Here is a 61,937-nt window from a genome sequence, read left to right as displayed (position 1 = left end):
CCACTAGAAGTGCGCAAAGGGGATCCACGAACTGCCTCCAAGATATAATGAAGCCAGTAGGAATGTCCTACTATATTTGACGACGCTATGCACAAGCGGAGTCAATTCTGAAATGCCCTTTAGAGAATAACAAGCCTTAGAGAATCAATCTAATTACTGTTTCTGCAGTATAACAGTAATTAGACAAACAAGAATGAAAACAATAGAAAAAATAACTTTGGTGGAATAGAAAAGAGAGTTAAAAGTGTACCGGAAGTGTTAGAATTTGTCCAGAAATGGGTAAATTCGTTTTTTTGTCTTGAAATGGCTGTGTTTTGCACTTTTTATTGAGCCTCTGGTGACTTTTCAGTGTGAAAAGCACCCCTGAATAGTGTCTTTCCAGTTCGGTTTGAATTCTGGCCGTTAGATCGCGCCCATACGCGATTCAATGATCCAGATCAATCCTGGAGTGACTGTTGGGATATTTAAAATCCTGTCCTCCCCTGTAACCGTTAGATGATCCATCTACGGTACAGATCTTACCCCCTAGATTCTTGATCGTTGGGGGAAGGGACACAATCTAATGGATCACACCCACTGACCGTTGGAGTACTGGGCCCGGTGGGCCGACCGTTAGGCTCGAATCAAAGCCCAACCCAACCGAACTATTCGGCACTGGGCTTGATGGGCCTATGACCTATTTTGCCCACCCACTAAACCGATCCACAATCGTCTAGATCCAATGATCCAGATCAAATCTGAAAAAATTAAAGGCTCCAATCGCTCATCGCTACGACGCGCCTAAAAAAACACCCTATGGCCCATAGCCCATTGCCCACGCCGCACGAGCGCGGACGGTAACGCACCGTCTCGCGATTCAACCCATGGCTAATACCCCACATGCACACAAACAAGAGAAAGGAATTTGTGAACTAATATATGCCCATCTCCAACTTTTCTCCGGAGCAATGTGGGACTATCTTTTCAATGCACTTCTACACTCTTTCCAAAAGCAAAAGCAAAAAATAACTTTTTCAAAGAATAGCTTTTTCATTCCTAAAACAACTAAAAACAAATATTTTCCAAAATTTCTTTTGACCACAAAACACTTGATTTTGAAAAATCTTTAACACCCTAGACATCAAGGTTGATGTTCTAGTGTTTAAATAGATGTTGAAATGTCCATTCACCAACGGATTTATCCCTTTTGGGGACCAAAAAGGCTCTGTTTGGTTGCATAAAAATGTGGAATTGTGGTGGGATTTGAGTTCCAAATGAAGTTCCACACACCGTTTGGATGTGTTTTTTGTTTTAAAACTCTCTTTGACCACTGGGGCTGTCGCATGCTTGTCGGCCCACGTGGCTTTCTCCACAACGCCGAATGGCAAACCCAATAATTGGAGTTTTTTTAGTGGAAAGGGATGAGAGCGGGATTTGGAAATGACCAAAGATTCCATCCCGCTGCCCGAGGCATTTGGAGAGGACATTTGAGGGCAGAAAAGAGGTATGTAAAAACAAAACACCATTCATGGCCAAAACCATCGTCTCTTCCTCGAGCTCCTCCTCCTCCCCCTCAGTAGCGAAGCCGGTGAGCAGAAAGCGGAAGGCTAGTCCAGTAAGTTCGTTTGTTCGTTTTTTTTTTTTTTCAATTGAAGGTTTCTGAAGTGTTGTTAGCTATGAGATAAAGTAGTGCTTATAGGTTTTACGCTATGAGATAGAAATTTTCAGTCTAAAGAATATATTTGATTAAGACAGACATAAGAAAGGAAAGAAATGAAGATCATAAATGAATAAGGGTGATGGGAGGCCAGGAGCTATCCCCGATAAAATGACTAGACAACATGGGAGTCATGCTCAACTCCTGTTGATGATGGAATCCTCTGAAGACCATGAGTCTCTAGGCGGTAGGATCTACCATAACAAGTCCGCACGGAACCGACCGTGTAGGCCAAGGTAACAGGCGAATGGGAGCTGGAGTACCTTGGGGTAACAGGGACACTTAAATGAAGAAAAAATGAAACTTTGGAAATCTATATTTAGTATTTCAGCTTTACAGTTACTTACTTATCTTGGTGGTTTCAGCTTTACAGTTACTTATCTTGTTGGTTTCAGCTTTACAGTTAATTTATCTTGTTGGTTTCATAAAGTTTTACTTCCTGCACTGGTTTGTCGATTGATATTTCTCATAAACCTTCCTCATTTCATTGATAGCCACTACTTGTTGAGCTTAGCCACATGATCCTGTTGTTCTCACTCAGTTTTTATCTCAGGGTCAGAGAACGTAAGAGGAGTGCTTGCGGATGAGGACATTTAGTTCGTTGGGCAGGGGAATGGAGTCGAATAAAGATTTGGAGATGACAAGCCACATCAATCTCTATGGTTTAAAGTTTTAGTTGGAAAAACATTTATGGACTTTTAATTATGTTTTTATTTAGACATTGAATAATTGTAATGGGATCCTCTTGGTGTTATGGAATAAGATTTATAAATATTAGTGTTGAAGTTTGAATGATTGCGTAAAAAAAAAATTTGGTAAGTTGAGCAGGTTGTTCTTGTTCGTAGCGACCTGTTGGATCGGGTTGTTACACAAATGCATATATAAGCATAAAAGAAAAAAAGAAAATTAAAATGGGCACTATATTTTGACTGTTGTGAAATTTACAAGTTGATTAATCATAAGAGCATGGGGTATGCAAAATAATCAAACAAACATATGAATTTCACATAAAAATATTCTACATATGATTCGGTGGTAAAACCCACATGTGGCACTCGAACGTCACCAACACCCATATGCGGTCGAAATTTAAAACCATGGTTCTTATCATAAGAGCATGGGGTATGCAAAATAATCAAACAAACATATGAATTTCACATAAAAATATTCTACATATGATTCGGTGGTAAAACCCACATGTGGCACTCGAACGTCACCAACACCCATACACGGTCGAAATTTAAAACCATGGTTCTTATCATGGTTTAAAATTTCGACCTGGAATAATTGGTGAATTTTTTCTTGTAGTTTTCTTATTAGTCGAGCGGTATTTAATTGGAGAATTTTTTTCTAGTTGTTTTCCTATTAGTCGAGCGGTATTTACTTGGTGAATTTTTTTTTTGGTAGTTTTCCTATTAGTCGAGCGGTATTTAATTGGTGAATTTTTTCTGATAGTTTTCCTATTAGTCGAGATTTTTTTTGGTAGTTTTCCTATTAGTCGAGCGTCACCGTCGATACAGAGAGAAGAAGAGGAGACAAAGCCTAAAAACTAGTAACTTTGTTGGAGGGGTTTTCCGCTTTTGGCTACTGGGAGAAGCCTCACAGGATTAGGTTTATGGAAGAGAAGATGGTGATGGGCGTGGTGGTGATATTCAAATGGTCGCTCTTCCTCATTTCTTCCTTTCCTCTGCCAAAAAAAAATGTTTCCCCACCATCTTACCATTCGCCCCCATTCCCCCCATTCGCCTCCACTCCACCATTCCCTCCATCATTCCCCTCATCTCCACCATTACCCTGAAGCCCTTGAAAATTTCACCCTTTTATCCATTAAACTTCAGATCTCCATTTATCCCTTTTAGGAAACTTAAAGGCAATATCGACGTCTCCACATGGGCCGCAAACGATGACAGCGGCAACGACGACCGCAACGACGACGGACCGACTGAAAGAATACGGGAAGAAACATTAATATGCGTGAACTGCACGACATATTTTCGTTTTAATCCAAAAGAACCTTCTCGTCACGTATATCGCTTTATACGTCACAACCAAAGAAAACATGGAGACAAAACGAAGAAATGTGAAAAGTGTCTGAATGTTTGAGGGAGATCCGGATTTACACGAATGTCCCAAGATCCGAACAGTGAAGAAAGCAAACGAAGACATATCCGCTGGGACCGGTAACGGCGGCATGGATGACTGACCCATTGATTTTAACGACTCCAGCGCTAGAAGAATTCGGAAAGAACCTTTAATGTGCGTTAACTGCCCTGCAACATTTGATTTTGATGAAGAAAATCCTTTAAAAGATTGCTTGTCGGCAATGGGCACGGCTCGTCATTTTAGCCACCTGCTACAAGGGTACATAATTTCGCCTGTCAAATTCTCAGAAAGAATCAAACTAAAGCTCTCAGATTTTATAACCTAGGAAGCTAAAACCTGGATTGTATATTTTCAGGATTGTAAATTCCGAGTTTAAGCTTATAAAATCCAGGATTTTACAATCTTAGATTATAAAACCCATGTATCCAAACGACCTCTTGGTGTCTAATCATTGGGAAGAAGCTTGCATCGGAACGAAAACAACGATCAGTTAGTATGAAAGTAACAATCCTTAATTACAAAGATTGGATTCAACCATTTCTATCCCAGCAAGTTCAAAGATGGAAACTCCATCAGGAAACTTCAGCAATGAATATCTGAACCTAATGTAGTACTTTGTGGCCAGGCAGGACTACAATAATTCTGGAGTAATCTGCAGAAAAATAAATGAAATGAAGCCAAGCAACACTTTTGAGTGTATTAAGCAGATATATGAACAGATTGTTACAATACAGTTACAACTTTATGATTTATTGAACATTTTTACTTAATAAATAACAAGCAGTTTGCCTTTTGGTATGAAAGGAATTTTTTTTTCTCACAATCTTACATAGAGGAATTCTGATTTGGTTTCTTGGACTCCCAGCTTCCCTCTTAAAGAAAGAACCAACAAGAAAACAAAACCAATGCCTACTCTCTGAACAATCTCCATTTCTACCCATAGACAGTTAGCAGAAACATGTATACGCCAAATGATTCCTTTTAGAAACATATGGTGAGACAAAATCAGTAGCAGAGGCAGACGAACCGGGTATTTGGGCTGGAACAAGTATTTGAGTCCTGCCGGAAGCAATTCTTTTTCCGGCAACATTTGCGTAAAACAGGCCGGAAATGGCAGGTACGAAGACATCACTTTGAGAGCAGATGTAGAAGTCGATGGCCTTCTCAAATTCAGAACTTTCTGAATTGAGGAACTTCCCCTTCTTATCAGCAGGCATTATACCTTCCTGCAACAGTTTAAAAGGCAAATTGCTCTTGATTTTTCCATGCTACTCAAATATGAACGATAGGAAAAAAGACATAAATTTCACCAGCACATGTTCAAGTATTTTTCATGACTCCCATAGCTTAACAGATGATAAATTCCTAGAAAAGGTCTATGTCAAATGTTCAAGATCCTCCTGATTGACACATAATTTGGCCAAGTCCACTTGGTTTGGAGAGGTTTGGATAAACAAGTCCAAACTCCAATACTTTAAAATACCATCCAAGCCAATCATAAAGTGGGCCGATACTTAATCATATCAGGGATTGTTTTGCCGACTCGGTCACACTGAATTTGGAAACTGGAATAGCAACTTATGAGGAGAAGCAGAGCTCGAAGATAGCTCTGCAGAATGTGATATGATTCATATGAACAATGAATTACATCCAATTCATTTAATGCAAACCAATATAAACACCCCGGTTAAGTGTTTCACAAACAACACAGTCAATAATATTAACCATAGGATTTTTACTCTATTTTCGACTTCTGAAAATGAAAATAATCTGGTCATTTTCATACCAGTAAAGCATCGATAATTTTTTTTACAATTTTAGCTAAAAAAATTAGCTTTTTTCTTGGAATTTATGATTGCATTGATTCCATCAAGAATCAATCTCAACTTTGGGGGTTGCAAGTTCCTTAATGAGGGATATTTTCTAATATTCGTGTATTTACATCAAGACCTAAATGTAGCTTAGTCAGTCTGTGATATTTCAAGTCTGCATTTACTATTTGCTTTTGTAGCAGACCATGTAAAGAAGCGATAAATAATGAGTTTTGAAAACAAGAAAAAGTGTTTTCACCTTTGTATAGGTTTTAGGGAAGATGTCTTTTAGAGCATCAAGACTTTCATGCCACCTAGACTGAGTCAGATAGATTGTGGTGTCTCTGTCAAAGCCGATTTTCCTTAAAAAATCACCAACCTCCTGTGCATTGTAGCAACTTTTCCTTCCCAAACCTTCACTCTCTTTGCATCCCCTCTTCTGCAATATCTCAACCCTCAAGTCCACTGCAATGAAATGACCATCTGATTTACGACTTAGGGTTCTTAATCTCTCAACAATCGATCCAACCACTTCATGAATCTCTGGTTGCAATTCAAGAGTACCAAACATTGCTTGGCACGCGACTGAATTTATATCCTTCTGTGTTTCTCTTATTTTCATATTTACCGAAGGAAAGAATGTTGCAAGCCTTAAATCCCCCTTCGTTCTGAATATTGGTTTTATGTGTTCTGAAATATAGTCTTCTGTTACTCTATTAGGGACCCTTACAACTGCAGTTTTTCCAGCGGACACTTCAGCAGGTTGCTCCTTTGCTATGACTATCATGCCTTCCAGACTCTTCAGAAACTTCTCAACATCATAAATTTCCTGAAAGCCCCTGCAAAAATTTGTAGTACTTCAAGCTCAATGAAATAGATATATGGAGTACATATTGCTTTGTAATGATGGATCATCGAAATGTCCAATGGGTAAAAGTTTCTTTCTTCTTATGTTTTAAATAACTTCTTGATGCCAATAAATTTAGAAACAAACAGAAAACTCTCCTGCCTACCCCTTATGAGTGCCAGTATGCCTACAGGATATATGCCTGTGTGAGTATTTTCTTTAGTATGATGTTAAAAATAAAATAAATAAAAAAAAAAAAAAAAAAAAACAAGCAACAAAAAGGATATTTAAAGCTCAAATTTCAAACTCACTATAGCGTGAGCATAAGCTCATGAGCTCAAAAAGGTGAAGTCATGACATCAGTCAAGATTACAATGGGTATGAAGCATGTAACTTTAATTTTGTAAATGTGCTAAAGTTGTTGAGTTATGCAACTTAATGTTTAAGTATTTTACATCTTTCTCAAAGGGTAACTCAAATTTCTCTAAAGGTCACTCAAATTTTAATTGACCAAAATCAATACTGTGTTAACTAGACATACAGACAAAGACAAGTTTGACAAGGTATCAGCAAGGAGGCCCAAGAGAGACACATGATTCCAATATGTCTGTGCAGTTGAAAAAATGATGTTGAATAATATATGATTATATGCCTATTACTCTGATAAGAGCAGTGTAGATATAAGTATCCATGTAAACAGAAATGTGTTTAAGCCGTATGCATAGGACATGAAAATAGATAAATGCATGCACTAACCTCTTTTCACCCAATTCACGTCCCCTGATATCAGGAATTACAAGTGTAGCTCCTAGATACCTTGCAATCACCACTGCATCGGCAACCTGATCAAGGAAATAGTGGAAAAACAAGACAACATTAGAAAAGCATACCATGCTAAAAAAAATTCACATATAATATTAAGGTCTACAGAGGTATAACTGTCAATATCAATCCAAACTGTAAAAAAAATCAAAGGGCTACGTAACCCTATTTTGGCTGTCTCTACTAGAATTAGTGAACAAATTCTCATATGGGAGGTTTATCGATGCAACTCAATTATCAGCTTAAGTCACATGCTACTCAGACATACTCAAAATAGGAAAACATTCAAAGGAAAGAGGAAAGATAATGCATCATAAAGAGATAATAAAAAAATAAATAAAAAATAAAGAGAGGTAATCAATTAAACCCTTGACCACTGTCTCTTAATTGATTACAAGAAAATAACAAAAGTAAATCATAGCGAAAAAAATCATGGGCAACTTAAATCTGTGAATTACAATATAAGCTAATGTAAATAGAGAAAAGGGTTCCTGAGGGTGCCCTCATATAGCTTATATGAGGTGGCTCTTTAAAAACATAGGGGCCCCACATTGTTAGGATGATCCGAAGCATTCATTTGAAAGGCCACATCATAGATATGGTGTGTACAAAAAATCAGCTCCATTGGATCATCCTAACCCCTCCAAAAGTGGGGGCAAAAATGGATAGACACATTTTGTCCACAAATCTGCCCATTTTTGCCCCCACTTTTGGAGGGGTTAGGATGATCCAATGGAGCTGATTTTTTGTACACACCCTATCTATGATGTGGCCTTTCAAATGAATGCTTCAGATCATCCTAACAATGTAGGGCCCCTATGTTTTTAAAGAGCCACCGCAGCTAAGCTTAGCTGAGGGCACCCGCAGGAACTGCAAGCTCATGTAAATATAAATTTAAACTTATGCCAAAAAATAACAGGACTCATTCATAGTCAAAACAAAATCATGCCAAATCAAATCAACAGAAACAAAAATATGTGAAGTACAACACAAGCTATCATAAACATAAAATTTCAACTAATACCAACAAAGTAGAAATAATGCATAAAATTTCATCCGGCATGAGGAGCTCAGTCAATGAGAAATCAATACTTGCATACCTGTGAGATATGGTATTCAGGACCACCAGACAGTGAGAATGTGATGAAACCTTTTTGTGGCTCTGCCTCTGCATGTCCAGAAAGTTTAAAAAAATTAAAAAAATTAAAAAAAAGGAAAGGAAAGAACATAGTGCAGAGAAATGTCTAGTACAAAGTATCACAGGATTCTTTCATCCTTGTATTCCAGACAAGGGAATAAAACTTACTTGATCCTGGCTTGGTCCAGCAAGGTTTCAGCTCTTGGTCATCCTCCTTCCAAGGTCCTTTACTCACCCGGGAAAGCATGGAAACACCACGGTCTTCAACCTTCATTACATCAAATTGAACACCAGATGCCCCTTCTGGAAGACTCACCTTTAAGAACACATAAAGATAACTTTTTTTTGTAAGAATTCACCGATGTTTCACTTTCTTACAGCTTGCAGAAACTAAGGTGTTTTGCAATGAATACATGAGGAAATTTTCCCACAAGATAAAAAAAACAACAACTTCAAGCATACAGAAGCACAACAAATAGACAAAAAGAATAGAAAAATTAAAATGCTAATACAACTATTCCATTCAAGATTAGTGACTTGATGATCCACATTTCCAGTACCACAAACACTAGCAAACTACAGATAGTAAAGGTAAAATAAATTACATTAAGATAGTAAGCCATTCAGGATCACAGAAACATGTGTAACAACTGATATGAAATTGGAAAATGAGAAAAAATAAAATAAATTATACAGTGTAATAACAACTGAAAAGAGCTTGGAGCGGCACATCAATGTTATGGCAGATAAAGCAGGGAAAAAAGAAAAGAGAGGGAACATGTCTATTATGCTTCAACTAAACCAAGGAAAACAGAAAAAATAAAAGCAAAACAAATTTTATTTAGATGCTAACAGGGAATATTATCAATGAAACAAGATGAAATAGAAAAACAGGTTTTCAAGGAAATGGGAATAGGTTTTCAAGGAAGAGAAAGAGATGTCTCATTAACCTGTGGATCATGTTGAGTAAATCAACTTAACCAGAGAGGCCCTCTTGAATACATTAAGAAAAGATGTTTACAGGGCCAGAAAGACTCGGCGAAAGTAAAATTCCATGTCTTCTGGTTTCATGTAATTCAACTTCATCAATTGCTATAACTATAAGACATGCTTAGTTAAATCATCATAACATTCTTGTCCTCATCAAGCACACCCAACACTAGTTAAATTAGTGTAACATTCTTGTCCTCGTCAAGCAGACCCCAACACTAGATTGATGAGTTACCCTTACTGCTGATACTATTATTAGTAAGTTTTTGGCGCAAAAAGACTGCCACAGGATTCAAACGGTGGTACGCCTCTGATGTCAGAGTTATACCGGCCGAGATATTGGGATGTACTACCGATATCACAAAAAAATTTCTATATATTGGCCGATATATCGTATATCAGAAGGGTGCCAATACCGATAGATACTAATATACCTTTATATTTAAAACCATCACTCTAAGTTCCCCTTAAAATCATGGTATTATGGTAACATAGCAACATAAATGAAAAACATCCATTATAATCGTAGAAATCAACTTCTGAACAGGGGCACATCTTGGCAGAATCCCTGCACACTTCTGATCTAGATCCTCTATAAAATGGCATGACGACTATCAATTTTAAGGTATTGATGATCACTGTCTTCCAAAAAACTCCATAAATCAATGAAAAACAAATCCAGTTCAGACACAGATTACATAAAAGGCCTAGATCTCCAGATAAAAACTACACAAAGTCAAAACCTAGCTCAGGGTCTTTCCATATAAACCCATAAAAGCCTAGATAACAGCCCCTGGGGCAGCCATGACACAGATTGGAGGGAGATGCCTCAATTGAATGCCACCTCTAAAGGATGACTAAAATTAAAAGAACAAACGCACAACCCACATAATCAGACTTCAAAGGCTGTCAACCAATCCAAAATCTAATTCTATCACTTGCCGACATCTCCAGATTCATTCAACCAAAAACAAAAATAAGATTTAGCACAGACACAAACTCTCTCAAAACCTGCAAGAAAATATTTCCTTAACCTCTTAACAAGCAAGAAATAATCTACAAAGGAATGTTTTAAGAAATGTGTAATCAGAAAGCTCCACTAAACTCGCAGAAACACATCTTTCTACTGCTACTAAATAAAAAACAAGTAAAAATGGCATGAGAGTACAACTATGAATACTTTGTAACTCCTTAAATCTTTGACGAAAACATCAATTCTACTGCATATAAACTAGGAAAACGACAGAAATCAAATGAGTAGACAAATAAACGAAAACAACTTAATCAAAGCTACCAGACACACATCTATCTATTCCACTATAAAGCAGGAATCAAGATAATCAGTAAACAGTAGAAATCAAACAAAAACGCACCTTCTCTATCGAAAGCATATCAAATTAATCGAAAACAAAAGGAATTGAATTACAATTTATGTTTGCTAGTTACCTCAGCCGAATCGAAATGATCGTTCTTGATCATATTCGCCAGCATTGCGAACATAGACAGTGTGAGAAAAGCTCCGAGAATGTGCCTCGGATCCACGGCCATTTCCAGATCCAGAAAAAAGTAAAAAGAAGTACCAAAAAAAAAACCTCAAAATTTCAGATCTGGCCTCACTATTCAGCCATATCCAGACCTCAAATTGATCAAAAAAAAAAAAAAATGAAAAACAGCAAGCAGAAGAAACTTCAAGAATCGAAGAAAAAACCAGAATACTTTTATCAGATCCAGACAAAGGCCAGCTTGGGAAGCGAGAGAGAATCCAAAAACCCTAGCTTTCGTCTCTCACTATATAAATACAGAGCTTAAGAAGCTCGAATAGCAAATCAACAGATAGAAGTGAATTATCGACGTTTGTTTTATGGCATTGTTTATAGAGGCGACACCTCAAAAGAGAAAACGATAGCTAACCTGCCTACGTTCTACGTTTCTTTTTTCTACGGTAAAATTTGGGGTTGGTTATTTATTTATTTTTACCGGAAGGGATAAAAAATGGAATTAGCACGCAGTTGTTGTTTTCTACCTGCGACTTGCCGCCAACTGGAGGACGAAAGAGTGCCACTAATTACGGATTAATTAGTGTTAATAATTAGATTAGTGGCCCATGGTTTCTAACGTATTGGACTGTTGAAGGTGACTCCTCAACTGTTGGGTTTTAGATAGTTGCCATATTTTTAGGGGCTTCGATTCTAGGAAGGAGGATCGAGTTTTATGGAGTCTATACAGCAATCACTAAATCATTTTTAGGGGGATCAGGACCAGTCATCCAGTGGGCCTGCTACTAAAAGATATTGTTTAGAGGGCTAGGATCATCTTACATTTGTAGTTTGTACCGTGTGTGAAACAACCGATTACTCCAAAAGCTTAAGCTGTGTGTTAGTATTGGTGTTATTTAATAATGGAGATGGTGTTTGGCCTACACGTTGTTGGTCCTTTGCTCAATCAACCAACTACTCCACAAAGCTTGAGTTGTTATAGTTGGTGCTATTTAATTATTTATACTTCAACTCTGTGGATTAAGTGACAAAATATGATGGGTCCGACACATACAGACAGGGAGAAATGAAAATGGGTCCACCACATTCAATGTGTAAACATCTCTTAATGTAAGGGTGCAACTTAAGTTGGGCTCAACTCAAAACAATTGGGTTCGACCCGATTTCATCTCGGGTTGGGTTAGCATTGATTGGATTTAGGTTTGGATCAGAATTAAAGCTTTGGGAAAACCGACCAGGTCCATCCCCTAATTTTATCGCAATTTTCAAAATCTTTGGGTAATGACTTTGTATTTTTTTCTGAATTTTCCGGGACCAGCCCGGCTCGATTTAGAAAAAAATGAGTTTGACAGGGTGGGTTGAGGTTGAGGTTTAAACAAGTTTGGAGGGATAGAATCATCGGATGAGAGCAGATTTTGAACAATGGCTTGTATTCACGGCAAAATATTGGAGGGATAGAATCATGGGATGAGAGCAGATTTTGACAATAAATAATATTACTGTAAAAAATAAGAATGTCTCAATGATTTTTAAAAATCTCGGGATTATGTCATTTACCAAAAACTCACAATATTTTAAAAAATTGGGGGATATTTGTGAGTATGTTTCACATGGGCCTAAGGACACCTACCATTCATTTACCATTGAAGGTTTTTGAGTAGCACAAGACACAATCATTGGTGATGCAGGAGAGCCACTATACATTTTGATATTGCCACAGGGTTGAGTTATACTGTAAATACCCTAATCATAAGTTGCACATGACCACTCGATCACACATCCCTACTGTGCTGCTTACAGAACTTGCAATGCAAGCAAGCGTCTATCATTAGTGTTTTTTTTTTTCTCAGGAAGAGGGGTGGAATGCAACCATAGTAACAAGAATACAAGAATACAAGATTTACCCCAGCTTACCCATCAAAAAAAAAATAATAATACAAGATTTGGATTTGGGAGTAAACATAAATTCACAACCACACATCTCCAAGTCCCAAAGTAGCAAGGAAACTACTAGTTTTTATATGGTTGTGCCCAAAAAATCATTTCCATAAGATGATCTTGGCCTTCCGATCTATAGAGGAACTGCATATTATAGAAAAATCTATAGATCAGAGGGTTGGGATCATCCTATGGAAATTATTTTGGGGTCACAACCTATTTACGTTGTGGCCCATCAAATGGACGGTTTCGATCGTCCTATGGTGTGGGTTGTCTTAGGCGATTTCACAATAGCAATATTTTGTAGTCCCACATTTTCAAGAGAGAAGTCCCATCTCATATGGGTCAAATGAACTAGACAAATTCAGTTATGTTGTTTTAAATTTCGACTGAAATCCGAAAATTTCGGATTTTGGTCGAGACCGACACCGAAATCACATATACCAGAAATGGTATTTTATTTCGTCCGAAATTTTGGAATTTCATTTTTTTCCGAAATTTCAAACAAAAACCTGTTTTTTTTTAAAATAATTATATATTTTACTGAAATTTTGACCAAAATTACTGAAATTTCAACCAAAATTACTAAAATTTCGATAATTTCGGCCAAAATCTTGTATGGAATAAAATAGTATTTTTCTTGTTTCGCCGGATTTCGGCCGAAATTTCAAAATTTTGGTGGGTCCGAAACCGAAATTTAAAATCATGGTTATGAGGTGGTCCTTCTCCCTTGAAAAAGAGGGACCGCAAAATGGCTTCATGAGTAATTTGCTAGAAGGACTTATAGGCCGTTTCTTTCGACATAGAAATGGATGCAAAATTTGTTTTATGTTGTAAAAATGAAGATAAAACAAATTTTACGTCCATTTTTACGTCGAAAGAAACAAAGCCACAAGGACTTGGGCACCCTTCCCTTAATGACTAGCTTTCTACCAGAGGGCCCAACAAATTATGCATCTAGCAAACTATATTCTATTATATCTTAGTTTTTGATTTTTATATTTCCATCTCAACGGAAAAAAAACAGAGAGAAATGCAATTAAAAAAGAAAAGAAAAGGAAGAAGCTCCCATGGTGCATTTCATGGATCGGCCTAATCTAGTCTCCTTTGGAGATGGAGGGAAGATGACTGGTGATCCACTCCAGGTCATGTCCCTGCTCTCTAGGGGTCCCACCTCTACATCCTCATCTGCCATGTATGTGTCCCATCAATTGCACTGATGAGAAGGGTGGCTAGATGTGACTTCCAAACTCTCGTAACCAACAAACTCGTCTTAAGAAAGAAAATAACAATCTTTGTTCCAAGAAATTAGTCAATAAGATTCAAAGCAATTATTTAACTAATATGTTCAATAATAGAGATACAGACATTGCCTCTACAAGCAAAATATTCAAAAAAAGACAATGGATTGGACCACTTGGTGGGTGAGGCCCACATCAGATTGTGCACAGCCCAAAAGTTTCCTTGACGAACCGATCTTAACCGTCCGCATTGTCATTAGAAAAATAAACGGCTAAAAGTGAATCGATCCAAGATCTGGTAATTCTCTAGGGAAAGATCTTTAGTTTTCAATGCAATTTGAGGGCATAAGTGGTGTAATTTAGGAAAATTCATAAAAATGACAGAATTAATGACATTAACATCGATTATTTAAAGCAATTTTTAGGGTAGAATATAATGACAGGATTCCCTTTCGAACCAGCCTACTTGGGTTGGGTTGACGTTGGGCTTTTGAGGTCTAACACAAGGGATTGTTCAAGCATTGATTGAGTCGCTTTGGTTTTGCCATGCCCGAGTTCTTGTCCCAGTAGGGGTGCCAATATCAAGCAAGCACGTATATTTTCATTTTTCAACACAACCTCTTTTGCAGACCAGAGATGGGTGTATATTTTTGTGGAAATTTGTATGTTATCAGAGAGCTCTGGCTATTAATTCTCTCTGTTCAATATTATAAAAAAACGCTATTCCAAGTCTCTTGTTTCAATAATCGCATTCCTCACTTAGTTTTTCACTCTTTTAATAGCTCTTGATTTAAGAGTTTACAAGAATTAACTTGTTATTTTTTTTGTTTTTCTTCTTTTTGGTGACCTAATATTTTTCTAGGATCTTCTGAGCAAAATTTGGCATTCCCAATATAACCCTAGAAGTAACAGATTTCTATGAGCCATGCTAGAAAGAAACATCTTGGCGCACCACCATGGCATTCCATTCTATTTGGAAACTCCAGTTAGTTCTGGAAAAAAAAATGTCTATTCCGCGAAGCCCATTGAGCCACCTTTCGCTGAATGTACAGTCCTATATCATTATATTGGTTGCGAAGGGGACGGTAGCCTAATCAACTCAACTCAATTCAACTAAGCCTTTGTCCCAAACTAGTTGGGGTCGGCTCTATAGGATTCATTTCATAGAAAAGTGGCAAAGTTTACGGTAGCTGCCAACCTGACGCTGTGAAAAACACTGACGGAGTTTGACGGTAGCCTGATCCTACAGCCAAATAAATAAATAACACCGATAGAAATCCAATTCCAATGGTAAATAGGAGTAAAAACATTAAGGCATGAGTATTTTGTTCATTTCTCAACAAAACACTGTTGCGTTGCCATGGGGACGGGGTAGCCCCGACTTCCATAGGTCCTTGGTTCGACCTCCTAATGAGAATTGAGGTCCTTGCGCGGGCGTCTCATCCCTACGCCTTTCCCTTTGTAGACGGCTAAGTGACTCTGTAACCTTAGCTTTTCCCCTTTGTAGAACAGCTAAGCCAGTTCTTTAGTTTCACTTACCTTCAACCAACTAAGCTATTTCATAACCAACATCTCATCCGAACTCATTCTGCTTTCATTTCTCCTTATTAGTCAGGCTGGAGCACTGAGTGACTTACGGTCGTCGAATCACTAAGAAAATCACATAACATAAGTGAGAAGTTAGGTACCACATTCCCCATCCACTATCTTTTTGCGTGCAAGGAGACCTGCTACTGTCCCAGTTCATCATCCCGAACAAAGTGTAATATTTATGTCTCAAATTCTATCCCCCCTATATATTATCTGTCGTTGAAATTTTATTTAAGGTTTTGATTCTAAACCCTGTATTGTATTATAATCTTCACATATATAGGAGGATTTTGGATTGCCTTCACCCATGGACATGACTATCTAACATGATGGCCTACGTAAATCTCGTATTCTCAAATATTTTGTTTTTGAACTGGCACAGCTTATATTAATTAGAAAAGATCGTATTCTCAAACATTGGGAACATAATCCAAGTCAAAAGAGATGTGAGTATAATATAATCATCACCATGCCCTGAAGTGTTGATCTTACCATTGTCATTCACCTAACGGTGAACGGGTCGCGAGCTGATCAAACAAAGGCATGTCTGGCCACTAGGAAATTTTTTTTGTGACAAATCGGTGGCTCCATAGTGGTGAGATAGGGGTAGAGTGGGTGAAGTGGCTAAAAATCAATCCGGAAACTAGCCTGGAAGTGGCTAAAAACCAGGAATCAGTCGATCCTATTTTGATCTGGAAACAAGAATCCGGAACCCAACGTCGAAGTTACTGAAAACCAGGAAACCGAATACTCAAAATAGGATCAACTGATTCCTGGTTTTTAGCCACTTCCACACTAGTTTCCAGATTGATTTTTAGCCACTTCACCCACCCTACCCCTATCTCACCACTTTGGAGTCCCCAATTTATCATGAAAAAAGTATGGATGCATTCCCTATTTACATATAAATCTTAAGTAAATAGAACCATTTGCTTGAATAACTTTGCATGTAAATACCCAATTTCCTATATTTCTCAAGTTCTTCATCAGAGAACTAAAAAGAGGCAAGAGGAAGAGAAAAACGACATGAAATCCCGAGCGATTCCAAAAAGCCCGAAAAGCGCTTCCCCAAACATGGAAGTACGCTTCCCACGTTTCGGAAATGCGCTTCCATACATTCCGGAAGCGTATCATTTCCAGCTTCAGAAACATGCTTCCCACCCCCTAGGTGTTTCCGGCAACAATGATCCAAACAGGGCCTTAGGGCTGTTTGGAGATGCGGAAATTGTTTGTGTGTGCGTGTGCGTGCATGCGTGTGTGTGTTCTGAAACTTCTTACTTAAAATCCAGGATAAAGGATTGTAAAATTTAGAATTTTATACCGCTTTCAAACTAAAACCTGGATTATAAAATCCAGGATAAAGGATTGTTTCTAAAACTTCTAACTTAAAATCCAGGATAAAGGATTGTAAAATCCAGAATTTTATACCGCTTTCAAACTAAAACCTGGATTATAAAATCCATGTATCCAAACAGCCCCATACGTACTAAGATTTTTCCCTGCCAACATGCATGCCCTCGCTGCACGAGTCTGACAAGGCAATTTTTTGAAGGATGGAGAATTCTTGGGCCTCATTATATAGATGTCTATATTTCTCAGAGGATTTGCTAAGGTCCATCACAAAAGGCTTTTCGCGGCTGGTCTGTTGCACGTGAGACCAGCCACCTCGTGAATGGAGACAAAAGCTGTTGTCTTCATTCACTAGATGGCTGGTCTGACTTGCAACAGACTAGCCGCGAAATGCCTTTTGGGATGGACGCTAGCAATTCCCATTTCTCAGATAATGAGGATGTTTTAAATCAGAAGACTACAAAAAAATGTAGTATGCTAAGCAAGCAAGCAAACAACACTAACACTATCCTCCAGTGAAATAAATTCATGAATATAGAGTTCAGAGATGACTCACTATCACTGGCATCATAATATAAAAGGACATCAATCAAAGCAAGAATGAAACCAAAAGAGAAGTGCTATGAGCATGAAGGAAATGACAACAAAAAGAAAAAAGGATTTAACACTTTATTTTATTTCCTCGGTGTCCCTTTTAACTGCTTTCAGTTGTGCAGTTCTGAATCTCAAATGACTTGTACGGATCAGAAAAATAAATAAACAAAAAATACAATAGGGAGAAAATTGTCGGCCTACAGAAAATTTACGCCAAACCAAACAATGGAGTAATAAAATGCAGGCACAGACCTAAGACAGGCCAAAAATTATTTTCTATGGATTGAGGATGTACCTTAAAGAGAAGAAAAAAAGGACATGTAAGCTTTCAGACTCTCAAAATTGTTTGGGAAGAACAACAATGGGCGAGAGCACCATTTATGGTGCCATGAGTCCTCCAATCGTGTAGAAAAGAGACTGCGCCCAGTCAGCTTTGAATAACAATGTCTGTAGCGTCTGCATCACATTGTAATCTGGATCAAGCTTGCGTTGCCAGCCCTGCAAAAAAGACACGAGGGAGTCAGAAACTTTGAATATAAGATTCTAGATGTCATTTTTTTTTGGACAAATGCTCTACAACAAGAAAAAAAAACATATCATCTACCAGTACTATAAGCCATAGACATAAGTTAGATGTAGACCTAGAATCAAGCAATTAGCACAGACCTTCACCTGTTCTCCTAGTATGCATGTGTCCCCAAGTAAACTAATTTCACATGCGTGTTTTAACAAATGGTGCAATAACAAATAATTGAAGCTTTTGCAGAACAGTTTGTAAAATGTCCAATCAAGCAATTGGTAAAGCTTGGCCACACAAGTGTCACGAATATGTGTTTAAACCGTTGTTTATAATCAGACAAACTAATTATCAGAATCTAATGGTTGTCGTGTCGTGAATGGAATCTTCCCTCACATATTACTTGGTTTTAATCTAACAGCTCTCTTGTGACCAAATCATCCATGGCCATAGATAAGCATGCCATAAAGTAGCAACTGTCAGACCCAGTGCAGTTTGAATACACGTCCTTCAAATTGATGAGAAGACTTACGGAGGCATAACTTCCACAGGGTGTCTGTTTTAAGCAATCTATATAATAACAAATATTGCCATAGGCTTTGCTAGATTCCATAGTTTTGGCCCTCAAAAAAGTAGCCCAAAGTCCAGTGATGAAAATGATAGACTTTATTAATTTTTTAAGAGTTAGTTTTAATAGGTTCACAAAAAAACCTAATAAAAAAAGTTTTAATAGGTTCACAGCCATTCAAAAAAAAAAAAAAAAGTTTTAATAGGTTCACAAAAGGTTTGTTCAGTAAATTATGGTAGGATCGTATTAAAATTGAAGGTTGAGATTAAGGATCTAGGGTTGTTTAGAATCTTACGTATGGTAATTTGGAGGAGATTTTATAAGGCAGTGAAGGATAGTGGAGGGAAGAAAGGTCATCTATGAAGGCTACTCAGAAGGTAACAGAAATAGGTATGTATATACAGCTAATAAGTTGCATGTAGCACACGCATACCATTACCAAACTAGGAATACCATCAGATGCTCTATGACATGCAAGTAGTTTACAGACAACAAACAATATAGGTTGAATCACATCCCCCACTCACTCAAACCCAAAAATCTTGATCACCTAATTGACTACGCCCAACCTTGAACAAACAACGGATATTTGAAAAACAAGATTTTCAAGCAATCTTGCTCCATGCAATTTTGAAATAAAAAATTAATCAAAAGAAAACGAAAGATAAATTTCATCTTCAAAAAGTCTTTGTAGAACTAATGAGCCTCGTGTCCATTAAGGAAAGTCAACTTCTAAAAGGCTCTCAAAGAAACCTTACCGGACTAGGTGACTTAAAAGAACCAAACAAGACTGACCCAAATTAGGAAAGCCAATATACTTAGAATTAAAAATTCATTTTTTGAATGGTGGAAATTTTATTAAAGAAACGGGGCAAGAAGCAAAAGAGAAGACATGAACAGGAATGTGATCAAGAAACAAAATTGTCTCATTGTCAAGTGATCAGTATGGTCAATCACCATTGTGTTGGATCTCAATATCGTGGCCCTCCAAAGTGTCTAGAATCACTCCTAGAGCATCAACAAATCTCCAAGAATAGCTAAGACCGGCTCTCCCCCATCTGACTACATTGAGAATCTTCCTCAACATTAAGATGATAATCTCCCTCAACAATAATATGATCTAGCTAAGATTGATCAGCAAACTAAATCCCATTAAGAAGAGTTTGAACCTCTGCCTCAGTAGAGTCCTACCGATCGGCCCAAAAAATCTCATAGCGCCTCTTGTTTTGCATGGATTCTTTGCACCCCTATGCTGAATCCGGGTCGACACGTCTCCACATGCGAATCAGACATGGATTCGTATAGGTCTGTGGTGCCTGTTCCCGGACGCCAAGGACAGTCCTGGATTCTTGTCGCAGCCGCATCCCACAAGAATCCTGTTTTTTTTTTCGGGTGAATCCGACTCATCGTTGTCTCGTTTAAAATGTGAATCCTACATATTTTCCTTTCAAACATGTTTTCTTATTCACTTTTTTTTTAATATGAAAGCACAACTCGTACTCTTTTAATAAAAAACCTAGCGCCTCGACCCTCGAACAACGACGCCCTTCCTCCTTCGACTTTTAATAAAAACTCGTCTCGACCCTCCACCCTCAAATTTTTCATGAAATATATATATATATATATATATATATATATATATATATATATATATAGAGAGAGAGAGAGAGAGAGAGAGAGAGAGAGAGAGAGAGAGAGAGAGAGGAAAGTGTTTCTAAGCACGTGCTTAGATAAGCTTATCTAAGCACATGCACAAAGACACATGTGGCCCACATTTTCTGGGGGATCCAAAGCATTCATTTGGAAGGCCCTTCCATGGATAGGGTGTGTACCAAAAATCAGCCCTATGAGATCATCCTAGCCCTGCCATTTGTGGAGGGGAAAATGGGCAAAAACATGGACACACAGTGTCTGTCCATTTTCCACTTCAACTTTGATTGGGTTAGGATGATCCTATAGGGCTGATTTTTTGTACACACCCTATCCATGGAAGGGCCTTCCAAATGAATGCTTTGGATCCCCCAAAAAATGTGGGCCACATGTGTTTTTGAGCACGTGCTTAGATAAGTTTATCTAAGCACGTGCTTAGAAACACTTTTCTCATATATATATATGAGAAAACGGTTTCTACACACAAGTGTAGAAAAGTTATCTACACACTAGCTTAAAATACGGTGGAAGGCATATTGTTTGGGTGATCCAAACCATTCATTTGATTGGCCCTCACATAGATAGGGTGTCCACAAAAAATCAGCTCCATAGGATCATCCCAACCCTACGATTTGTGGAGGTAAAATGGACGTGTATAAACCGTCACAAATCTGTCCATTTTTTGCCTCCACGGTTCGAAGGGTTAGGATGATCCTATGGAGCTGATTTTTTGGGCACACCCTATCTATGTTAGGGCCCATCAAATGAATGCTTTGGATCACCCAAACAATGTGGGTCCCCAATGTATTTTGAGCTAGTGTAATCCTACTTTTTGGGGTTTGCCAAATCCGACACCTCAAATCCGTGTCGGATCCCAACATGCGAATCCGAATCCATGCAAGACAGAGCGCCTCTCTATCAGCATTCCTCAAAAGCCCTCCAATGCCAGTCAGGCCTGAGTTTCCAATACTCAAGCTATGGAAGTTTAGCTTCAACTTCCCAGGAGGAGGTAGAACCCATTTGAGGTATTTATTCATGTCTCCACTACCATACATGTAGAAACATTATTCCCGGTATTACAAGTCCAACATAGAAAATAAAAACTAGATTAGTTCAAATTTAAACTCCTATGCAAGAATGAACTAATATTTTCATGGCTCATGAATAAAACAGAGCTTGATAAAACAAAATGAACATTTCATGATCGTCAGAAGGTGCAATAAAAACGTGGAGAAAACTAATGACTAATCAGATTTAGAGTAAAAAACAGCACATTCATAAATAACAGACACGTGATAAAAAAAAACCGACAGAATGATGTGGAATTTCAACCTACAAGGGAAAAAAAAGGAATGCCACATGCAAGAGAAAAATCCAAATAAGTGCGCGCGCAAACACGCACACATGTATTACACAGGTGGCGGCATACACATTCATTAAGATGTAAATCCAAATGAACTAAGAGATTACCTCAAGAACCAAAGTGGTTACCATCACAGTGCAAACATTGCCATCAATATTGACTTTATGGCAACGGACTTTCTCAAGCAATTGCTGCATGCACTCAGCAGGATGGACAATGTCACCTTCTGCGGTACCCCAAAAATCAAATGATCTTTCGACTTCCTATTGTCAGTAGAAGAAAAGGTCAGACAACAGAAATCTGAATATAAAAAAAGTGGGAAGAGCAATCTGAAACTATGATTACTAGAAAGGAAAGTAGCAACAATGCATAAAAATGAACAAAAGAACAGAGCAGGCAATTACAAGGTGACATTCAGCATGAAAAACACTACGGAAAGCCAAATTATACAAATTGAAATTCCATTCCCAGCATTTCTAAAGTTGGTTCAAATAAAACAATAGGCCAATCCTGAAACATTGATTTCGAAATGGATAATCCTTTTTCTAATTACTCCACGTGATGTCAAGTAACCAATATTAAGTGATGGTTTTGTATTGCTGGAATAAAAAAATTAAACAAACGATGTATTGAAAATCAGCCGACTTCTACTGAAAAGTCATAACCAGATGGACCTTTGATTTCACTGCTATTACCAGAAATAGCTGGAGAAGTCGGAATATGATTCCCTGGAATCATCTACCCAAAACATACATTAGCATCATTATAGCAATGAAATGGTGCCAGGTTAGAAGATCATAAAAATTTATGCATGAGATCAAAGATATTTAGATACATGAAACACGGATAGTTTATCAGAGTCAGGTGCAGACATTCAGTTTAAATCCAGAAAAAAGATATGTACAACTATCTCATAAAATTATAATTATTATAAAAAGTATACCATAAAAACTATCAAACAAATAGTTCATAAACAGAACAGATAAACATTTTTTTCCTTTGTAATACACCTAGAAGTGTTAACTGTAAAATTCTGGAAAAACAAGATCCTCGGAATTTTCATCTCAAAACTACCACTTTATTTTCTAGGACAATATATGTTTGGTATAATACATACATACACAACAGAAGTGCATGCCACATAATGAGGAATTTTGCTGAGAGAAACAAAGCTACTATAAGATACAATTCAAAATTGAGTTTCTCTAAATTTAATAAAACATGTAAGAACAATGGGCGGGAGTGTTACGAATGGGGAAAGGGAATGTCACATATAGGACTACATCCAAAGCCATTTTTGTGCTAACCAAACTGCTTGAGGAATTAGTCATTTCACATGGCTTCTTTAAAGAGAAACTGTCTCATGCTTCCATAGAAAACTACTGCATACAATGACCAAAATTTTTAGCAAAGAATTAAGAAAAATATTAGATTGATCACCTACATTTATATATAGTCAACTTGAGGAAATGTTGGGATAACAAAATTGATGTGAATCCGGGGTTCACAGATTACTTTTCTGAAAAGAGAAACAGCAGAAAGAAAGAAAGAAAGAAAGAAAGGGAACAATAAAATCAAGATTCAGAAAGAAACCAAGATAAAAAAAAGGCAAATGATAAAGGTAGAATGGGGTGGGTCATAAACCCAACCATGTGGCGTGAGAGAGAGTAGAAGGGAAGGTGATAGAAAGTGAGGGGAGAAAAGAGAGAATGCGAGATCGAATACATAAAGAGAAGAATGAAATGGGAGTCGGGGATAGAAAACTAACTTGGAGTCACACCAGGTTTTTTCTAGGCAACACACCTTAAGAGATGAAGCATCGTACATTACAACCAATCAATCAATATAACATAGCATCAGTTGTTATTCATATTCAATTGTTTTTAGGGCCAATAGGCCTTTCATGTTTAGAGGCTACGCAAGCCATACGAAAATTGAAAAAAAAGACTCATAATCCTTGTTGCAAGACAACATCTAGTCTAATTAAGATTCCCATTATACTTGAACTACTACTCCTCATTGAAATAAAATTATTACATGAACTCTCCCTACTACAAGTAAACTAGGATCCTTCAAACCCACTAGGACTCCTAACTAATCATAGAAATTAACCCCACTTCACGTCCTAAAATTACAAGGACTCCTTTATATTGCAATGTGTGCCATTGGGGTCACTTAACAACTAATGTGATTAATTACAAATGACTTATATGTCAATATCACTTAGGGCCCGTTTGGATACCTAATATTTTGTATTTGGATTTGGAATTGAGTTTTGAATACAAAATGAATAGATCCGCCAGCTCATGTTGAGGGAGATAGAGAGGGAAGGGGGTACTTCCTACTGGAGGGGAGAGGTTGAGGAGCAAAGAGGGTGATGGAAACTGCCAGATCTGTGGCTTTCCAATTACTTATTTCCACAGCATATTTGGAAATCTGTTTTTTTTTTTTTTTCACTGTCAGTCGCTGATTTGGCAATCAAAGGATTTGATCCGGATCCAAATCACAACACAAAAAGGGCTGCAAATGTGAGAAATCCAAATCAAAATCTTCTCGGCATCCAAACGGGCCTTAAGGTTTTCGTAACAAACATATGGGCCCCATTTTAAACACCTGCAACTTGAAGAACCCATGTGATATTGGTGGGGAAAAAATGTGGTACCCCTCCTATAACTTAAGGGACTTAAAAGACACCCAAAGAACACTTAAAAATTAGAATATAGACCATAGGATGGCCCCATAAAAAATTAACCAAAGGAAACTAAGAATTTAACTATTAAAACGATACATACGAGAAACCAAAGAAATGCACTTGTATCACACGATAATGAACCGATGCAAACACTCTATTAAAAAAAATACAGTACAATCTATTGGGAAATAGCCGCAATACATTTTTTTTTCTTGTACTATTATCTTTTTTGTATCACGACATCCAACTGAAATGATATATCCAAAAATAAAACCATTGTACATTATATCTAATGAATAGATTCAACACTGAATCCACAAATACAGTATCTTTGTTGGACAACGCACACATTAGGTGCCAGTTGATACTTAAATCTTTGGTGCAAATAAACACACAACCCATAGATTCAATAAACTTTCTGGAAGATTGACTAAAAATCTAGGTGAAGAAAAAGCCAACAAAGAGCACAAATTCATCAACTGCCAGCAAAGACATTACCTCAATGAAGGCCTTTGGATCTGGGCAGTTTTGTTGTTTTGATAACCGCAGAGTGCACTCCGCAGCAGTGCGGCCATCTCTAAGTGCAACAGCCTTAAAGAAGTCCACCAAATTGACACGATCAGTCTTAGAAAGCTCAGCAGTCATACCAACGTCAAGGAAAATGACATGAGGCCTGGATTTAAATAGCCATTTGCGTGCAGGCTTTGTCTGAGATACTCGAACAAGGATATTTCCCGGATGCATATCTGCATGGACAAAATTGTCCACCTGAAAAAAAATGCCATCTAAGAAGATACTTATGCAAACCATTCAAAAAAAAGATACTCATGCATGTACGATAGTTTGAACCAATTCCTTTAATTTCTTTTATACAAACAACTAAAGCCAGTTCAAAGGTGGTAAAAGCTGTTAACATTTTATTGCAATATAGAATATAAAAGAAAGGGTCCAACACCATAGCTTTGCAATCATAAATTGTGGGTCGGTGCCCATCGTACAAAACCCTAGAAGAAAAGAAAAAATCGAAAGAAGAATATTAAAAAGTTGAATTGAAAAAAATGCAGAGAATATATCGGAATGCAGAACTACACTACAGAAAAGCTGGAGGAATAAATTAATCAAAGATTCAAATTTATGATAAATCCAGTTCATTCTATGTCTAAGATACACACCAGCAATCAGAGTACATAGTTCAATACAAAGTTCATCAAGTGCAAAATGTTTTTCAATAAAACCTCTCAGAGCAGACATTTGTAGGTTTTGCCCAAATCATGAATCAGAGGTATAGCTTCATGAAAGACTACGAACTCAAGTTGCAAATGACAAGAAGCATGTACACTTCTCAAGCATGATAGAAAGACATATATCTCTTGTTGAATTTATTTATCGGTATGATGTTGTGGCAGTCAGCCATCATAAATGGTTTATAATCAACCACAGGTTTAGCCACAATCAGTGTTCTGACTTATGACCGGAGAGAACAATAAATAATAAATCAGAAGGGAGTCAAGGGACAAATGTAATGATTGGCACGATACAAAATTTACTCAATAAAAATATGATGAAAACTCTAACTCATACTTAAAATTCAGTCAAAGGAAAATTTTACAGAATAATTTTGCTTAACTAAATAGTTTTAAGGAAAGCAGTTATACAATACTCATACATAACAAAACCAACAGAAAGCAAGAGGAAGACCCAAGAAAAACTGAGCTACTCAAAAAATACAGGAAAGCAATGAATTTGGAGGGCATTTGCTGCAAATCAAAAGAGCCCATAACACTTCAAACTCCATCTCCCGCCTCTCTCAAGACATAAGCTCAATAGATGGAGAGATTGGAATAGATCCTTACTAGTGACATCATGCTGAAATCACAGAGGGCCTGCCAATGGACTGACCGCAACAAAGGTTGGGGATCTAACCATTTTGATTGAGCAGAGATTGCAGATAATACTACAGTGGATCCAGATAAATTGGTCCTACAAATTTTTTTTGAAGGTGGTTTCCTTCCATGCCAGGGGCGGAGCTACATGTAGCATAAGGGGGGCATCTGCCCCTCTTGAATTGGGCCAAACTTCATAATAGGCCCAACTCAATTGGGCCCAGCCTTATGTATATCCTGTCCCCCTTATGTATAACGCCCCGTTATGTATGACCTGCCCCCCTTATGTATAAATCATGGCTCTGCCACTGTTCCATGCTATACTCAGATGAGAACAATGGTTTCTAAGCATGCGATTAGTTGCATGTTCATGCATATTCACATGCACAAGCATTAGCAAGCAAAGATTTGTAGGTGAAAAGTTGCTTTTATGATCATTCACATTATCACCATCGAAATGGGTAACCCCTAATTAGTAACATCAAATAAAGTGATCCACATTATATGAATGTATAAATAAATATAACTTCACTGGTGACCTTCGGCGCAGTACTTATTTCACAATTATCTATAAATATATGCTAATAAAAACCATGTAAATTGTTAGATAAAAAACAAACTTCATAACAAATTAAAATATAGTAGAAAGCATACCAGAAGCATCTTCAGGAGTGCATGAGTTCCGATATGAGCAAGAGCACTTTTGATTCGAGCATTGCCTTCAAGCTCATCAACATAGTGTGAAACATTTTCTCCTTGTTCATAAGTCTCCACCAAAACAGCAGGGTGCACAAGCGGATATAAAGGCTTTGGGAAGGATACATCCTTCGAACTACGGAAATTATAAATAAAACGACTCAAATGGGCAGCTTCCCTCGCAAGATCAACCTGAGCCATCATAAAAACAGCAAACTGTTGCACACTTTCATCTAGTCTCAACCAATTCAATGTTGGTATGAACCTTGAAATTTTGGCAACCAAATTAATAATTGTGAAATCCCTTCTAATTGTTTCACCAACACCAGGATGCCTAACTTTCACTGCAACTACAATGGGCTTGACTCTTTGACCTGGGTATTGAAATCTCAAAGAAGCTCGATGTACTTGCGCAACACTTCCAGATGCTACCGGTTCCTCTTCAAAATCCTCAAAAATTTCTGAAAGCTTGCGACCAAAGGCTCTCTCGATAGTTTTCTTAGTGGTGGCAAAGCTATGTGCCGGTGCTTTGGTGTGAAGCTTGGTCAGCTCAGTGCATAGATCTCTAGGGAAGAGATCTGGTCGTGTAGCTGCCCACTGACCCCATTTTATGAATGCGGGACCCGCTTGTTCTAGAGTAATATGGACCAGGTGAAGCCATGTTTTCCTGAAATTATCACCAAAAGAATCCACAAATGGAGCCATTGCTACTGTAGGTGAGAATAAAATAGCCAAATAGACCACTCTTAGAAACATACATAGGCCCTCCAGAACTGAATAAATGAAGGAAGTGAAATAAATCTGCCCATCTTGCGCTCGAGTATACAGAGCATTACTTGCCGGGAAGTGCTCTGCATCTGCCCAAGCCCTTTGAGTCCATGCTGCCTCTCCAACAATGAAGGCAAAAACACTAGGAATTAGGTGTGACCGAGTACAGGCAAAGCTCACGGCACATGCAATCCTACTTATTGGTGGAAAAACTGGCCCTCTGTAGGAACATAATTGAGAAAGCCTTTTCCAAGCAACATGTGCATGATATGCCATAGAATTACTTGATGAAAGGACAGAGATGTTCCTGGTACACCTCGGCGTGCATAGATTTACCGCAGCTTTGAATACTGTAAAAGAAAGACAACCCTTACTAGAAAATTTATATTGTGAATATAGTCTACGTTGGGAGGAAGGCAGTCCAAGTGCATCAAGTGTCCCATGATTCCTAACAGCCGAAATGCTAGATGTCTTGCTCGCTGAAAAAGCGTTCCCAATTCGCATAATGTTTCGAAATGCCATAAAGCTGCATACCAAGGAAATGTCATTAGTTTCTCTGAAAATAACTAATTATTAATTTTTATCCATAAGATCACTAATTATTTTGCACTACGCATGCAGGGTACATAAAACATGACTCCATAAAAGAAATCCAGCTATATTGATATTTAAATTTCGGAAATGAGGAACCAATTCAATAGCATCAGTTACTGATTTGAGTGTGCTGTAACTGTAGATACAATTGTCCAATACATATGATTAGTGAAGGGTAAAGATAAATGGATGCAGATAGATACCAACATGGAGAGATCAACAAACAAAAGGAAAATTCGAGAATTTAAATTACAATACTCCCGACAATTCAATCCACGAATTGTGCATTGAATTGAGGTTCATATTTTTATTTTTTTCACAATAAACAGAGAGTGAAGAAAGAAAGCATATCGCATAGAAAGAAAAAAAAAAAAAACAAGAACATGTTTCGATCTTACAAAAAGAATTCTATAAAAAAAAATAAAAATTAATCTATAGCTCTATCTTCTTTACTAAATAGATCAAAATTACTGCAGAAAATTACAATTTCTACCAGTTGAAGATGAAAAAAGCAATAGAATTTCAACGAAACCTAGAATTCTACAAAAAACCTAATCTACAGCTCTATCTGCCTGACTAAATAGATCAAAATTACAGCAGAAAATCAAAATTTCCACCAATTCAAGACGAAAAGCAATAGAAACACATCGACCTAATCCGCATCTCAAGATACAAGCAGAAAACAATTGAATCAGACCGAGCAAGATGCGAGAATTGCAATATCGAAACCACAGGCCATAAATAAGATCAGAATAAAGCTAACGAAGAGAAAATAGAGAAAATCGGGGAAATATAAGGAGCTGAATCTGACCTTAACATGGGGATTGATTTTCCAGCAACGGAATCCGGCCAAAATATGCTGATTGCGATCTCTTATTGCCAGCATCGTCTCCCATTGGCCGTCAAGAAAGTCATCTTTCTGCAAACGATCTCCTTTCACCCTTTCTCCATCTTTTCGAGCCCCCCTAAAACCCTCAAAATCCTGAAAATGGTCGCGTATCTCGGAGAGGGACGACCGTATGTTAGGGAATTCGGTGTATGTGTATTTTCCCGATATCTTGGGCAAGTGATTGATTGGGCCTTGGGACTTGGGACTTGGGGGTGGCCGGGTGGTGTTTTAAAACCAAACCGGGCCAGCGGTCCGGGAGGAGTGAACCTGGGACCACCATAAGGTGGTCCGGTCCAGTCCGGTCGAAACTCCGTAGGATATATACGAAACTGCACCGACCGGTCTAATGAGCCCAATACACGCGTGCCTAGCTGAAAATGGAAAGGTAAAGACGCCTAGTTTGAATAACTGTGTTAATGGACAGGATTTTGACACAGTAACTGGATCCAATGATCCATATCCTAAGGTCCAGAATTATTTCAGAACTTAACCCAAAATAGATTTTTGAAACCTACTCTAGATACGTTATACGACCAAAGTATGAAACTACCCTTCGTATTTTTGTTCGCTTATATTATTTTTCATGGAGTATATTTTCATAACATTTAAAAACTCTACTAAAAAGGGGGAAAATGGGCAGATTTGTGGACAAGCTGTGTTTGTCCATTTTTCCCTCCATTGTTGCATGGGTTAGGAGATCCTATGGGGCTGATTTTTTGTGGACACCCTATCTAGGTAAGGGCCTTTCAAATGAATGGTTTGGATCACCCCAAAAATGTGGGCCCCCACTGTTTTTAACCCGACCGAGTAGATAAACAAAAAATCAGCCCCATAGGATCATCCTAACCCATCAAACAGTGGAGGGAAAAATAGGCAGATTTGTGGACAAGCTGTGTTTGTCCATTTTTCCCTCCACTGTTGCATGGGTTAGGATGATCCTATGGGGCTGATTTTTTGTGGACACCCTATCTAGGTAAGGGCCTTTCAAATGAATGGTTTGGATCACCCAAAAAATGTGGGCCCTCACTGTTTTTAACCCGACCGAGTAGATAAGCTTATCTACTCGACCGAGTACGCACACCTTTCCCTTTCAATTTAGATCCTTTTCATAATCCTTTTCAATTTAGATCCTTTTCATAATCAGATCCTCGATGATTCTCCTCTCAGAGTCTCTTCCCCCTTCCCTCCGCTAACACTAAGCCCTGGTGTACAACATAAGCAGAACCTATGATGGATGGTCTGACTTCAAATTGATTGTGACCCAGACTAAGAACAAGGGGTCAATAGCACTTTAAAAAGGATCTGATCGTAATAGAAACCCAACTAGGTGGACCATCCGTTGGGATCAATCCTAACAATATATATGGGTATAATGGGGACCATTGATCTGGTGAACCGTCGTGAGGCGACACACATGGTCCCATGACAAACACACATCTCATGTGTAAGAATAGGACATTCAAAAGACAGACTTATCTTTTGAAGGAAACAGTAGATAAGCCTAATAGAACATGGGGCTCAAATCATCAAAATCACGACGGCCACAATGAAAATGAGCTGGACTCAGTGTTTGCGGGTCATATCAGTGAACTACCAATCACGTGCATGTGTGATAACTGGGGCCCAAAAATGATGGTTAGGAAAGAGCCTAACGGTCAGTCTTTTTAAGAGTTTCCTCTTTCCAATCCAACAATGATATTCTCCGACTTGTTTGGATTGGATCGGGTAAGATTGAACCAAACCGGTTCTGCCTGGTTCTGCAAGGTAGCCTCAGTTTCAGACACGAACGAGTTCCACGAGTTTGATGTAGTTACCCGAATTTAACGAGCGTAGGGGAATTCAGTGGCAATGAGACGATCTACGTTGCTTTTCTAATTTTCTTTGGCTGCTATGCTCACAGGAATTGTATGATACTTGAGCCTGCCAATAATACAAGTGGAATTCAAAACATCCGTAGATCAGGTTAACACCGATGCAACAATTTTAGCCGTTTGATCAGAGGACTTTCTGGTTCTAGAAGGTGGACTCTATCTTTATTTGAAACCTTAGAATGCTTAACAAGGGTGGAACCTCCTTGTAATACAAGTGGGATTCACCCAAGTGAATAATGAGAATCTTCCGAAGCGACTCAGACTCCTTTCCTGGAAAATCTGATTTTTTTCTAATGTTAGCCATACGAATGGCGAAAAGGAAAGAAACAGGCTTTGTACATCCAGATTGTCGAACGGTGACCTTCTGATTTTCATTTTCATTTTTTGTTTCTCAGTCACACCAAATGAATTATCAAATGAGAGAAAGCTGGTGATATCAACGAGCCTAACCATAGCCAGTGTAAATTGAGAGGCATATAATATCTAACCAAAGCCACCAGAGAAGTACTATTTGCATAATGCATCGTCACCCGTTATTAACCCTTACTAAGGATTCTGGACAAACAATACGAATTGTGGACAAAATGCGGCTAGGACAAAAAGCGACCACACGAGATCACAAGAGAGCAAGACAAGGAACACGAGCTTTAATTGATTTGGCACAATGACCTGTATCCACAGGCGAGTTAGAGAAAAGATAACAAGATCACAAAACATAAAAAATAAACACAATCTCATCAACCCACAACCCTTCTTTTGCTCTTCCATGGACACACTTCTCTCTAAACAAAATAGAAAACCACCTTTTTCATTACAAAAGGAAATCACAAGAGAGAAAACTAAGAAAACTAAGAACAACTCACGTTCTTCTTCTCCACACCTGAGGAAAAAACACCAAGGGTCTGTTCAGTTGCTTTCAACAGAAAAGAAAGGAAAATAAAGGAAATGAAAATTACGCGACAACTGGAAAGGAAATGGAAAAGAAACACAGTAGAAATGGAAAGAAAAACTTTAAGATGAGCGTTCAGCTGTCGCAAACATAAACCAAATTTATTAGTTCAGTTCACAACTGTGACTATTTATTATCTAAACACTCACCAACAGTCTTTCTACATCCAAACCCAATTCAATAACCTATTACCTTTGCCCAGAATGTACCTCTCTTGTTTCAGACAGATTACATACTAGATAAAATATAACAATGGGTGTTTAATGCCATCCATAAACACAAGATATGCACAGAATGCATCAAAATCTGAAAAGATATGTATGGCAATCTCTAGACAATGCCATTGTTAGGATGTTAGCAAATTGGGACTTCAAAGAGACTCGTACTGCATAACAGATTTGCTTCTAAAACAACATATGAAGTGCTAGCAACTGACTCCCTGATTGGTTCTTGCGTGGTAGATTAGTAGGTCGATTGCCAATTGCTACATGAATAAAACAGTTGCTACTCTGAGGAAAAATTTATCAATCCAGTTTCAGTGCTTCATGCCCCACCCTAAACCCCCCGCCTCTCTCTTTTTCCTCACACGATAACTGATTAAAAAGTCAAGCATCCAGGTCTCAGGCATTCCATTGGACATCATGAACAATCTGAAGCTATTTGAATAATGCAGCATGAAGAATCCATGTTGAACTTCGAGTATAACCAGTAAACTAATCAGAAAAATAAATCCTTCATCCTTCCATTCAGTGCAATGAAATTCAGTTCTTCACTCTTTCCAGAATAGAGCAATAAAAATCACGGAGCTTCACATCCATTACAAACCAGGAATTGTATATAAAACCAAAATTAACTCTTAGATTAACGTTAACCAAGTTTCTCTAAGCTCACATGGCACCATCATGGACCTAGATCTTTCTTAAAGACAAAGCAGTCTACCAAGTAGCAAACCGGGTATGTTAAAGCCCATCTCGATAATAAAAAACACCTAGCGACATGCAACCAATCTTCAAATTAGTAAGGACAGACCATTATATAACAGAACCTAAAAACACCTATGTTTCTCTCATGTATAACGATACTAAACATACAAAACAAACAGTCTCTACAAAAACAACAACACACACAACAAAACAGTTAAAAATTTAAACAAACGAACATGGTCAGAATGATTTTTGGGGCACAACCTATTTAGGCTGTGGCCCATCTAATGTACGGTTTGGATCATCCTATCATGCAGGCCATATCGTACTTTTTAATAATGTGAGGATTGTTGTAGTGGTGATATCATTTCCCTTTTTATACAGTGTGGCCTTAACGTCCAATTTTTTTCCAAAGTACAATGGGTCACACTTCATAGTATGATCCAGACCGTTCATTTATTGGGCAACAATGTAAATATGATTTGCTAAGATTTTTGTCTCCATTCATGAGGTGGCTCGTCTGTGGTGCGACAGACCAGCCGTGAAATGCATTTTTAGATGGACGCTAGCAATTCCTTCATCTCAATAGGATAATCCTAACCCTCCTATCAGTAGAGAGATTTGCATCTAAAAATGATCTTTAGGTTATATAAAAATGATTTTTAGAAGTGTGCAAGAGGCCCTACTATATTGTCATTGGTGATTTCATTCGGACAATTGCTTATTTTTTTCTTAACCGTCTATCTCCAAGTCCTCTGATCCAATGGTTACAAATGTAGGTCAAATAATCCGTAGTGGAGCCCCGGATCTGATCTCACAAAAACTGTCCCGCGTGTTTGGTTTCTGTATCTTCTCAGTTCTTCATCTCGTTTACTAATTACTAGAATCGACGCTCAGCAGTCTCTCTCTCTCTCTCTCTCTCTCTCAGATCGATGCAAATTGGGCGGAAATTCATTATAAATTCCGGTAGACTGCATTTCCAAAGCAATTCACATCAAATCTCAGAAATTAGCCGCAATTCCTCGAATTCCACCAGAAATAGTCGGATTTTCTTATTCTTCTGGTTCACATATTTCCTGATTTTCCGATCTAGGTTTCCGATCCAATTTCTGGATCGATAAGGTACGTCTGAGATCTCTGCTACTGATCGATCTTGCTTTGTTTAATTTAGATAATATAGTGTCTTTTTCTTTTCAAGATTTTTAGATCTGGATCTGCTAGGGTTCGAAATTTGAGATCGAACGAGGTTTCAGATAGATTTTAGGGTTTTTGTGTTTCAGATCCGAGTCGTACCAGTTCTGATAAAGATAGGAAGATGGAGAAATCTTGTAGTTTGGTCATTCACTTTGACAAAGGGACTCCTGCTCTCGCTAACGAGATCAAGGAAGCCCTAGAAGGAAATGACGTTGATCTGAAGGTAGAAGCAATGAAAAAAGCTGTCATGCTTTTGTTGAATGGAGAAACCCTACCTCAGCTCTTCATCACAATCGTTCGCTATGTATTACCTTCTGAAGATCATACGATCCAAAAATTACTACTTCTATACCTAGAGATCATCGATAAGACGGATTCAAAGGGAAGAGTTCTCCCAGAAATGATCTTAATCTGTCAAAACCTAAGAAACAATCTCCAGCATCCGAATGAGTACATCCGTGGGGTAACCCTTAGGTTTTTGTGTCGTTTGAGTGAGACCGAGATTATTGAGCCTTTGATCCCTTCGGTGCTCTTGAATTTGGAGCATCGACACCAGTTTATAAGGCGAAATGCGATCCTCGCAATCATGTCTATATATAAACTCCCCCAAGGGGAGCAGCTACTGGTAGATGCGCCTGAGATGATTGAGAAAGCACTTGGATCTGAGCAGGATCCATCTGCTAAGAGGAATGCTTTCCTGATGCTCTTCACATGCGCTCAAGATCGCGCAGTGAATTATCTTCTCACACATGTTGATAGTGTCCCTGAGTGGGGAGAGTTGTTACAGATGGTTGTTTTAGATCTGATCCGCAAGGTTTGTCGAACAAATCCAAGAGAGAAGGGGAAATATATGAAGATTTTATCTTCTTTGCTGAATGCCCCTTCCACGGCCGTCATTTATGAGTGTGCTGGGACACTTGTTTCTCTATCGTCTGCTCCTACTGCTATCAGAGGGGCTGCCAACACCTATTGTCAGCTTTTGCTTTCTCAGAGTGACAACAATGTTAAGCTTATTGTGCTTGACCGGCTGAACGAGCTCAAGGCTTCTCACAGAGATATCATGGTTGATATGATTATGGATGTACTTAGGGCACTATCGAGTCCTAATCTTGATATTCGTCGGAAAACTATTGACATTGCTCTCGAATTGATAACTCCCCGAAACATTGATGAGGTTGTTCTTACCCTGAAGAAGGAAGTTGTGAAGACACAAAGTGGAGAGCTTGAGAAGAATGGGGAGTACCGGCAAATGTTGGTTCAAGCCATACATTCCTGTGCAATCAAGTTCCCTGAGGTTGCAAGTACGGTGGTTCATCTGTTGATGGATTTCTTGGGGGATAGCAATGTTGCTTCTGCAATGGATGTGGTTGTTTTTGTGCGCGAGATTATTGAGACAAACCCAAAACTCAGGGTTTCAATTATAACAAGGCTTTTAGATACGTTCTACCAAATCCGAGCTGCACGGGTTTGTTCATGTGCACTTTGGATCCTTGGAGAGTATTGCCTCTCACTTTCTGAAGTTGAGAGTGGCATTTCCACCATCAAGCAGTGTCTTGGTGTCCTCCCGTTCTATGTAGTTTCTGAAGAAGGGGATGCCACGGATTCTTCAAAACGGACTCAGCAAGTGAACTCTACCACTGTTTCTTCTAGAAGACCAGCGATTCTCGCAGATGGGACCTATGCCACCCAGAGTGCTGCTTCAGAAAATGCCATTGCTGCTCCAACCCTTGTTCAAGGGTCCTTGGTTTCACCTGGGAATTTGAGAGCTATGGTTCTTACTGGTGATTTTTTTCTCGGTGCAGTTGTGGCTTGCACATTAACCAAGCTTATTCTAAGATTGGAAGAGGTTCAGGTATCCAAAAATGAAGTGAACAAAGCGTCGGCTGGAGCACTTTTGATCATGGTGTCTATGCTCCAATTAGGGCAATCTTCAGTTCTGCCACAACCAATTGACAATGATTCATATGACAGGATTGTCCTTTGCATAAGATTGCTCTGCAATACTGGTGATGAACCTAGGAAGATATGGTTGCAGTCATGCCGCCAGAGTTTTGTGAAGATGCTTGCTGACAAGCAGTTACGTGAAACCGAGGAGAAAAAAGCCAAGGCCCTGATATCTCATGCACAACCAGATGATCTTGTTGACTTCCACCACTTAAAAAGCAGGAAGGTAAGGCAGAATGCCCCATTTGCCTTTTTTAAAAAAACTTGTGTGAAATAAATTTACCATGTAGCTTATTAAATATGAAACTGTTCAATAATTCATAAGAGTGTGGGCATCTTAACAGTTATATCTAATTAATCATAGACAGCTTGCCATCTTCTAGAAAGGAAGTAATTCATAACTGTTATATTGACAGAAACTTGTGTCCTCTGTTGTTTTGTTGAGTCTGCTTGTGTCCTCTTTACATAGTGGTGGATCTTCTTTCAAATTATATTTGTGGACGTTTTTTGGCAGGCCAAATTATTGTTATTATTATTTTTTGAATGGTAGCGGGCCAAATTAATACAAAATTGTTTTTTCCTGCTTCCATTTGCTCATCAATTGATAATAGCTAGCCATTCAAAAAATAAAAAAATAGAAAAATCAATTGATAATAGCTTGCAGATTGTTGCTTACTATTTCACACCAGAATGTTTAACTCTGTTCTGTCATCTATCCCTTTTAAATTTGGCCTCACAATGTGAGAATGTGCATATGCATTCTAAACCACATTCTAGTTCCATGAACATTGTTAAGAAAGTTATTTATTTGTTCTTCTCTATGATCCATACTTGAGTGCCCTTTATTATTAGATGGGCTTTGCTGAACTTTTGTTCAAATTTTTGTGTCGATTTTGGCCGTTTGCATAATTCTTGTGATAACAAATTATCTATAATAAATTCAGGGGAGTGATAAATCGACTCCTCAAATTGATAAATCGACTCCCATGTGTCTTTCTCTCTCCTCTAGATTAGAGAGAGAAAGAGGAGAGAGATAGACACATGGGGAGTCAATTTATCCATTTAGGGAGTCGATTTATCACTGCCCTAAATTTATTGATAAAGACTTCTTTCTCTTGGAAGAGTGATCTTTAGGATAGTACAATCTTTCCCACGAGTCCTCTAATTTGTCTAGCTGCTCTTTTAGGTTCTATTGCCACAACAACTTGCAGTTCTTGAAGCAAGAGATTATCCTTTTATGTTTTTTTTGTTTGTTTTTGCTGACAAAATTCAGATTTCTAATCATTGTGTTTCTATTGGGGTAAAGACTTAATTTCCGGTCATTGTAATTCTACAAGCAGATGGTATAGATTGATTTTTTAATATGAAAAATTGAGTTTTTATGGTATAAATGCAAAGCCATGTAGTCTGTAACTCTGTACAGAGTACTTCTAAGTGGAGCATGCTTAACCAGAGGCGGAAACTTTGCCCTCAAATCCTCTCCTAAGAGTACATTTGAAGGCTTCAATTCTTTGAATGAAGCTATCATGTGCCATGATATATAGTATTCATTCCTTAAACAATTTGAATAAGAGTAAAGGTAATTTACATATATACGTGTTTGGGTGCCAATTCATTGGCAAAAATTTGTTAGTTATTAAGCACATGATATTGAAAACATATGAGAAGTTCCCTTTCCTTTCTCTTGATTGCATCTATTTTTCCAGGGTATGAGCCAGCTCGAATTAGAGGATGAGATTCAAGATGATTTAAAACGTGCTACTGGAGAGTTCACCAAGGATGGAGATGATGCGAATAAGCTGAATCGCATTATTCAACTGACCGGATTCAGTGATCCCGTGTATGCTGAGGCATACGTGACAGTCCATCATTACGACATTGTTCTTGATGTTACAGTTGTGAACCGCACTAAGGAGACACTTCAGAATTTGTGCTTAGAGTTGGCAACCATGGGAGATCTCAAACTCGTAGAACGGCCACAGAACTATACACTAGCTCCAGAATCAAGCAAGCAGATACGTGCCAATATTAAGGTCTCTTCAACTGAAACAGGAGTCATATTTGGTAACATTGTTTATGAGCCTTCAAATGTTCTTGAGCGAACAGTTGTTGTCCTCAGTGACATCCACATTGACATCATGGATTACATCTCTCCTGCTTCTTGTCATGATGTGGCATTTAGAAACATGTGGGCTGAATTTGAGTGGGAAAATAAGGTATGCTTATTAACCTTGCTTTTATTATTTTCTTTATTCATCTGTCATCTTTTAGTGTAACGATCATGATTAACTGTTTCTTGTTTATTGATTTTGGCTCTTTACTAAAGTTTCCATTTTCAATAAACAAAAGAAGAAAGATTAATTTATTTCTGTTGACTGAATAAAACTTGGATAAATCGTCTTGAAAAGTAAGATGGTCACTATCAATTGATAATTTATTTCTAAAAAAAGTATAACTTTTATCAGTAAAAAAGTATGTAAATGTAACACGTGACACCCTCAAAATGAAAATTCTTGCGATCAAACTAGTCTTTGATAAACTAAGAGAGATTTGTCTACTATTGCTGGACACAACTGAACTCTCATTTAGATGGGCATATCTCCCGTAATGCTGGTTTCTAGGAACACAAAATCAGTGGCTGAACGTGAAGTTGAATGTATTCCAAATAATATAAATTATGACCATTATCCTTCATCGAGGGGCTCCTGCTTCTTCCTCAACTGTGGAGGCTCTTGAGCCATTTCAACTAAAATTTTAGATGAGATTGTTATTGTGGAGTGCCCATCTTTAACCATAAGATTCTTCTTGCAGTCTGGAGAAGCTCATTGCCTTTGCTATATCTTCCAATCAAATATCCTTGCCCCTAGATGACACTAATGGACTTCATCACTATCAATCTGTGAAGTAAAATCCAATTCTTGAAGATAATCTGCGAATATATATATTTTTTCTACGAATCTGTTGACCCAAACGTATATTCATATGAAAGGTAATTGAGTCTGGATCCCGAGGACAGGTTGCTAATGCGTCATCGATCTCTGAACCTTTGTAAAAATGAAATTGATGAAATGATGCTGGCCTTGTAATCCCTGTAATCTTTGCTTCTGATGTACAATTCCTTGCCCCTGATTTAGTAAATATAAACTCATATTTATTTGAGTTAACCAATCAGGATCTCACATGAGTTGCTTGTGGACAGATTCCTATCATGTTATACACCAGTGCAACTTAGATAAAATGGATTATAATTGATAAGCATCGCGTGTGTAATGCCTGAAAATAATTGCTGCTGATGTCCAATTTACAGTTCATGATTTAAATGAATGTAAACTCCATTTTGTCTGAATTTTCCAAACATGACTATATATTACTTGGGCATGTTCCGGGTACAGCCTTCTATTGGGGCTTTCAGCATGCTATTATTTACAGTGGACATAACAAACATTAGGTTAATTGTCCTTGAAGAAGGCATACCCAAGACCATGCCTTGCCATGTTTATTTATGTCCATGAGAATATGGGAGATGAATTCACATGGCAATATACCATAGACATGCATTGCCATGTTTATTTATGTCATACTGCAAAAATGTGGTGGTTGTATGGCACAGCGAGTCACCATTTTGTACTATCGTCTTTATCCAGCCTAAAAAGTAAACGATGTTGAGGTTTCTCCATGCATCTTCGTGATTTAGCGCAAATCCATGGGTCCTTCAAACTAGAAATTGGACGTGGAAGGATGGGGATTGAAGAAAGAAGGTTTAATGAATACTGTTGACTTATATTTGAACTTTTGGAATATTTTTGTTTGGTTTCAGAAAGTCCATGTCAGGAAAAAGCTAGGACTGTGTGAAGCTTCTAGGGTTTTCCTATTTTGAATTGAGGAGGTTGAAGTAGGAAGGTTAAATAAGGGCAGGTTTATAGTTAACAATTGTTTGCAATAGAAAGTTGTGAATCTAGGGGAAATCTGGGTTATTTTTTGTTGGGATTCTTCTACATATAGGCATGAGTAGAAGCTTAGTTAAGATAGAAGTCCTTTTCAGTTTTTTTATAGGTGGAAAGTGTGTAGGAAAAGTCTAGGATGTCTGTGCCTCAAAAGTCATGTTTTGGGAAAAAAATTGGGTTGCTTATAGCTTCTGGAGTTTCTATTTTGAATTGAGGAGGTTGAATTTGATGCAGGACAGTTGAATGAGGCTGGTTTACCGTTAGAAACTATTTAATATTGACAGTTGTAATTCTAGAGGAGATTTGGGTAAATTTTCTTTGGGAAATTTCTATTTTTAGGTATGATTTGATTATGAGTTAATATATAAGTCATTTGGGTTTGTTTTAACATTAGAAACTTTAGGAAAGTACTAGGATGCTCGTATCTAGGATGTAAGCGTATTGGAAGTGAGAAGTCTTTTATACGATGTAAATCTCTCTTTGGGAAGTTTTTGATTAATTATAGATTTGAAGTTCAGGCAAAAAGTTTTATCCTTCTCTCTGTTGTTTTCTCCAGGCAACATGATCAAAGCACGTGAATTTTAAACAAGAAGGAATTAATAGATTGGTGGGCAGAAAAGACAGTATGCTTGAACAGTAGAAAAATAGTGATTGAAGAAAAAATATTACGAGCAAGCTTAAGGATAAGAGTTAGGGCATCGCACCACTAACTAGCCAAAGGCATCACATCAATGGCACCAAAGGCATCTAACCAATGGGTATAACATGAGCATCACACCCATGTCTAAAAACAATGGAAGTAGCATCTACAAAGAGCAAAATATTCTAATCTTTATTTCATTCATCCATCATTCTTCTATATATACGGCTTTCTCTTTTAAGAGATAGGGTCTGGTAGTTACTCCTTAAAAGAGATAATGACACATGACAATGAGTGGTTTTGGTAGGATATAACTACTTGAGGCTCCTTTTTTTTTGTTTGGTAGGATATAACTTACTTGGGCAACTACTTGTGACTCTCTTTAAAAGAGAATGACACAATGGGTAGTTTCGGTAGGACAATAACTTTTCTATTTCATTGTTTCGACATGGCTAATATCTAAATGATTTCAAATTCCTTTATATTCAATTTATTGTACTCGTCTACTATGCATCATGCAGTGTTCTGCAGTGTTTTTTTATCCAGTCTGCACATTCATCACTCCAAATATTCTTGCTTGCCATGAATATCATGTATTGGTCATTTCTATGATTGAATTTCAGGTGGCCATTAACACAATAATTCAAGACGAGAAGGAATTTTTGAATCATATCATCAAATCAACAAACATGAAGTGCCTCACAGCACCGTAAGTTTTTATGCTTGCCTACACATATTTCTGGTTTGTTGAGACATGATTCTTGTAATCTTTTCAAAGAAGAAAAGAAAGAAAAACCCTTACTTTGCAGCGTCTTTCGTTTTTTTTTTTTTTTTTTTTCAGGCAGCATTGATTGTCTTGTTACATACAATGTTCTCATATTTTATTCTCTTTGCTGGTTCTTGTTTTCAGGTCTGCCATGGATGGGGAGTGTGGGTTTCTTGCAGCTAATCTGTATGCTAAGAGTGTGTTTGGGGAGGACGCATTGGTGAACGTGAGCATTGAAAAGCAATTAGATGGGAAGTTGAGTGGGTACATACGGATAAGGAGTAAGACACAGGGGATCGCCCTCAGTTTAGGGGACAAGATCACACTCAAACAGAAGGGAGGCAGTTGATCGACGACTCCCCTTTCATCAATTCCCATTCTTTTCCCATTTTGAACTGCATCTTTTTACGGGTATTTCCGTTTGAGGGTAAGGATTTACTGCCGGTCTTTTACTTTTGAGCATCTAGGGAGTAGTAGGTGTTCTGTTTCTTGGCATAAAATGCGAATGAATTGACTCGATGCATATGTATTCATGGATTTGTGAGGCTAAGAGGAGTTTTATCCAATTTGTTGTTTTATAGAAAACAAATAATAGCAGTTGCTTTTTTAAAAAAACTTTAAAATCATGACTTGATTTGGTTCTGCGAGGTTTTTTGTTTTTTTCCGTTCCCCCTTTGCAGGCTGTTATCCAAAAATTCTGTTTCCAATTTCAGTGTTCTTTGTCAAACAAGCAAAAACTAGAATAGAACCCTCAAGGAAGACTAGGCAGGACTGCAATTACAGAAACATTTGGAATATTTATGGATTCTTATTTGTTGGTAGGCACATATTTTCCCGAGGAATAATATGAGCGGGCATAAGTTACGAGTCCACTCTTTCAATTATGCAGACCATTTATTTCCTAAGCCTTGCTATGGATGTGCCAGGGCGAAACCGACACCTTCTAATTATAGAGATGCTATGTATTTTCTCCCGATCATTTAGTGGCTACAAATTGGAGGTTTAGAATCATCTAATAGGGAAGGATTTTGCTCTATGGCCCATCCATAACAAATCCCAAGAAATAAATGGTCTGGATCATTGAGCAAGCGATCCCCACTTGTAGTTATGCTCCCCATTATATACCTTAACAAGCAAGGTTTTAGTAGAATCCTCTGAGGAGATAAAGATAGGGATCCATACATCATGCTGGTTTGTCGCATGTCAGACCAGCCACCTCGTTAATGAGGACAGCAGCTTTTGTCTCCATTCACGATGTGACAGACTAGCTGCGAAATGCCTTTTGCGATGGCGCTAGCAATTCCCATATGTCATTTAGGCAAGGCTAATTATAAAAAAATGAGTCCATAAATCATTTCTCTAATTTGCGTGTGCACGTATTGAAACCATCTTTTTACCTTTAATCTCCAATAATCAAGAACCTGCTAGTCTGCACCATTGCAACCATATTCATTCATCCCAGAGAAGTCAAACAAGTATCTTCATTTATCATTTCTTCCTTTTTCTTTTAATACCGCACAAGGATTCGAACTTAGAAACAGTGAATGCAGCACCATACATTTCTTTGGTTACACCAACCATGGGTGGACGAACTATAGCCCAAAATGCAAATACACAACCACGATCCTGTCTAACCAGATGAGTTTTCAGGACTAAATGGATGCTTAAAAGCAAATTGAACAATGATTGATATTCAGTGTTTTGATACCAAAAACAAAATTACATATGGGTTAAATGAACCAAAATTTCATCATTTACATAGCTTGAGCTTCTTGAAGAATGCAGAAACCACAGATTTGGGATATGGTTTTGTTGCAAGACATGTGGGGATGTTCTCAGGTTGTTCGATCCACAGCTTATGTGCAATGCCACCGGATGTGAGCTTTTGTGACAAATTCAGGATTTGGGGTTCACCCTTAACCTCAAGAGTGACCTGCAAAAATATAATGATTCTGTCAGTATCATCATAAGGCAATGTCCTCGCATAATAATAGAACAATCCTGAAAAAAAGTAAACAGAAACAATGGTTCGAAATTTTTTAAGATCCTCCAAACATTTGTTCCTGTAGCAACTGGACTAGTTCAGATAGATTTACAGGGACTCAGCAGATGATTTGCTAATCCAATCTTCCACAAAGGCAGCAAGCTGCCATTTCGTTCAATGCAAGTAAATCCTTCATTAGTAGAATCTCTATTGAGGTCACCCACTCTGGCCAAGGCTTCAACAGAATGGTAATCGCTAATGTGATCATTCATGTTCCACTCGACCAGGCTTCAAATGAATTGGCTTATATTTATTTATTTTTTTGAAAGATGACTTTATTAATTGGCTTCATGTGAATTGGCTTATACACCCAAACAACAAAGGCAAGTTAGTTTCTGTTTTCAGCAAGGCCTTTAGCTCTCGAGCAGCTGAGAATTCATAGCCTCAGGCAACAGACAAATAGAAGGGCAACTTCAAAGGACATGGCTGATTTGCATTCCGATGATCCCAATTTATTCTAATCTGCGTGAGACAGGATCCTTCCAAAGATGCACGAGCCGAGGTTAGACTTGGGTCATGATTGGGAGAGAAGCTATGGGTCGTGTCGGCTGTAAGCTTCTCAAAGTTCGTCCAATGAAAGGTAGATGACAGGACCCAGGTAAATCTCAGCAGTTAAGAAAATCATGAAAAAATCAATACTGATGTGGCCTATTTGAATCTCTCTTTTGCTTTGGCTGAGCATTGCAGGCCATATTAGGTTTCTGATATCTTGCCTACCTTATACTTGCAATATAAAACAGTTGCTCTTTTCACCCCTTTGATAGGGAAGCTGGGATTAACAAATAGTATTATGATAACATATACAACGAGCTACTAAAGGCTGTCTTCAAATTTGTAATTGAAATAAATAGACGGTAGTAATTACAAACAACAGTATCAAAATTATTATTATTATTTTTTAAATGGCAACAATATCAAAATTAGTTTAATTCCTATTGAATTTAGGTATGAAATAATGAAGATGTATGGAGATTGAGAATCAGATTTTTTCTTTTGGGAGAATGAGATTGAGAATCAGATAACCCCAATAGTATCAGATTTGATAAAGAAAATTTGTACAAAGCTTAACGGAAACCTCAATAGAAAGCTAATCATTTGACTAAGTTTTCGCATCGCTAAAGCTACATTTTATCTAGATCTTGTACAGAGGGAGGAAGAATATAATCCATGATCATGACATAAATCTCATTGAAAGTGGAGTTTATCAGCTCAAGGGAAGGGATGTATCACTCTATAATCTCATCCTCTGATAATGTGATGGAAGAAAACTTTTTTCTGAGAATTAACAAATTTTATTCAAATCGCAACTGCAAAATAGCAAAGGGGACAAGGCGTCCCACAGAAGACCGGCTAAACCTCCCAACAACTACATTCCCAATACACCTGACAAGAGACAAACTCCAGCGCAGCTTTCCCATTCAGAACCTGTCAAACCTCTGCATCCTTACTCCACCTATAAGGTTTGAAATACAACTACCTCCTCCTCTGCGCCATCCTTGTCCAATTTATCAGCTAGGTTGTTCACTGACCTTTGCTTATGGCTGAATTCTGGTCGGACAATTACGCAAATATCCCTTATCTCAGATTGATGTCCCCCGACTTCCAATGTCCAGGAGCCTTGTTAAAACCCTAGGTCCACTCATTGGCAGAGTCACCTTCAATGATTAAAGGTCTAACCAGTGTTTAAAAATGCTGATGAGGCGCAGAACACAGTGGAAGAAAAGTCCTTGTTGACTCGGCACGAATGCGGACAAGAACGCGGTTGACGCGGTCATAATTCGGGAGAGTCAAGGGAGTTTTTATCGACTCTGTAGGGAAAAATGCAGAACGATGATGCGGTGCAATGCGGCCAAGATAAGAAAGAGTGGACTTGGAGGAGTCGACGCGGACCCGGACGCGGAGGAGTTTTAAAACTATGGGTCTGACCATGACTCCCGCAAACTATCTCAAACCCCAACGGAGGGATTTAGCCTACGCTTCATTCCCATGCATGTTCCCGCTGGATGTGAGAAGGATAGTAGCGTGTTTCCGTTGTTAACTAGGAAAAGACTTCCTATACCCACTCGACCCATGTTGCCTTTGGAACTATAATCAAATTTAGACTTGACGCATCTCGTGGGAGTGGGTATGTCGTGGGAGTGGCGCACTCTTCACCAAGAACATTCGACCCATCACTAGCATCAATTGCGTCTGGCATGTCGTGGGAGTGGGTATCATCGGTTGTGGGATTATAGCTCTCGACTGTGGTAACATTGAATAATGTCGGTTGGTAACATCGGTAACATGGAATCTCATGGCTAACGGTTTGTAGCTTTCGAATGCGGGCTTCACGGTCTCGATTGCAGGCTTCGCGGTGCTTTCTACTAAGGCGTACCTCTTTGCGTCTGTCTCTAATAAGTTGGGCCAACTCCTCATTTGATATTTGGTTACCGGATGTCATTGTGTGGTAATCCTTACCACTCCTTGTGGGCATGCAAAGGGAAACTAAACACAAATTTGAACTTTTTTTTTTTCTAATCTAACACCCTAAAAGGTTTCCTAAAATTAACTATGTGCTCTGATACCAAGTTGATGCAGGACAATACTTAATTTAGGGAAAATCCTACACTCCTAATGGGATTAAGGCTTTAGGACAATTTAGGGCTTACGCGAAAAATTAAAAGAATACTTAACAACTTTCCTAGGGCCGAATTAACTCCTAATTAATCTATGAGCAGCAGCAATAATGAGACTTAAATAGCATAAATAATTGTAAAGATTGTAACTAAGCATTAACTAAACCTTATACAAATCAATCAAAGCGATAAAGATTCGTTAGATGAATTGATAATAGAAAGATTAGTCTGAAACTAGGCCTACGCAAGCAACCAATTAAAAGAACTAAAAGCTAATGCAAGTACCAATGAAATAGCTGTCACACAAGCATGAAAATAATAATATCCAATGAAGAAAAATAGAAAAAATGTCCAGCAGCAGTAAACGGCTCAAAACGGTCCAGTTTTGAGTTGTAGGGATATTTTGGTAATTTGGCAGATCTGAGATTTTGGTTTAATACTGTTGTCCAAATTGTAGGTTAAGGTTTAGAAGGTAAAAGAAAGGTTAATCTAGGGTTTAGGCTATAACTTGATGGTAGGTTTAGGCTACGGATGTTCAAAAAGGGTTTCCGGGCTTGAAAATGGTGCGAATTTTCAATTGGCTGTAAAAGGGATTTAAAGCTATGGTTCTTGGGTGTTTAGGCTGAGGTTTAATCATAAAAACAATCATTCAAAGTCTCGAAATGAGATCTTGAAGAACGAGAGAGATCTATAGATTTTGGGTATTTATATTTTAGGGTTCAAGAACAAAGAAAAAAAGAAAATTGGATTTACTAACCTTCTTTGTGCTGATTTGATTGAAGAAATAGAAGATAATAGAGAAGAGGAGATGAGAGAAGATGGTTCCAAACCACCTAGAGGTGAAGAGAAGAAGAAGTCCAAGCCACAATAGCTCTCACAAAAGAAAATCTCAATTCTATTCAATATTCAAAAGTCAAAAGTCCCTTTACATTGCTTTGATAAGATATATTTATAAGAGAAGAAACCCTAGAAGATAACCTAAAGTAAAAACTAATTTTAACCACTCATCTAATCTAAAGCAAAGCTAAATAAAGATAAAAACTTACCAAAAAATAGTAATCCCGTATTTGACTTATACCCCTTCCTAAAAACAGTCATAACTTGCTCAAAACACATCCAAATCATGTGATCTTGGGCTCGTTAGATAGGTAATCGAAAAACCTTTCTAAAGACACCAAAAACACTTCAAACGGATGAGATTTGATGCCTAAAAAGTAGCCTACAAATAAAATGACGAAAATAATAGTTAAAATATAAAAACTTGCTCAACGCCAACGACTGGAACAATCTTTTTGATTTTCATCCGCATTACTCTCTCTCTCTCTCTCTCTCTCACCTCTTCTCACTTCATCAGCCTCACCATCACATTTATTTCTCTTCTTTATTCTATCGTCTGCAACCTATTTATTCCTCCATAGGACTGATTTAGAAGTGGCTGCTGTTGTCCTTGCGTGGTTTGTGTTACGGACTTCTCCCCCACTCCCTTGGGCCCTCAAGTGCACGTATTATACGGTGGATGGACTGCTACAACCGCGGTGAGGTTTCTCCATATTATTTTTGTCCATAACCCCTATTTTGGCCTCCCATTCACCCTAGAATAATCCCTTAGCCATACCCTTGTTTAGAGGTGCCTTGCTTCATTTTAATTTAATAAATTGGCCCTAGATATGATTTCTTCTGTTTGGACAGATCTATGCTGAACTTTCCTTCAATACAAATTGACCTTCTTGGAGACATATTTCTCTTGGAATGATTGGTGTATGCTTGGATGCTTATTGTAGAATTTTTTTTTTTCATTGATGGATTGTCTTTAAAAGCTAACCCCATGACTTTCCCTTTTCTGAAATTTATTGCAACTATTTGCTCATCTGTTTTGGAATTCGGTTGATTACTTAAGTGTGAAGTTTCACCCCATGAGCTCCTAAAATCCTAGTAGTTATTCGCGAACCCAGGTTTGCATCAATTGTCCAAAGAAAAAATGCATGTTTTGTCGGTAAAATTTCAAACACCTTCAATAAGAGCAAGTGCATTAGCTATAATAATATCTGTCTTCCAAGCTTACCCAAATAATCAATCCAGTGAATCATGGTAAATCCACCAAAATCAAAGGGTACCAGATATCCCTAATACGCCCATTAAATTCAAATTCCAGAATCCCACACAAGGAGGTTCTCACATATCAGGCTGCCAATGGGGCACGATAATGCCATCACAACCACTATCCAATGAGCATGGAACTCTTCCCCATCAAGGCAAGTTGAGAGGAGCCACACCTTCTGGCATGAGAAAACCTAAGAAGAGTAAACTAAGGCCACAAGAACCAACATCTGACAAAAACAGATCGGTCCATAACCCATCCGCAATTGCAGTCGAAAATTCAAGCGATCAAATATTTCGAGAATCCTACTTTCAACAGACAATGCAAAGAATTTCATATGAAAATAGAGCTTGAAAGTAACACTTCAATGATACCACCCATCAAAACTAAGGTAATCTCAGCATCCATCAAGGTAATAGCACACAAAAGATAATTCGCATAAAACCGAGATAATTGCAATTCCCTAACGCACGCATCTTGTGCTCTATATGAGGTTGCTACAATATAGTTATCATATGGATATGTGTTTTAGTATTGTGGATGTTAGTTGTTGATGATGTGTCTTGTGAGTGAGCAAATAAATTAGTGATATGACACTAATTTTGGGCTGTAATTTAAGTAGTTGTATTACAATGGAAATGCAGAGAATTTTTTGACAATCAACATAAAGAAACTTATGTTTCACGATAGTCATTGTTCCCCTCGAATTGAACATTTAGGAGGTCCAGTCGCCTCGAATCAACCTCTCTTCTTTTTTTTTTGTGTTACAGATCTTCATGAAATTTTTCTAAAGGATTCATCTAGCCAACCCCAACTAGTTTGGGACAAAAAGGCTTTGTTGAGTTGAGTTGAGTTGTGTTACAGCCAATTAGTCGCCTAACATTACCTTTTAAAAGTTTGAATCTCAGAACCCTGCCTGAAATTCCATCTACACCACATTCCTTCGAAATAAATAACGAAATTCAATCCGAATTCAACTAGATAGATAGATAGATAGACTACAACTCAAAGGAAAAAAACACAAATTTAACGAGGAAAAAGAAAAGATGTTGCCTTGTGCATCGAATCGAGATTGCGATCACTACAGTAATCGGAGGTGTGAGGATCGTCCCTGTTCATCCAGATGGCGGCAACGGAGGCGTGGCAACCTTGTGTGATTATGCTTCCGAGAGGCCAATAATCGATTAGATCCCGACGAAGAACCACGTACTGTACCAAAACCTCGGAATTTCGATTCTCCTCATCTCCTTCTGCCGCATTGGTGATGATGCTGTTGTTGCTCATTTGGGTGGAGTGACACCGCTGCAAAACCCTAACCCTAACCCTAACCCTAGATCGTGTGGGAATGAAAAAAGAAGCCCTAATTGTAAGGTGATAAGGAGGATAGATGGCGGGATTGTACAAGTAGCGAGTAGGAAGCAGCTTTGGTGGCATCTGTAGTAGCCGTGAGCGGAAATAAAGAAGAAAGAAGTCGGGAATCAGATTACGGAGAATCATTTGACAGGAGAAGGTGAGATTAGAATGAGTAGGGCGCGACCTCATAATCTGGACCGTTCATTTGACAGGACCTATGTTAGGATACACGCGTGAGCTCATAATCTCGACCGTTCATCGGTAGTAGCCACAAAAATGTTGTCAATCCCATAATCCTCACATCCAAGTGAATGTGTTTTTTTTGTCCCATCCCGATGGGTTTATTTTATCCTTGGATAGCCACTTTCATGTGTAAGAACAATCCCACTGGGTAGAGTATATTGTACATGGGGGAGTCGGGGGCATTTGGATTTAGGAAAATAAATTATCGAAATCAATATTTTCCATAAATTAATATTTCATTTAAAAAAAAATCAAGGTCGTTTAAAATTTCGGTTTCGGTACCGGTTTCGGACCCTGGAATTTCAAAATTTCGGTCGAAATCTGGTACATAACCCGAAATGATTATTTTATTTAATATTAAATTTTGGTCGAAATTTCGGTAATATATTAAATTAATATTAAAAAATAGTTTTTTTTGGTCAAATTTCAGAAAAACCGAAATTTCGACCGAAATTCTGAAATTTCGGCCGAAATAAATGACCGTTACGGTTTGGTCAATTTCGGAGTCGGTCTCCACCGATTTCGGATTTCGGTCGAAATTTAAAACCATGGGTCTAATAGATTTGCAAGTTTCCATAAAACAAGTAATTATTTTGATTTTGAAAACAAAAAAAAATTCTTTCTTTTTCAGGTTGAGCTTTTACCTTAAAATCAGGTCAGGTTCGGGTTGATTCCTATAATTTTTGGCAAACGCTCGACCTGACCCAACCCAAGTTGCACCCCTACTTCCTTTTGTCAAACAGCTACGTAGGGTAGCCATTCCTAGGAGTTTACTCAAGATAAAATCCTAAAATTTGGATAGCCAATCTCGAAAACAGGTTATCCAATAACCTATAAGACACCTGTTAATACATGTGCCTATAAAGAGAAGTGATAGAATGAAGGGTGGCCTTGCAAAAACCAGCTTCAAGGGTGCTCCCATTAGTCAGTTTCAGCCAAGTCAAAGCAGTTTCCCTTTTTTTTTCTGTGCCGTCCACTTTTTAGGGCGCCGTCATAAATGCACTTTGCTGAAAACTGACCAATGGGGGCGCCCTTGAAGCTGGTTTTTGCAAGGGCGCCCTTCATTCTATCATTCTCCTATATAAAAAACATCCCTAGTGAGAATAGTAGTCATGAAAGTTAGTTATATGAGGAATATGATAGCATAATTCATAGTAAACTACCTCATCAATGAGGATCAGTGTGGAATGTAGGTAATGAGGGATACTTTTAGGCCATGAAAAATTATTCCATGGAATAATTAGGGGGCCAATTGTGCAAGAGGAGTTGAGGAGAACGGACAGGGAGAGAATTGGATGGGAGTGAGCGGAGATAGCATAAAAAATCCCTAAAACGTAGTGATAAAAATACCAATTTAGGTTAGTGTTTTTTCTTTTTCTTTTTTTTAAGAAGCTTTTCATGCTCCTCACCCTCGCATGCTTCTCCCTCTCCCTCTCCCTCTCCCTCTCCCAAGCTATTAGTACATTGCGAGACAGCGATGATAGGGTAATATGGAAATACCATTGTCTAGACGTTGAATTTAAGTATATGATAGGAGTTTATTTTAGTTTCTTGCAAATTTATATTTTTTTGTTAACTTCCTTACGATGTTTGGTGATTTAATAATTCTAAATTTAATGATTTTTTCTTTATCATTCTCCCCTTAACATTAAAAGTTATAAGATTTTTCCTAACTTCCTTATGATCTCGATTAGTTGCGGCGTGACCAAGTTAATGAAGAAAGGGATAAACACCATGAGAAGGTGATTATACAAAGGGGAAATGATTATATATTGATTTGTGTTTTTTTATATTTGTGTTGGATTTGTTTATATAACCTTTTGTGACCAAAGGAAACTCTTTTCCTTCTCTTTCCGTTCGGTTTTAAGCTTGCCTTGATTCATGTTTTGTTATATATATTTTTAGGGGTGCAACCCGGGTTAGGTTGAGGCCAACCCGAACCTGAGCCGAGGAACCATTAACTCAATCCGAACCCGACCCGGGTCATGCTCTCCATTTCGGGTTGCTTATCGGGTTTCAACCAGTACACTCGGTTCCAGATAGTGTGTTCGGGGTCTTCGCTCGATCTCGGGTTCTGCATACAGAATCCTCAGATATCTTAAGGGTTCACTGGAAAAGGTCTTCTTTTCCCATCTTCCAATTCCCTTCAGATGACAGGATATAATCGCCAACTGTGTCTTTGGTATATAAACAACATTGAAGACTAAAATACAGAATTTCATACACGCGAGTTCAGCCTGCCGAGCAAACCTGAGTTTTTAAGCTTAATAAAAAAATAACTAAAGATGTTGCCTCAACCTGAACCCGACCCTAACTCAACCGTGGTTGGAAAATTCAACCTGAACCTGAGCTCGAGCCGAACTCAACCCGACCCGGTTGCACCCCTAATTATTTTCATTTTCTTTTTTGGGTGCAGGACTTTGAATTTTGGTTGCTTGAGGTGCAAATAAGGTGCCGAGAGATCACATTCAAGGAAAAAAAAATCCATGTTTTCCGGGGCATTGATGAAATTAACATCCATCTTTTCTTATGTTTGACAAAGAGACCGTACGTAGCATGTATTAAGTAGATCAATTATATATTAGTGGGCGGATATGCTCGTATAGGCTAAACGATGGAAGTAGCACCCTTGATATTTGATCCAATGGCAAGCTTCTTAAAAATTGAACTGCTATTTGATCAAATATTCAAGGGCTGTAATATAAAATACCGGAACGGACGGCACGGTTTAACGGATTCTGAAGCAAAAATGGAGGCGGACGATGTATATGTAGCCGTCACAGCCATTTCACCATATCTCATTTGTTTATTTTCATAGTAACAGAAAGTCCTTGCTGGCCTTAAGGGACACGAAACATGATCTCCCTAACACTTAAACCGTACATCTGTCATAGCATCTAGACATTTCCAACCGTCCGATGTGAGGACTCGCTCATTTGAACGTAGAAAACTCAGATCATCGCTAAATAAAGCGAACGTTACAATCTCTAGCCGCACAGGCTTAAATGGATATGCCTTCAGCCACCTTTTTTGCACCTTACACAACTTCCCAAGTACCAAAACAACTGAACCCAGACAACAAGAAGAAAATCTTGGTTACAAAGCAACATAAAGAAGAAAAAAAAACACACCTTCGTTAGCCGTCATTTCTAGCCCTATATAAACAACCACTACAAACCTTTCAAAACCACACAAACACACCAAGAAGAAAATCTTTATCCTAGGCACCCTCTTCACATCAATGGCTCGATCTTCACTAATCATGCGTACCATCCCCTTCTCTTTGTCCTTAATCCTCTTGCTTAGTTTCCTAAGTTTTGCTCATGGAAGAGCTAACAAAACTGAGATGATTAAAGAGTTCCTAGATGGGCACAACAATGCTAGGAATGCGGTTGGCGTACCACCTCTCAAGTGGGATCCAATGTTAGCCACATACGCTCGTGTCTACTCGAACGAGAGGCGCCACGACTGCCGTTTGGTGCACTCGCCTTCCTTTGTATTTGGTGAGAATATCTTTTGGGGGCAAGGGCACGATTGGAGCGCAAAAGATGCAGTTGCAGCCTGGGTGGCAGAGAAGCAATTTTACCACTACGATACCAATACGTGCTCCGGCCCAGATTGCACACACTACACCCAGATCGTGTGGAGGACCACAGAGCGCGTGGGGTGTGCAAAGATTGTTTGCGACAGTGGGGATAGCTTCATCACTTGTGAATATTATCCACCCGGGAACTATATTGGTGATAGGCCTTACTAGGGGCTAAGGGCACACGTTAGGCTCTGTAGGTTATGGTGAAATCTAATGTGCGCTGTGGGTGTCTGTAGAATTTAGCTTGCCATCCATCAGGACCAACGAGTAGGAAGTCATGGAAAGGTATGGTGGTGCCAATGCTTGGGGGCGCCTATTATGAGAAAACACCCTACGGTGCATCTTAATTTGTTGTATATTGTTATTCAATTGATTGTTGATCTATATCATATTCTAATATTTAATAAATGTAATGAAAAATTTATTCCAACGCACCCGATTTTGTGCTTGTAAACGGATGCCACCATAGATAGATGATGATCACAAACAACTTAAATGAGCCCAACATCAATGACGGCTGATCAGATGGCCATGCCATTTCATATTTCATAAGTAGAGGACGGTTAGGATTGCCTTACCTGTTTCATGTGTTACTGGGATGGAGAGAGTGCATAATGTGTTGTTGAGAGAGAGAGAGAGAGACAGCTAGAGAGAGAGAGAGAGAGAGAGAGAGAGTTTTCTGTGGTGCCACGTCAGATGGACTTCGTGGGGAGAGTGTCCACGTCATTCCCTCTGATTATTGCTACTATTTAATAGATAGATAGATAGAGCTACATCTAATTTTTTTCAAACTCTTTCCAAAGGCCGGTCTTCCAAAATTTCCGAACATTTGCCTCTTTGAACCCTTGGGCCCCGTATGCACCACATTTATGTGATCAGATGGCCCTTTATTCAAAACGCACCGTCTAGGGTCATGTTAAAAGACAAACCATGTTGAATTTTGTAGTGTTAATCTTATGGATGAGATATCCATTCCGCAAAATCAGCGGACGGCACACATGCGTGCCATGTGAAACCCATTGCTGATTGTTTTGGTGATAGTATTACTCTCTAATGTAAGGGTTTTGCTAGGGAGCATCACAGAAGGCATTTTGTGGCTGGGCTGTTGCATGTGAGAGCAGCCACCTCAGATGAATAAATAAACCAATAAGACAAAATCTGAGCCTAATAAATATCATATTTTTTCCATTCTTTTATAATAGAGTCTCCATCCTTGTTTGGATGAGATCATCCCAAGGAATTCTTACCACCGACAGATCATGATAATTAAAAAAGGTCTCTCGCTGTCCTCTTCTCTAAATGGTTCATATTTTAAGGTAAAAATTTACGACGAAATAATGAATAACTTGTCCTTCTGCCTTAAAATTCTCACGAATTAGGGGAAAGACCACGAGACACGGAGTCCCAACAACACAAAAAAAACACAACGGAGATGACTCCGGCCAATTTGTCTGGATGCTATGCTAGTTTTATTTAATGAGTATATGACAATCTCTCTCTCTCTCTCTCTCTCTCTCTCTCTCTCTCTCTCTCTCTCTCTCTGTGGGGAAAGTCTAGACGTATGACTTCTTTGGATGCAATCGAAATTGGTTACAGTTTGCATATGATATTATTTTAATTTAGTACTCTTTGCAAATTGGACATTAAGGCCTGTTTGGAAGCCTTTAACTATATGTGGTGTCACATAGAGCGTATTTTTATTAAAACATATACAGTGATACCTACCTCATTCAAAGATATGATCCAAATCATTCCTTTGTCAAGCCCCAACATAAATAATCTCCATAGGATGATCATATCTACAGAGGGTTTCTTCGGAAAATGGAAAAAAGAAAGGGGTCTCTTATGCTCCTTAAAAAACACTTATTGGGCTTGACTCGTGTGCATGAGCTTAGGCCAGCTTAGGCCCTAGACCCATCATGCACAATTTAGAGATTGGCCATAGTCCTTTGTCTTACACATGGGATGCCTGTTCGGAATGGGATGAAGACCATGCATGTGATTCATTGGATGACATTGTATAAGACCAACGGTTTTAATTTCACATATATGTCTCCTTGTGGTACCCAAAGATTTGCACTTTATCATGGATTGAGTGATTGACTCTCTGTGTAGTGACTCTCAATTTCTGAAACTATTATACCCGTTACAACAAATAATCACATTTCAAAACCATTTTCCAATAAGATTCTATGAAACTAATTTTCAGATGTATTTTCTTATAGTCCGTTTTTTTTTTTTTGAAAGATTACATATTTTCATTGATACTATGAAAAGTATATTTGGGGACTAGGAGTCCCAACTAGCATTACATAGTATCGAATAAGGCTGATCGGGGCATGTTCATGGGACATTCCATCTATCTTCCACCATGCCATCTGCATGACATGCGACATTCCATCTATCTTCTTCATATAAAATGTTTTAGGCTAGTAAAATAGATGGAATGTCGCGTGTCATGTTCGACCTTTCTACTAACAGATGCAGGAGAGACGTCAGTGACTTATAAAAGAAAGGAACATGTCTTCAGAACGAAGGAAATACCCCCCGAGGCATTTCTTCAGACATATGCTTTGAAACATAGAGTAAAAAAGAGGTTTGATGCAGATAGACATGCGCCCGTCGGCCCCACACTCCAGTAGCCAAGTTGGTGAGTTATGTTGATTGAGTAGGCCACCCCATCAGGTCATACGGTGGGCCCTGGTCCCACATTAGATGGAGATAATATTCCCACTCCCACTCGATTCTTTATTTTGAACTTAATTAGCCGTTGATCGGTTGTTGGAAATCACGGTCACTTTGTTAATAATGCCACCCTACTCTCTTTATTCCTTTCTAATTAGCTTTAAAAAAAGGTAGGCGGTCAATAAAGTGTCAGTGTCGTAAGTCATTTCATCTCCCTCAAATCACGCTCACTTTGTTAAATAATCCTAAATCCCTAAAATCACATCAATTGGGCCGTCCTGCTGCATGATTATTAAGGCCCACTAATATCAACGATCCAATTTCTTTAGGTTTGCCAGTGTAGCCTACAATTGAACGGTCTGGATCATTACATACATCTTCGGTATCTAGCTGGTGCAAGTCAGAGTGAGTGTAACATTTCTAATATTTCCCCATCATGCACTGGCGTGCGTAGCACGCACGATCACCATGCTCAAAAGTGTGTGCTCGTTTTCACAGTGTACGCGTGGCAGTAACGGAATTTCTCAGTCTCTCTCTCTCTCCTTTTTTTTTGTTTTGTTTTTGCTGATCACGGAGTCACCTCGCTGTGACGAGGCGAGTGTCGGCGAGTGACCGTGACTCTCTCTCTCTCTCTCTCTCTCTCTCTCTCCCTCCCTCTTCAAAAGTCCAAACGCGTTTCCTCCATCACCGCTTTCACTCACACTTTCTTTAACAATCTAACATCCCTCTCTCTATTTCTCACCCCACTTCCCTACATGTGTCTCTCTATTTCTCCACTTCCTTCTTTTCTTCTTCTAAACCTTCTCTCCTCTTTTTCTATGTGACCTAGATTTTATTCTTTCCTATTTCCCCTCTCTCTCGCTCTGGGGATTTTGGGTTTTTTTTAAATAGAAGAAATTGCATTGTGGCGATGATTTGTAGCAGGAAGATGCTCAACTTTTTTATAAGGAAAGATGTGAGGAAGATACTGAAGCGCAAGGACAGTGATGCTGGAGAAAGAGGTTGGTGCTGTTTCTTTTCTCTCTTTTTTTTCCTTTTCAACTTACCTGTGCAATTTGAATTTTCCATTTTTGTTGATTTGTTGGTGTTTCAATTGAAGTTTGGGGTATTTTAGTAAGTTTCGCTAGGGATTTTTGCATTCCTGATCAAGTTCTTCAAGTATTAGATTAGGCTCATGTTGGCGCAAGCTGGAGTTGCCACAGGTTATGGCTAGAGTAATGGGAGGGGTCCCCAGCAGAGAGAACAGAAAAGATAATTAAGCAGTCCACCTGCAACCGCCCTATAAACTGTCTGGGGCACTCGACAAAAGGTGGCTCTTGAAAAGGCCAAGTTTGTCCTCTTAATACATTCAAGTCCTAATGAATTGATCTGAATTGAATGGGAAATAATAGAGTAGTTAGTATTGTTTTTAGCATAATTAAGGGTCTTAGTCAAGAAATCATTTGTTTTGCTTCAAAATTAAAGGGTTGAATGGAGTTCAATCAGGTAAAAGGCGGAAATGGTTTCTCGTTCTTTATTTGACGTTATTTTATTTAGTTTGAGATTTTTGTTTCATTTTTCCCTTCAATCAGGTAGAGCGTTAGAAGACCTGCGGGCGTCTCTGTTTAACGAGCTGCGCACATCAGAAGGGTCAAAGCGTCAACAGCAGCGCATATGTGGCCCAACAGTAGCTCTGTCTTTCAATTTCTTTGTCTCTGTTGGGATTATCATGATGAACAAATTGGTGTGCTTACCTTGCCTTTGCTTCTCTTTTCATTATATTCACTAGTACGTGCTGCTTTTGTAAGCTTTTAGTTTAGTGGATTGTAATGTGGATTTCTTATCATTTTAGGTGCTGGGCAAAATTGGATTCAATTACCCCATCTTTCTCACATTCATCCACTACATTGTGAGTTGGTTCCTAATGGCTGTTCTGAATGTGTTTTCGCTCCTTCCAGCAGCTCCTCCTGCCAAGTCGACCCCATTTTCTTCTCTACTAGCTCTCGGCATTGTCATGTCTCTCTCGAATGGCCTTGCTAATGTCAGCTTGAAGTATAATAGGTGAAATATATTATTCCTGTTGATACCACATAATAATTTCATTATAACATTTTCAAAGTCTTTAACTATTTATTTTCAGTGTGGGTTTCTATCAGATGGCTAAGATTGCTGTAACTCCAACGATTGTTCTTGCGGAATTCGTTTTGTTTCAAAAGAGGGTTTCTTGCCAGAAGGTAACTGCTTAGTAGCTTTAGCATCCATGCATGGAGTTTTTAAGTTCACTGTGTTCATTTTTAATAATACAAGGGTTAGATGTGTTGCCTCTTCCTAGAAATTAACTAGCCTTTGTCTCTTAACCTTACAGGTATTAGCACTTACCGTAGTATCCGTAGGTGTTGCTGTTGCAACTGTTACCGATCTCCAATTCCACCTTTTCGGGGCATGTATAGCATTGGCATGGATAATACCTAGCGCAGTTAATAAGATCCTCTGGTCCAATCTACAACAGAAGGATAATTGGACAGCGTTAGCGTATGTTTGCATTCTTCCAAACGTTCTTCTTTCCTGAAAATTGATTCCTGGCTACGGTGAATGCTTGTGTTTCATTTTCTAAATCTTACCCATGAAACAGGTTGATGTGGAAGACGACACCAATCACTGTGTTCTTTTTGGTGGTGTTGATGCCTTGGCTCGATCCTCCAGGCATTTTGTCTTTTGATTGGAGCCTTTCTAGTACATCAGCTATTCTCATGTCGGCCGCCCTTGGCTTTCTCCTTCAGTGGTCTGGTGGTTTGGCACTTGGGTAAGTTTATCTGTTTATGACATTCTGATTATTAGAATGAAATGTATGCCTTCACTAGTAGGTTCTGACTTCTGATTTGTGTTTATGGCATTTTGTTCTATTTTTTGGCCTTATGGTTTCTCATATTTCATTGATCTGAAGATATCTTCATTCAAATTTATGTCAGGGCGACCTCTGCGACAACTCATGTCATTCTTGGGCAGTTCAAAACATGTGTCATACTTCTCGGAGGATTTCTTCTTTTCAATTCAAATCCAGGCCTGTTGAGTATATGTGGTGCTATCACTGCCCTTGCCGGTATGTCTGTATACACTTATCTTAACCTGATCGATTCCCGCCAGCAAACAACTAGAATTTCCCCACGGCAAGCAGCTTTCTCTTTAACAAAATCTAAATTGAGCAAAGAAAGCGACACCGGCAATGGAAATTGTGCCACGGAATCCGTCTAAACAAATATAAACTTGGCTTTGGGGAAGATGTCAGTTTTGAATTATGGGTTGAAGATTCAAGTTCAGTTAAAATCCAGATTGCTTCAAACTATTCACTAACCTATTCATTTTTTTTTTATCTCTACAATCTTCTAATTAAAAATTCTGTCAACAGATGCTTTTGTGGTTTTGATATATCATGTGTAAGCAGAAGCCCTTACTGGGCTTCAAATGTATCATTTCCTGATTGTTATTTAGGTCCTCTTTGGACCACAAATTCAAGTCATAAACTAAGTTCTAGTCTCTCTGGTTGATCTTTGGAGATGGGTTTAGCCATTAAAGCAACTACCAGATCCTTTTATCTTTCAATCATGTCTAGTTTGCTTTTATAATTTTTTTTTTTTCATGTCTACTTTGCTTTCATAATTTCCTTTTTTTTTCTCTTAATCATCTCTAAGCATCATCTTTAAACAAAGTTTCTTTCAGTCTCTGTCTTGGGCCTACTGTACTAATACCTTATTTCCTACTCCAACGGCAATCACGCCAACTTCCTTTTCAAGAGTATTCCTTGTATTTCCCTAGTGATTCCTTTCCACTTTATATCGTGCAAGACTTGCTAAAAACACTTGTTGGGAAACAAAACTGTTTTTCGGCCCATCATATAATATAATGGGCCTTGTTGGGAACAAGGCCCATTATATTTCCAGGCAACTGCTCGTTGGATCAGCAGTCCTGATCATTCTACACATGGCCCTTGCATATAGTGTAGAATTGCATTGTGATTAAGGTTTGAAAGTGCTGATCTCTCGGATTTCATGGACCCTGGCTGAGATAGAGAAATCTCGTTTTATTGGTTCATATTTGTTTTTTGGGAGATGATAAATTTGCACCCCCTGTAAGATGATTCGCACCCTCTGTAACGTGAATAGACGTCAAAAAGCATAAAAAAAACATCGGACTTTTAACACTTTTTGACGTCAATTCACCCTAATGGGGTGTGAATCATCCTACAGGGGGTGCAAAATTATCATGACCCTTTTTTTTGTGGTTTATGTACTCTTTTGACATCATTTCATATATTTTGAGGGGGAAATGTGGGAAGATATTTTAGAGTAAAATTGGCCCTGGTTATTTTTGTTTTTGTAAGCCATGTGAACAATACAGGAAATACCGGAAAGAAGATATGAAAAAGCAGCTGAATGAGTAATGAGCATGGAATTCCATTCCCAAAGGTAGGAAAAAAAGGTGGGGTCATTGACATTGGTGAGAATGAGCTTATCCACCACCCCATGTGTCTATAAGGTCCAAGAGGCTTGTGTTAGCTTTAAAAATTCGATTCAGATAAGAATTCTGCTAAGTTAAAAAGGAGTATTTAACCTGAGGGAGTCGAAGGAGTGAGTCAATTGAGATGATCAACCTTTTTTATAACTCGGGTAAGTAAAAGGAAGTTTTTGATTTGATTTAGTAGGACAAAATTTGAAATCGAACAGCAATTCAGCCAAGATAAAAGAGAGTCAACTCGGAGTTTTTAAATAGTAGTTTCACAGCTGATTCCCCACTCTATTGATTTTGGTGTCCTTGTACTGATTTTGGCGATCTCTCTGTCTTCTTTAGAAGAGAACTAACGGAATAGAATCTAAGATCAACTCTTAAACAATATATTAATAGGAAAATCTCATCCATCACAAGAAAACCTAATTAGGGTTAAACTATCTTCTTAATTAAACACCGTAAGATTAGTCTCACATAATGGTACCTTGAATTGTACAATTCCGTATTAATAAAAACAAAATTAACATAGTAGACCTCAATTTTATAAAGGGGAGTGATAAATGGACCCCCCATATATCTTAAATCGACCCCATATGTGTCTCTCTATCCTCTCTCTCTCTCTCTCTCTCTCTCTAACCCAGAGGAGAGAGAGAGAGGGGGGGGGGGGGTCGATTTATCATTGCCAAAACATGTTAAATCGACATCGAGCATAGAATATTTGGACTTACAAGGAAGTCAAAACCTCGGAAGTCGGAACCCAAGCCAGAAGCTATATACCAATAAAATATGTATAAGCGCAGCACCAACGGAACAAGGGAAATTAATGAAAGAAGGAAAAGAGAGAGAGAGAGATGTTCTCGATTCTCAAGGTCTTACTCTCTTGGATTTTGAGTAAAAACTGATTATTGGACTCAAAATTGCCCTTTGTTTTGAATTGTGAGAACCGGTTTTGAGTCCAAACTGATTATTGAAATCAAAATTAAACATAATTTCGAGTCCAATAATCAGTTTTGGACTCGGCATCGGTTTTCAAAATCCAAAAGAAAAAGGGCCGAAGCTTGAGATTTTGAGAATGATTTGAGTCCAAAACCGATTATTGGACTCAAAATTAAGACCCTCTTCACTGTGTGACGTGGAGAATTGATTGAGTCCAAAACTGATTACTGGACTCAAAATTAAATGCAACTTTGAACACCTATAATATGGCTTTATAGCACTCAAAGAGTCGAACATACTGACGACAGACTTACTGCTGTAAAGGCCAGAATTGTTGGTTTTATCATCAAACAAAGAGGGGACTCTTTATTAGCTGCATTAGCTGCCACATAATTCACAGGAAGATATTAATGTAGCACTATGCC

At 38.3% G+C, this 61,937-nt stretch overlaps 6 protein-coding genes across 7 annotated transcripts; 3 read left to right on the top strand and 3 right to left on the bottom strand.

The window, feature by feature from the left end:
* Positions 1–4,471: 4,471 nt before the first annotated feature.
* Positions 4,472–11,258, bottom strand: LOC143879763 (protein MANNAN SYNTHESIS-RELATED 1-like). The gene is made up of 6 exons (XM_077382306.1): positions 10,854–11,258; positions 8,586–8,733; positions 8,380–8,447; positions 7,214–7,299; positions 5,870–6,449; positions 4,472–5,025 (listed from the first exon to the last, which is right to left on the bottom strand). The coding sequence occupies exons 1-6, from the start codon at positions 10,953–10,955 to the stop codon at positions 4,747–4,749; spliced, it is 1,263 nt and encodes a 420-aa protein (XP_077238421.1). The 5' UTR covers positions 10,956–11,258; the 3' UTR covers positions 4,472–4,746.
* Positions 11,259–17,672: 6,414 nt separating this feature from the next.
* LOC143879762 (uncharacterized) lies at positions 17,673–29,441 on the bottom strand. Its single transcript, XM_077382305.1, has 5 exons — positions 29,159–29,441; positions 26,944–28,279; positions 24,905–25,174; positions 21,822–21,977; positions 17,673–18,114 (listed from the first exon to the last, which is right to left on the bottom strand). The coding sequence occupies exons 1-5, from the start codon at positions 29,164–29,166 to the stop codon at positions 17,995–17,997; spliced, it is 1,890 nt and encodes a 629-aa protein (XP_077238420.1). The 5' UTR covers positions 29,167–29,441; the 3' UTR covers positions 17,673–17,994.
* Positions 29,442–33,745: 4,304 nt separating this feature from the next.
* LOC143879761 (coatomer subunit beta-1-like) lies at positions 33,746–42,033 on the top strand. Of its 2 annotated transcripts, XM_077382304.1 has the most exons (5): positions 33,746–34,101; positions 34,260–36,343; positions 37,824–38,333; positions 41,325–41,410; positions 41,612–42,033. In XM_077382304.1, the coding sequence occupies exons 2-5, from the start codon at positions 34,295–34,297 to the stop codon at positions 41,814–41,816; spliced, it is 2,850 nt and encodes a 949-aa protein (XP_077238419.1). In that variant the 5' UTR covers positions 33,746–34,101; positions 34,260–34,294; the 3' UTR covers positions 41,817–42,033. The 2 variants fall into 2 exon arrangements, with proteins under 2 accessions (XP_077238419.1, XP_077238417.1); XM_077382302.1 differs by having other exon boundaries at positions 33,746–36,343.
* Positions 42,034–42,928: 895 nt separating this feature from the next.
* Positions 42,929–49,725, bottom strand: LOC143879760 (Peptidyl-tRNA hydrolase II (PTH2) family protein). The gene is made up of 2 exons (XM_077382301.1): positions 49,278–49,725; positions 42,929–43,400 (listed from the first exon to the last, which is right to left on the bottom strand). Exons 1-2 carry the CDS (start codon positions 49,719–49,721, stop codon positions 43,218–43,220), a joined length of 627 nt encoding a protein of 208 aa, XP_077238416.1. The 5' UTR covers positions 49,722–49,725; the 3' UTR covers positions 42,929–43,217.
* Positions 49,726–53,061: 3,336 nt separating this feature from the next.
* LOC143878742 (pathogenesis-related protein PR-1 type-like) lies at positions 53,062–53,577 on the top strand. The gene has a single exon (XM_077380985.1). The coding sequence runs from the start codon at positions 53,062–53,064 to the stop codon at positions 53,575–53,577; it is 516 nt and encodes a 171-aa protein (XP_077237100.1).
* A 3,128-nt stretch (positions 53,578–56,705) lies between these two features.
* Positions 56,706–59,607, top strand: LOC143878395 (nucleotide-sugar uncharacterized transporter 2-like). Its single transcript, XM_077380686.1, has 7 exons — positions 56,706–57,095; positions 57,666–57,817; positions 57,926–58,134; positions 58,214–58,307; positions 58,439–58,605; positions 58,706–58,876; positions 59,043–59,607. The coding sequence occupies exons 1-7, from the start codon at positions 57,005–57,007 to the stop codon at positions 59,323–59,325; spliced, it is 1,167 nt and encodes a 388-aa protein (XP_077236801.1). The 5' UTR covers positions 56,706–57,004; the 3' UTR covers positions 59,326–59,607.
* The last annotated feature ends 2,330 nt before the right edge of the window (positions 59,608–61,937 follow it).

Source organism: Tasmannia lanceolata, unplaced genomic scaffold (genome assembly GCF_043159265.1).
Source record: "Tasmannia lanceolata isolate RefF3 unplaced genomic scaffold, GAP_Taslan_0.1 ptg000006l, whole genome shotgun sequence".
NCBI lineage: Eukaryota > Viridiplantae > Streptophyta > Magnoliopsida > Canellales > Winteraceae > Tasmannia > Tasmannia lanceolata.
This window is presented reverse-complemented; position numbering and strand designations above follow the sequence as displayed.

Bases quoted from the DNA above. Each gene is read 5' to 3' on its own strand.
- LOC143879763 (XM_077382306.1), bottom strand. From the start codon at position 10,955: ATGGCCGTGGATCCGAGGCACATTCTCGGAGCTTTTCTCACACTGTCT. The intron at 8,448-8,585 runs GTAAGTTTTATT...CTGGACATGCAG, and splicing joins CTGGACCAAGCCAGGATCAA to AGGCAGAGCCACAAAAAGGT. The intron at 6,450-7,213 runs GTTAGTGCATGC...AAATTTTTGCAG, and splicing joins CGTGAATTGGGTGAAAAGAG to GGGCTTTCAGGAAATTTATG.
- LOC143879762 (XM_077382305.1), bottom strand. The intron at 25,175-26,943 runs GTATGCTTTCTA...ATTTTTTTTCAG, and splicing joins CACTCCTGAAGATGCTTCTG to GTGGACAATTTTGTCCATGC. The intron at 18,115-21,821 runs GTAATCTCTTAG...TCTTTTTTGCAG, and splicing joins TAACCACTTTGGTTCTTGAG to GGCTGGCAACGCAAGCTTGA.
- LOC143879761 (XM_077382304.1), top strand. From the start codon at position 34,295: ATGGAGAAATCTTGTAGTTTGGTCATTCACTTTGACAAAGGGACTCCT. The intron at 36,344-37,823 runs GTAAGGCAGAAT...CTATTTTTCCAG, and splicing joins ACCACTTAAAAAGCAGGAAG to GGTATGAGCCAGCTCGAATT. The intron at 38,334-41,324 runs GTATGCTTATTA...ATTGAATTTCAG, and splicing joins AATTTGAGTGGGAAAATAAG to GTGGCCATTAACACAATAAT.
- LOC143879760 (XM_077382301.1), bottom strand. From the start codon at position 49,721: ATGATTCTCCGTAATCTGATTCCCGACTTCTTTCTTCTTTATTTCCGC. The intron at 43,401-49,277 runs GCAACATCTTTT...ATATTTTTGCAG, and splicing joins ATCTCGATTCGATGCACAAG to GTCACTCTTGAGGTTAAGGG.
- LOC143878742 (XM_077380985.1), top strand. From the start codon at position 53,062: ATGGCTCGATCTTCACTAATCATGCGTACCATCCCCTTCTCTTTGTCC.
- LOC143878395 (XM_077380686.1), top strand. From the start codon at position 57,005: ATGATTTGTAGCAGGAAGATGCTCAACTTTTTTATAAGGAAAGATGTG. The intron at 58,606-58,705 runs GTATGTTTGCAT...CCCATGAAACAG, and splicing joins GATAATTGGACAGCGTTAGC to GTTGATGTGGAAGACGACAC. The intron at 58,877-59,042 runs GTAAGTTTATCT...AATTTATGTCAG, and splicing joins TCTGGTGGTTTGGCACTTGG to GGCGACCTCTGCGACAACTC.